At 46.1% G+C, this 72,089-nt stretch overlaps 6 gene segments (V, D, J or C); all 6 read right to left on the bottom strand.

Annotated features, from left to right (window-relative positions):
* Positions 1-10,478, bottom strand: part of LOC134350992 (Ig gamma-1 chain C region, membrane-bound form-like) — a gene marked incomplete at its 5' end in the record, with an annotated part of 12,131 nt that extends 1,653 nt beyond the window's left edge. The window contains 3 exon segments of the C gene segment in view: positions 1,616-1,693; positions 3,276-3,593; positions 10,184-10,478. Coding sequence covers positions 1,616-1,693; positions 3,276-3,593; positions 10,184-10,478 — 691 coding nt within the window.
* Positions 10,479-21,558: 11,080 nt separating this feature from the next.
* Positions 21,559-21,997, bottom strand: LOC134345808 (immunoglobulin kappa variable 11-125-like). The segment is given in 2 exon segments: positions 21,559-21,869; positions 21,954-21,997. Coding segments are annotated over 2 exon segments (351 nt in total).
* Positions 21,998-33,587: 11,590 nt separating this feature from the next.
* On the bottom strand, positions 33,588-34,069 carry LOC134345755 (immunoglobulin kappa variable 11-125-like). The segment is given in 2 exon segments: positions 33,588-33,898; positions 33,983-34,069. Coding segments are annotated over 2 exon segments (351 nt in total).
* A 10,818-nt stretch (positions 34,070-44,887) lies between these two features.
* On the bottom strand, positions 44,888-45,326 carry LOC134345701 (immunoglobulin kappa variable 11-125-like). The segment is given in 2 exon segments: positions 44,888-45,198; positions 45,283-45,326. Coding segments are annotated over 2 exon segments (351 nt in total).
* An 11,590-nt stretch (positions 45,327-56,916) lies between these two features.
* Positions 56,917-57,398, bottom strand: LOC134345652 (immunoglobulin kappa variable 11-125-like). The segment is given in 2 exon segments: positions 56,917-57,227; positions 57,312-57,398. Coding segments are annotated over 2 exon segments (351 nt in total).
* A 10,818-nt stretch (positions 57,399-68,216) lies between these two features.
* Positions 68,217-68,663, bottom strand: LOC134345606 (Ig kappa chain V-VI region NQ5-61.1.2-like). The segment is given in 2 exon segments: positions 68,217-68,527; positions 68,612-68,663. Coding segments are annotated over 2 exon segments (351 nt in total).
* Between the last annotated feature and the right edge of the window lie 3,426 nt (positions 68,664-72,089).

The following is a 72,089-nucleotide window of genomic DNA, read 5'->3' as shown; positions in this document are numbered from 1 at the left end:
ATGTACTATTTATCTCCCGCAAAGGAACAGGAAAATCCCCCAAATGTTTCGTGCTGAAGAACTTTCTGCCAATTCCTTTATTATGTTTTTTAAAAATCTACTTTTAAAGGAAGTTCCGTTTGCTTGAATAGAATGTTCTTTTAGCGATACAGTTAATATATATATATAAACCTCCGTATGTATATAATAGTTTGTCTTCTATTTTTCCCCAAACAGTTGACGTGTACAATTCATGTTACCCAGGAGACTTATGTATTATCTTCAAATTTACTTCTTAAACTTTTTCACGGTCTAATTTGATCTATTCCTGTGTTATTTCTGTCATTTTATTTTTGGTAAGTATTTAGACAAAGCACTATTTTTTGTTATTTCGATGTCATCAGCAGTGAATGTATCATGATGCACCATGGTGTATGCATGGACGAGGTGCATATTTGATTAGGGGTCTATGTCTATGTCTACAATATTTTGACATCTCCTTTATTTTGATGTGTCTGCAGAATAATTTATTTCTTTCCTATTTCTTATTAATTAATTTTTTGGAGCTTCTTTTTAATTGTTTTCTATTTTCCATATTTTTTATTCCTGTTCCTCATCCTCATTCTTGATGTTCGTGCACTTAGATGTCTCTCTAAGTCGCCTTGGGGACAGTGAGTGCCAATGACTGGAGGTGTGTCTCACAAACTGCCAACCCGCTTTCTCTAAGGACATTACAGAGGCTGCTATAGCTTAGTAAGAACGCAGAAATTCATCTGGTCATTTTCTGGTGCTGGAAGTCAGCAGATTTATTTAGTACATTTATTAAGCACACTACAGCGTAAGAACAGGCCCTTCGTTCCATGTGGACTGTGACGAACGTGATGTCAAATTAAACGAAATTCCTTCTGCTTGAATATGATCCATATCCCTCTATTCTCACCTTCATGTCTCTCTTAAGGTTTGTTTAATGCCATTATCGTATTTAGCAGCCAATTCCAGACACCTATTACTGTTAAAAGATTTTCCTCACACATCTCCTTAAACAACCACCTCTTATCTTAAAGTTATGCCTTCTGGTATTTTATATTTCTACCATGGAGAAAAGACTACCTACCCAATCTTTGCCTCACATAATTGTTGTTTTTTTTAATATATAAATATTCCTTGATCTCTGGAGAAAATCACTGGCCACAGACTTCCAGTCAGAATAACACCCTTCCACTAGTACCTCATGTTTTCTGTGGGGAAGTCAATCCTGAATCCAAACTATTAAATCACCTCGGATTCCATGCATCTTAATCTTCTGGATCATTCTACCATAAGGGACCTTCTCGAAAGCATTACTAAAATCCGTGTAGACAGCTGCCCTAACCTCCTCAATCAGCTTCATCACCCTAAAAATACTAATTTAATTTTGTAAAACATAACTTGCTGCATACAAAACCATGTTGACTGTTCCTAATTAGCTTATGTTTTTTCGTTGTCCCCAAGAATCTTCTCCCATAGGTTCCCTATCACTGACATGAGCTCAGCTTCACCGTTTGAGGGACTGCACTATTTACTACTGCGCACAGACTGGATTATATATGGGACTGGATTATATATGGATTATCCTAAAATATGAAACAGTGATTACCTTCATCCGTGCTCTTCTGTAATTCTTCCTCGGCGGATGGACAGGTGGCTGCTCCATGATCATTGTTTTCGGAAGTAGCTACAGGGTGGCAAAGCGAAAAAAATAAACAGAAACCTTATTTAAAATGATCCGCAAATCGGGACTGGGTAAATGAGTGCGGAACCGAACTACTGGCATTGGTGGGTGCATTAACTGATGTTTATTGGGGCACATCTCGTTAACCCTCAGCTCGACTATCCCCACGCTGCTCCCTCCGGACCCAGTCTGTGCCGAAACGATGCTGCAAGTAACTGCCCAATCCCGCACATTTTACACGGAATCCCATACAGACCTGCTCACCTAGAGAATGTCCCCGCTTGCGCTCTAAAGCCAAAACAAATGACATTTACAACTTGCTGCCACATTCCCTTCCGCCGAGGTTACGCACGGGAGAATGCAGCAGAAATGAAATCCCACTTTTTTTTTGGCGTGTGCGTCCGTGATGATGGATTTTTCATGGCTTTTTACAAGGCGCGGAGCGAGAGAGAGACTGTGTGGCGCGCCACTCCTGACACAGACATTTGCGCAGTATTTTCCCTTTATTTTACGAGGTCGAGACAGTCAACCCGGCACGGATGTAAAGCGTACTCGGGGGCAGACCCGGTTAGTTTCGAACCCGACAACCTCCGCTCCAGGGTTCGGCGCCGATGTCATTGCGCCACCAGCCGGCCCAAAATCCCACTCTAGTGGGTGGCTTATCATCTTTATGTCATTTGAATCTCAAATATGGGAGTATTTCGGAGAACATTTGTAACTTTGGACTCCAGCCAAATTCCGGCGTCGGAAGAAAATTCACGCTTATAATTTGAAACTGGAAAGTCATTGATGTCTGTATATCTAATACCATTCCTGTTGTTATATTTAATCGCTCTGTGATTATATAGCATTTGGTCTGTCCGACATTGGGTTCGGAGCCGGGTGGCAAACAATGTTCTATCTATTCTTCTTTACAACTGTACAGCAATTTAAATTAGTTTCGGAATATACATACTATGAATATTTTGAATGAAAACGTCAGCGTTCAGCGGGCCGGCGGTTGATTAACAATCAGCTGTCGACTTACAATCTGTGTTTGTTGTTACAATTTGTAACGGTGCTGTGTAAACACTGACAACCTTAAAACTCTAAAATGTTTCAAAATAAATGGTTGTGGTGCGTTTATTATGGAATAATATGGACTATTTTCATTAACACAATTAATTACAGGGTATTTCACAATTATATTAACAGATTTCAAAATTATATTAATATAATCTCAAAATTATATTAACTTTATATAAAAGCAAACTCCAACAGCGCGGCAATAAGGGCCAATGCGTGGGATTATTTCAGTTACTGCGAGACCGGATACCCACGTAGTTTAGAGAGAACAGTGTTGGTGAATTGGAGGAAAATGGAGTAAGTTTGATAGGGAACTTCAAGCCAACTGACCACACCAAAGTGCATTAAATGGAGGGCAACGGTATAATTTTATCAGCGCTGCTTCTTGGAAATATATTTAATAAGACAAATTTAAGGGCTACAATTACAAGGGGTTCATCTAAAGTTGAAACTGCACAGGACAGATGAAAAATAAGAATAGAATTTGCATAAATTGTGCGAAATTAGCTGTGGACCTTACCGCTTCTAATTGCACTGCTAGTTGATACTTTTTTCTCGCTTCCGGTCTCGTGCCCCACCTTGCAAGTGATCGTTTGCTTGTTCCATTCGTCTTTGGAGATTTCCACGCGGCTAATCAGCGAGTAGTTACCATTGCTCATTTTCTTCACCGGCTCTGTCAGAATTTTTCGATTTTGGGTTGCAGGGACTTCCCAGTCGACTTTGATCACTTCGGGGAAGAAGTTGGTCACCAGGCAAGCCACAAAAAATTTATCCTTTTCAACCAGATCCTTACGATCGGGTGGGAAAATACGAAGTATCGGAGGCTGGGGTTTCACATCTATTTGTAAAAATATGATGCTTTACAGTGATTATAAATTCCAACATCGACACCTACACGAGCGGCTGCGGACAGGATGAAACAATTTGAAATCTAACGGTGATTAAAAAAAATCTGAGGAGATTTACTTTGGAATGAAATTTGTAGAAAATAAACATAATGCGACAATTATGGAAGTTTTGGTACTTACTAAAGCAGGTGCTTACCGTTCTAGGAGAGCCTGGGAGGAGCAGCAGAGATAAGGTGAATGCACTCAGTCTTTGCCCCAGAGAAGGGGCATCAATAAATAGGGTAGGGAAGAGGTAATAGGTTAGTGAAGGCAGAGATATTTAACAGGTTCTTGAGGGTCAACTCCTCTACATAGCGGGCAGTCCATAAATGGAACGAGTTGTTGAAGAGGTTGAAGCAGGTGCAATAACAATACTTAAAAGACAGCCGAACATGGAAGCGACAGTTTTAGAAAGATATCAAGGATAAACGATATGGACGGGCATCTTGAGATGCATGGGTGGGATCTTTAATAATACTAGGGACCCTACTTATGCAGCGCTCCTGATAAATGGTCCTAGGAGAAGAAGTCATTTGAAACACATCGTAGTCATGCATTCACCATGAAGTACAATGATATCTGCCTGTGGAAATTATTAGCCTTTACCAAATCTACTCCTTTATTTCAATGATATTATTAATAACAAAGTGATTGAAAATGTAAAGAAGACCACCATGGTTCTGTTATTGGCAGTAAAATGGCTGCTGACTGAACAGATAAATGCTCTCATAGATTGAAATGGCTTCCTATTGAACACACATTTAATGGGATTTATTTTTGTGCTGTATGACTCTACGAAATAAATTCAAGGCCCTGTGGAGAGAATTATGCAAAAGAGGCTTTTGGGACAGCACAGGTCGGACAGGACGAATATCTTCGTCCTCAGTATGATACAGTAGCTCTTAAGCCCGCTGCTTCGTTGCCGGCCATCAGGTACCAATCGAAACTTATTCCATCTTTGTAGTGCCCCCCCCCTTTATAGACAGCGTTTTTTCCTACAGAGTATGTAGCATCCATTCCCATGTATGTCAATTAGGTCCTCATCAGCCTTCATCATTCCAAGGAAAACAAGGTCATTCTGTCCATTCTCCCTTCATAACAGAAAGCTTTCATCCCAGATAACCTGTGGTGAATGACCTAGGTGCTCTCCCCAGTGCAATTACAGTGGCATGCAAAAGTTTGGGCACCCCTGGTCAAAATTTCTGCTACTGTGAATAGCTAAGCGAGTAAAAGATGAACTGATTTCCAAAAGGCATAAAGTTAAAGATGACACATTTCTTTAATACTTTAAACAAGAAAACTTTTTTATTTCCATCTTTTACAGTTTCAAAATAACAAAAAAAGGAAAAGGGCCCGAAGCAAGAGTTTGGGCACCCTGCATGGTAGTACTTGGTAACACCCCCTTTGGCAAGTATCGCAGCTTGTAAACGCTTTTTGTAGCCAGCTAAGAGTCTTTCAGTTCTTGTCTGGGGGATTTTCGCCCATTCTTCCTTGCAAAAGGCTTCCAGTTCTGTGAGATTCCTGGGTCGTCTTGCATGCACTGCTCTTTTGAGGTCTAATCAGAGATTCTCGATGATGTTTAGGTCAGGGCACTATGAGGGCCACGGCAAAACCTTCAGTTTGCGACTCTTGAGGTAGTCTATTGTGGATTTTGAGTTGTGTTTAGGTTCATTATCCTGTTGTAGAAGCCATGTTCTTTTCATCTTCGGCTTTTTTTTTACAGACGGTGTGATGTTTGCTTCCAGAATTTGCTGGTATTTAATTGAATTCATTCTTCCCTCTACCAGTGAAATGTTCCCCGTGCCACTGGCTGCAACACAAGCCCAAATATGATAGATCCACCCCCGTGCTTAAGAGTTAGAAAGGGGTTCTTTTCATGAAATTCTGCACCTTTTTTCTCCAAACATACTTTTCCTCATTGCGGCCAAAAAGTTTTTTTTTGCAAATGTATGTTTAGAGAATGAGCAAAGGTATGTTTAGAGAAAAAAAAGGTGCAGAATTTCATGAAAAGAACCCCTCTCCAACTGTTAAGCATGGGGGTGGATCATTCATGATTTGGGGTTGTGTTGTAGCCAGTGGCACGGGGAACATTTCACTGGTAGAGGGAAGAATGAATTCAATTAAATACCAACACAATTCTGCAAGCTGACATCACACCGTCTGTAAAAAAGCCGAAGGTGAAAAGAGGATGGCTTTTACAACAGAATAATGAACCTAAACACACCTCAAAATCCACAATGGACTACCTCAAGAGGCGCAAGCTGAAGGTTTTGCCGTGGCCCTCACAGTCCCCTGACCTAAACATCATCGAGAATCTGTGAATAGACCTCAAAAGAACAGTGCATGCAAGACGGCCCAAGAATCTCACAGAACTAGAAGCCTTTTGCAAGGAAGAATGGACGAAATCCCCCAAACAAGAATTGAAAGTCTCTTAGCTGGGTCCAAAAAGTGTTTACAAGCTGTGATACTTGCCAAAGGGGGTGTTACTAAGTACTGACCATGCAGGGTGCCCAAACTTTTTCTTTGGGCCCTTTTCCTTTTTTATTATTTTGAAACTGTAAAAGATGGAAAAAAAGTTTTCTTGCTTAAAATATTAAAGAAATGTGTCATCTTTAACTTTATGCCTTTTGGAAATCAGTTCATCTTTTACTCGCTTAGCTATTCACAGTAACAGAAATTTTGACCAGGGGTGCCCAAACATTTGCATGCCACTGTGTACCCATCCTGTAGTTTGATGACTGGAACTGCACATGATATTCCAGCTGTGGCCCAGCGTTTTTATAGAGTTGTACCATTTCCATGCACTTATATTCTATGTCCCGATTAATGCAAATGCTCGGTATACCTTCTCAGCTGATTTATCAATCCGTGCTTGGATCTTGGACATATACAGTAAGGGTCTTCTATTCTTTAGTGCTTTCAAGGACCCTGTCAATCACTGCGAATGTTTCAGCCATGCGAACATGCACCGCATAAACTCACATTTTTCAGTAGTCAAGCCTATTAGCCATTCCCCGCGCATCTGATTAACTGACGGATTTCACTATGCGGCAGAAGACACTTCACCATCGTTAATTTTCGTGTTATCTACAAACTTACCATCCCTACCTCCTACTTTCACATCCAGATCATTATGTGCTCAACAAACAGCAGTGGTCCCATCTTTGGTACCCGTGAAACACTACAAGTCACAAGATCACAATACAACATAGAACGGTAGGGCACAGGAACGGCCTCTTTGGCCCACAATATTGTGTTAAACCATTTAAACTAGTAACTAAATGCCTAACTAAACTAATCCCTTCTACCTACACAATAGCCATGTAGCCTCGTTTTCTGCACACCACGCGCCTATCCACGGGCCTCTTAAATATTTTTTATTTGCCTCTACTACCATCTCTGTCAGCACATTCGAGGGAACCACCGCTCTCCGTGCAAAACAACATTATCCTGCATATTATTGAACTTAGCCCTCCTCAAATGAAATGCTCGCTCCTGGTATTAGACATTTCGACCCTGGTAAATGTTCTACCAGTGTAAACAGTAAATGCCACCCAAATCTTATAAACTTCGATCAGGTCTCCCGTCAGCCCGCATCACTCCAGAGAAAACAACCCAAGATTGTTCCAACGGTCCTTATCGAAGATAGTTTCTAATCCAAGCAACATCCTAGTAAACCTCTTCAACCTCCCGTCCAAAGCCCCCACTTCCTTCCGATAACGGGCGATGACAATTTAATAGAATACTCCAGATGCTACAGTTTTATTAAGTTGTGATATTACTTCCCGACTTTTGAACTCAATGCCTCGACTCGTAAAGGCAAACACGCGTTGCGCCATATTTATCGCCCGATCAACTTGTGCAGCCACTTTCAGGGAAGTATGTACTTGGACTCCATGATGCACCTCTTAACAGTCTTGCCATAAACACTATCTCCGTACATTTAATCTACCAAAGTGCAACCCTTCGCATTTGGCCAGATTAATCTCCATCTGCCATTTCTCCACCCAGATCTGCAACTGGTGTGTATGCTGCTCTGTACTATCCACAACGCCAATCTTTTTCACGACTCCTTGAACCGTCATGTACAACGGCTCATCTGAACCGAGGGGGGATGTCCAGAGTACTCTATTCTACATTTTCATCAAGGTCATTGAAACAAGCAGACAAGGAAGCAACTAAAAAAAAAATGACTGAGAGGGAAACAATAGATACATAAATAATAGACAGATAAATAATAAGTAAATAAATGAATGGAGAGATAAATAAATAATTAACGAATTAAACGAATGAATAGATGAATACATTAATCAATAACCTGAACAACAGAGGTCCAAATACAAATCCCTACGAAATACCTCTAGTCTCGGACCTCCAGGTCCCATCGACCACTGCTGTCTGTCTTCGATGTGTGTGCTAATTCTGAATGCAAACGGCCAGGTTACCGTGGATCCCGTGAATCTTAATCTACTGTATGAGCCTACTGTGAGGGGGCATTAGCAAACGCCTTACTGAAATCTAACCATCCACTATTCTACCTTCATCAATCACTTTTTCACCTCCTCAAAAACTCAATCAAGTTAATCAGAAATGACCTACCAGAACGAAGTTATACTGACAGTTCCTAACTCCGCCATGGTTTGTCAAGTATTCATAAAATCCCCTTTAAAATCTTAAATTAACAATCTTTTCCAAATTGTAAGCATAACCATCGATCACCAAGCAAATATTGGATGTAAATTGCTAAATACCCCTCGATCCTATGCACTTTGCTTGTGCATTTCGCTGAATGGAATAGCAGCCAGTTTCTCTGTAATGTTACCCGCCAGGCGTTTTCAAGTTAGAACCAATGTGCTGCCAATTTGCAGTTAATCTTTTCTCAACTGAGTGGAGAAGTTAATAATATCTTGGACTGAGGCGACTCACTCTCTTAACTGAAGCAATTAACCTATGTCTGAATATAGAGATCTGCTCAGATGAAACCCACGATTCAACCTCTGCTTTCAGCATGTGCCTGGAACCCTTCTCTCCTGAGGGCCATCTCTTTGGGTTTTCACAACCCGAGATTCTAAACTAGAAACTGAGCAAAGTTATTAACTATTTGAGACCTTGCTCACACTCTGCTGCGGAATAAAAAGGGCAATTCCACAATAGGTTTTTGGCGGCGGGAAGTTACAAAATGCTCACCGTCTCAGAGCCCAAAAAGTATCCCTGAAACTAAGTCGATTAAACTTTGAGCTACTTTTGAGAAACTGAAATAACGAATCCTGACAAGAGCTGTGTTTGAAACTGCTGTTAATTATGTGTGATCTGATTCCTTCAACGTTTAGTGGATTGGAAGACTTGCGGAAGACCACCGCCGATTAAAACTGACATTTTTTACGGAGGCTTTAGCAAGAAACAGTCAGGCTCCCTTGCGGGGAAACAAAGCCGTAACCAAAAGCTCGAACGTGGAAACCAGCGACGATCTATCTATTCTGCACCCACTCAAGCAGCTTTGGGGGTTTTCGGCCAATTAACTGCAGACTTCCAAGAAAATCTGCAACATGTGACTAGTTTAAAGACGAGCTGATTTCAGAAAGTGTACAAAATGCTTTAGAGACATACAAACGTAAAGCGCTGGGAAAAAAGAAACAGTTAATTCTTTAGGTCGGAGGTGGGCCTTCGATCAGTAACATTAAGTGTTTCTCTCTTCACAAATGCATTACTATTTCAGATTTCCAGAATTTACTTTTCTAACGTTTTAAATATTTGGGTTGGAGCAACACGGTCCCTCTCTGCAAATTTGGCTTCCTACAAACTTTGCAATAATTTGTGGGTACTGACCGCCACTCTACCTTCCAGAGGCATTGAATGATTTGTTTAACGTTACCGAACTCTCGGCTTACTTTAGAAGTGCGGCGCTTGTTATAGAATTGCCATCAGCAACGCGAAAGTCGACCCAAATGGTCGAAATCACAATCTCCCTGAGTTTCGCTGTGACACAATACATTATCATCATCTTATTCCATCGCTTTCGCGCTACCAAATTTAGTAATATTGGCGGGATTAAAACAAATGGAGGTTAAATCGTTTGTGTAGGTTTGTCTAGTGCAAACCCCGAAGATATTTCCCCCCAAACCCTTTGCATCGAAACAGCTCCAAGGGATCCCATCAGAAGCCTGATTCTCAGCGGGAGGATTCGCACCCAGACTTCATCTCTACATCCTTCGACTTCCCATCCATTCCCCGCTCTCTAATCTGCTCACCCTCTCTCCCTCATTGGCCACCCTTAAGGAGTTGGAACCTTCAACAGTTCACCCCCGTTCGCTGGGGCACACCAGACTTACCTGTGACGAAGAGCCGAGTCCCGCCGCCGAATATTTTTCTCCAAGTACCAGAGGTGGCACAATGTTCAACGCTTATACAATAACCAACCCGGCCCTAAATAAACTCTAAGCAAAACTATGAACTCTCTCGTAAACCTAGCCCTCATCTATCCTCGCTAGTAACCAAGTTACTTGAGAGCGTGAGTATGTTTCGGAAAGTTCCAGAGGCTTACCTGTGACGATGAGTTTGGTTCCCGTACCAAAGTGTAGTATATTACCATCATCACGGTGATACACCCCTTGACAAGAACGTCCCTTGCCATCAGAGTACTTGCACCTGCCGGTTACTGACTGAAACAGCTCTTCCCGGTAAATTCGGATCTCCCTGATACGAATCTTAACCGGATACAAGGAGCAACTTTTAAAATAACCATCATTTGAGTAATAGCCAAGAAGGTATCCGATGGCTCCTTTATTGTATGGAAGATTCCACGCACCAATCTGCAGTGTCGTTGCAGAATTAAGCCATTCGGCCCATCGAGTCTGCTGCACATACGATCATGGCCGATTTATGATCCCCCTCAACCCCATTCTCCTCTTCTCCCAGTAACCGTTGACACTCTCATCAGTCAAGAAACCCATCGACCTCCGCTTTAAATAGACTCAATGTCGGCCTCCACAGCCGTCCCAGGCAATGAATTCCACAGATGCCCCACCCTCTGGCTAAAGAGATTCTTCCGCATCTCTGTAATAAAGGGACGTCCTTGCATTCTGAGGCTGTGCCCGCTGGTCCTAGACTCTCCCTCTATAGGAAACATCCTCTCCCCATCCACTCTGTCCAGACCTTTCAATATTCCATACGTTTCAATGAGATCTTCTCTCATTCTTCTAAACTCCAGTGAGTACAGACCCAGAGCCATCAAATGTTCCTCACCCGTTAACCTTTTCATTTGCCTTCATTACTACATACACAACCAATTTAGTGATTCTTGACGTCCCTTCCCATCAGAGTGCTTGCACCTGCCGGTTACTGACTGAAACAGCTCTTCCCGGTAATGTCTGCACAATCGATTCAGATGCCTCTTTCAGAATCCTGGGGTGTAGTCCAACTGATCCAGCAGATGTATCTACCTTCAGACCTTTCAGCTTCCTAAGCACCATCTCCTTAATAATAGCAACTGCACTCACTTCCCCCTAAGACTCTCGCATTTCTGGCATTCTGCTAGTGTCTTCCACAGTGAAGACTGATCCAAAATACTTAAGTTCATCGGTCATTCCTTTGCCCCAGATTAGTGCCTCTCCAGTGTCATTTTCCAGTGGTCTGATAACTACTCTCGTCTCTCTTTTACTCTTTATATATCTGAAAAAAAAGTTTTGTATATTCTTGTACGTCATTGGCTAACTTATCTTCATATTTAATCTTTCCCCTCCTTATGGGTTTTTTAGATACTTCCCGTTGTTTTTTTTAGAAGGGGCCACAGTAGCGTAGTGGTTAGTGCGACGCCTTTACAGCTCGGGGCATTCCGCAGTTCGGAGTGCAACTCTAGCACCGTTCGGAAAGGATTCTCTGTGTGTCCTCCACATGGAATATATAGGTTTTCTCCAGATCCTCCAGTTTTCTCCAATAGTCCAAAGACCTACCAGGTAGATTAATTGGCAATTGTGGTTAGGTTATAGTTAATTTGGTTTGTCGGGGGATGCTGGGACTGTGTAGCCCGAAGAACCGGAAGGGTCTATGCCGCGCTGTAATGCTAAATAAATAGATAAATAAATAAAGCATGCCAATCTTCTATACCATTTCTTATATACCATTTCTTTTCCTTTTAAGCTTCTTTAATTTCCTTTGTCAGCCATAGTTCCCCTCATTCTCCCTTTAGAATATCAAGCAACACACATAAAAACTGCTAGTGAACGCAGCAGGCCAGGCAGCATCTCTAGGAAGAGGTACAGTCGACGTTTCGGGCCGAGACCCTTCGTCAGGACTAACTGAAAGAAAAGATAGTATGAAATTTGAAAGTGGGAGCGGGAGAGGGAGATCCGAAATGATAGGAGAAGACAGGAAGGGGAGGGATGGAGCTAAGAGCTGGAAAGTGATTGGCAAAAGGGGTATGAGAGGATCATGGGACGGGAGGCCTAGGGAGAAAGAAAAGGGGGAGGGGAGAAGCCCAGAGGATGGGCAAGGAGTATAGTGAGAGGGGCAGAGGGAGAAAAAGGAGAGAATAATAATAATAATAATAATAATAAATAGATAAATAACGGATGGGGTACGAAGGGGAGGTGGGGCATTAACGGAAGTTAGAGAAGTCATTGTTCATGCCATCAGGTTGGAGGCTACCCAGACGGAAAATGAGGTGTTCTTCCAACCTGAGTGTGGCTTTATATTTACAGTAGAGGAGGCTGTGGATAGACATATCAGAATGGGAATGGGACGTGGAATTAAAATGTATGGCCACTGGGAGATCTTGCTTTCTCTGGCGGACAGAGCGGAGGTGTTCAGCGAAACGGTCTCCCAGCCTGCGTCAGGTCTCGCCAATATATAGAACACCGCAGCGCGAGCATCGGACGCAGTATATCACCCCAGCCGACTCACAGGTGAAGTGTCGTCTCAACTGGAAGGATTGTCTGGGCCCCAGAATGCTGGTGAGGGAGAAAGTGTAAGGGCATGTGTTGTCATAGGATGGACGCTGGGGACGGACCCAAGTGCAAGACACAGACACTGAAGTACTAGGGACAGGACTAGGATACAGGGTGAGGGCTGGACATGGACACGAAAACCAGGAACCTGGAACAGGACTGGAAAAGAGAGCTAGGAGCCCGGGCTTGGACTCCGAGCCAGAGACTGGACAAGGACCCAATACCTGGGTCTTGCCTCTGGCTCGGACCCCAGATCTAGGCAAGGACGTCACTTGGCTGGCAGGCAGGATGAGGCTGGAGACTTGAGGCGAGGCTTGAGACTAGAGACCTGAGGCGAGGCTTGAGACTAGAGGCGAGGCTTGAGACTAGAGACCTGAGGCGAGGCTTGAGACTAGAGACCTGGAGCGAGGCTTGAGGCTTGGGGTGTTGAAGCTCCTCCTGGGCAGAGGGCGGAACTCCTGGGCAGGGTACGGAACTCATGGGCAGGGCGGGGTACTCCTGGGCAAGGCACAGAACTCCTGGGCAGGGCGGGGTACTCCTGGGCAGGGCGTGGAACTCCTGGGCAGGGTGCGGATCTCCACCCGACCGAGGCAAGGGACAGGAAGGGACAGAAGCAACCGTAGGGTAATGGCAAGACGGCTTGGCTTACCCGACGGAGGCAAGGGACAGGAAGGGAGCTACGTACAGGGTGGCTCCAAGACAAGAGTACAGGCGAGGTGAGGCGAGAGTTACCGGCAAGACAAAGCAGGGCTTCAGGCGAGGAAACAGAAGGCAGGGGAAGGGATACAAGGAGTAAGGACAAGAACAATCCAGCAGCCACGCCCTGGTCTCTGGAGGTATTTATGCAACCAGCTCCAACGAGAATCAGATGCCTCAATTAGTGCTCAACAGGAACAGAAACAGGGTAGACAGGAAAACCTGGAGCAAGGGTTAAGGACCAGACAGTGAACCGGAATGTGGACTTCACGGACCGGACTATGATAGTATCCCCCCCCCCCCCCCGCGTGCGGGAGCCTCTTGGCAACCAAATAGGCTATCCAGACTATAGACGACCTGGGCGGGTGCGAGGGTATTTAACAGCAGGGAACCCCGGGTGGCAAGAGGAAAACGACGGTGTCTGTGTCGCTGGGTCCATGGTTGGCTGGATTGTTCTGTCACAGGATGGGCGCTGGGGACGGACCCAAGTGCAAGACACAGACACTGACGTACTAGGGACAGGACCAGGACAGAGGGTGAGGGCTAGGACATGGACACGAAAAACGGGAACCCGGAACAGGGCTGGAAATGAAAGATAGGAGCCCGGGCTTTGACTCCGACCCAGAGACTGGACAAGGACTCAGTACCTGGGTCTTGCCTCTGGCTCGGACCCCAGAACGAGGCAAGGACGTGACTTGGCTGGCAGGCAGGATGAGACTAGAGACCTGAGGCGAGGCTTGAGACTAGAGACCTGAGGCCAGGCTTGAGACTCGAGGCCTGAGGCGAGGCTTGAGACTAGAGACCTGAGGCGAGGCTTGAGACGACAGACCTGAGGCGAGGTTTAATAATAGAGACCTGAGGCGAGGCTTGAGACGAGAGACCTGAGGCGAGGTTTGGCTACAGACTAGAGGCGAGGCTTAGCTAGAGACCTGAGGCGAGACTTGGCTAGAGACTTGAGGTGAGGGTTGGCTAGAGACTTGAGGCGAGGGTTGGCTAGAGACTTGAGGCGAGGCTTGAGACTAGAGACTTGAGGCTTGGGGTCTTGAAGCTTGGCTTGGGGCGAGGCTCGAGACTTGGGGTCTTGAAGCTCCTCCTGGGCAGGGCGTGGAACTCCTGGGCAGGGCGCGGATCACCTGGGCAGAGCGCGGAACTCCACCCGACGGAGGCAAGGGACGGGAAGGGACAGAACCAACCATCGGGTAATGGCAAGACGGCTTGGCTTACCCGACCGAGGCAAGGGACAGGAAGGGAGCTAGGTACAGGGTGGCTCCAAGACAATACTACAGGCGAGGCGAGGTGAGAGTTACCGGCAAGACAAGGCAGGGCTTCAGGCGAGGAAAAAGAAGGCAGGGGAATGGATACAAGGAGTAAGGACAAGAACAATCCAGCAGCCACGCCCTGCTCTCTGGAGGTATTTATGCAACCAGCCCCAACGAGAATCAGCTGCCTCAATTAGTGCTCAACAGGAACAGAAACATGGTAGACAGGATAACCTGGAGTAAGTGTCGATGGACCGGACCGTGAACCGAAATGCGGACTTCATGGACCGGACCATGACAGTACCCCACCCCGCCTCTATGGGAGCCTCCTGGCGACCAAACAGGCTATCCAGACTATGGATGACACGGGCGGGTGCGAGGGTATTTAACAGCAGGGAACCCCGGGTGGCAAGAGGAAAACGACGGTGTCTGTGTCGCTGGGTCCATAGTTGGCTGGATTGTTCTGTCATAGGATGGGCGCTGGGGAGGGACCCAAGTGCAGACACAGACACTGAAGTACTAGGGACAGGACTAGGATAGAGGGTGAGGGCTAGCACATGGACACAAAAAACGGGAATCTGGAACAGGACTAGACATGAGAGATAGGAACCCAGGCTTTGACTCTGAGCCAGAGACTGGACAAGGACCCAGCACCTGGGTCTTACCTCTGGCTCGGACCCCAGAACGAGGCAAGGAAGTGACTTGGCTGGCAGACAGGACGAGACTAGAGACCTGAGGCGAGGCTTGAGACTAGAGAACTGAGATGAGGCTTGAGACTCGAGGGCTGAGGCGAGGCTTGAGACTAGAGACCTGAGGCGAGGATTGAGACTAGAGACCTGAGGCGAGGCTTGAGTTGAGAGACCTGAGGCAAGGCTTGAGACTAGAGACCTGAGGCGAGGATTGGCTAGAGACTAGAGGCGAGGCTTGGCTAGAGACCAGAGGCGAGGCTTGGCTAGAGACCTGATGCAAGGCTTGGCTAGAGACTTGAGGTGAGGGTTGGCTAGAGACTTGAGGTGAGGGTTGGCTAGAGACTTGAGGCGAGGCTTGGCTAGAGACTTGAAGTGAGGCTTGAGACTAGAGACTTGAGGCGAGGATTGAGGCTTGGAGTCTTGAAGCTTGGCTTGGGGCGAGGCTCGGGGCTTGGGGTCTTGAAGCTCTACTTGGGGCGCGGCTTGAAGCTTGTGGTGTTGAAGCTCCTCCTGGGCAGGGCGCGAAACTCCTGGGCAGGGCACAGAACTCCCGTGCAGGGCGCGGTATTCCTGGGCAGGGTGCGGAACTCCTGGGCAGGGGCGGTACTCCTGGGCAGGGCGTGGATCTCCACCCGACGGAGGCAGGGGACAGGAAGGGACAGAACCAACCGTCGGGTAACGGCAAGATGGCCTGACTTACCCGGCGGAGGCGAGGGACAGGAAGGGAGCTAGGTACAGGGTGGCTTCAAGAGAAGACTACAGGCGAGGCTAGGCGAGAGTTACCGGCAAGACAAGGCAGGGCTTCAGGCGAGGAAACAGAAGGCACGGGAATGGATACAAGGAGTAAGGACAAGAACAATCCAGCAGCCACGCCCTGCTCTCTGGAGGTATTTATGCAGCCAGCTCCAACGAGAATCAGGTGCCTCAATTAGTGCTCAACAGGAACAGAAACAGGGTAGACAGGAAAACCGGGAGCAAATGTCGATGGAGCGGACCATGAACTGGAATGTGGTCTTCACGGACCGGACCATGACATGTGTAGCACTTGTTCTGCTTACAAAGATAAGTGCTGGGAGGCAGATCAGTGGGAAGGGATGGGGGTGGGGACGAATGGACAAGGGTGTCGCGTAGGGAGTGATCCCTGCAGCAAGCAGTGTGGGGGGGGAGGGAAAGATGTGCTTAGTGGTGGGATCCCATTGGAGGTGGCGGAAGTTACAGAGAACTATATGTTGGACCCAGAGGCTGGTGGGGTGGTAGGTGAGGACAAGGGAAACCCTATTCCTAGTGGGGTGGCGGGAGGATGGGGTGAGAGCAGATATGAGTGAAATGGGAGAGATGCGTTTGAGAACAGACTTGATGGTGGAGGAAGGGAAGCCCCTTTCTTTAAAAAAGGAGGACGTGGAATGAAAAGCCTCATTCTGAGAGCTGATGCGGTGGAGTCGGAGGAATTGCGAGAAGGGGATGGCATTTTTGCAAGAGACAGGGTGAGAAGAGGAATAGTCCAGGTAGCTGTGAGAGTCCGTAGGCTTATAGTAGACAACAGTAGATAAGCTGTCTCCAGAGATAGAGACAGAAAGATCAAGAAAGGGGAGGGAGGTGTCAGAAATGGACCAGGTAAACTTGAGGGCAGGGTGAAAGTTGCAGGCAAAGTTAATGAAGTCAACGACCTCAGCATACGTGCAGGAAGCAGCGCCAATGCAGTCGTCGATGTAGCGAAGGAAAAGTGGGGGACAGATACCAGTATAGGCTTGGAACATGGATTATTCCACAAAGCCAACAAAAAGGCTGGCATAGCTGGGACCCATACGGGTGCCCATGGCTACACCTTTAGTTTGGAGGAAGTGGTAGGAGCCAAAGGAGAAATTATTAAGAGTAAGGACTAATTCCGCTAGACGTCCCATTCCCATTCTGATATGTCTATCCAGGGCCTCCTCTACTGTCAAGATGAATCCACGCTCAGGTTGGAAGAACAACACCTCATATTCCGCCTGCGTAGCCTCCAACCTGATGGCATGAACATTGACTGCTCTAACTTCCGTTGATGCCCCACCTTCCCTTCGTACCCCATCCGTTACTTATCTATTTATTATTTTTTTTTCTCTCTCTCCTTTTTCTCTCTCTGTCCCTCTCACTATACTCCTTGCCCATCCTCTGGGCTTATCCCCTCCCACTTTCTTTCTCCCTAGGGCTCCCGTCCCATGATCCTCTCATATCCCTTTTGCCAATCAGCTTTCCAGCTCTTGGCTCCATCCCTCCCCCTCCTGTCTTCTCCTATCATTTTGGATCTCCCCCTCCCCCTCCCACTTTCAAATCTCTTACTATCTCTTCTTTCACTTAGTCCTCACGAAGGGTCTCAGCCCGAAACGTCGACTGTACCTCTTCCTAGAGATGCTGCCTGGCCTGCTGCGTTCACCAGCATTTTTTATGTGTGTTGCTTGAAATTCCAGCATCTGCAGATTTCCTCATGTTTGCCCTTTAGAATATTTCCTCTTTGGGAGGCATCTGTCCTGAACCTCCTGAACTGCCCAGCCATTGCTGCTCTGCCATCATCCCCGCTGGTGTCTCCTCCTAATCAACTTTTGCCAGCTCCTCTCTCATGCCTCTGCAATTACCTTCACTCCACTGTAACACTGACATATCTGACTTTATTTTTTCCCTCTCAAACTGCAGGGTGGATTCTATCATATTATGATCACTGACTCGAAAGGACTTCTTTACTTTGAGCACTCTAATCATATCAGGTTCATCATACAACACCCAGTATAGAATTGCCTTTCCTCCTTGTGGACTCAACCACAAGCTGCTCTAAAAAGCTATCTTGTGGGCATCTAAAACTCAATCTCTTAGGATTCAGCTCCAACCTGATTTTACAGCCTACCCATGTATTGAAACCCCCCCCGTGACTATCAAAACATTGCCCTTACCCCGTGCCTTTCTATCTCCCGTTGTAATTTGTATCCCACATCCTGGCTACGGTTCAGAGGCCTGTATATAACTCCCATCAGGGTCTTTTTACCTTTGCAGTTTCTTAACTCTACCCAGAAGGTGTCTACATCTTCCAATCCTATGTCATCTCTTCCTATCAAAAAATTCTATCATTTTTTTTCAACAGAGCCACCCCAACCTCTCTGCCTACCTGTCTCTCCTTTTGATGCAATATACATTCTTGGATGCTAAACTCCCAACTATGATCTTTCAGCCACGATAGAGTGATGCCCACATTACACTTGCCAATCTCCAACTGTGCTGCAAGATCATCTACCTTATTCCATATATGATGTGCATTCAACTATAACACTTCCAGTCCTGTATTTATTACCCATTTTGATTTTTCCCCAAATCTCCTGTTGGACCCCTAATTATTGAGTCTCCTATCACTATCACTCTACCTGAATTTACCCTTCCTTGCTGAGTTTCAGAGCCTGCTATACTGCCACTGGCCTGGCTGCTGCTCCTGTGCACTGATAGGTGATTCTCCCCCACACCCCAATGTAGTATCCAAAGGAATACTTGTTGCTGAGGGGGATCAACTGTAGAAAATATGATGTCATCCTATCCCGTTTAATAGTAGCTTTCTTTCAAATGATGGTAGTTTGCAAGGTGTGTACGTTCAGAGGGCCCGATGTGCCTTTGCACATTATTCACTGAAAGCCAATATCAGACATAACAGGCTATGAAGGAGATAAATCAAGCAGTTGGATATAACCTCCAGAGATTACACAAGCTCTCCAGCCTCTTCCCTTACTCCCTATACTCACAGTGCAAAATCTTTTCCCTGTTTCTACCTATATCATTGGTGTCAATGTACACCTTGGCCTTTATCTGCTCACCCTCCCTCTCCTGCAGCTGCTCTGTGATATCAACAAAGAGGTGGACGAGGGAGGTAGATGAGCAACTATTGCTATAAGGGATTGCTTCGAGTGTACTGGGCCATTTTCAAGGACTCATCTATGGATCTGAATAAATACACCTACACCATGTAGGTTCAATGTACACCTACATCATGGACTTCAGAAAAACAGTTGTAGACGAGTGTCTCCCACAAAATCATTCAGAGTCTTCCCCCGCCAGATGCCTTGTACAAATCACAAAATTAGCAATTTGCTGAGGGCCATATCAGAGGCATTCAAGTCTGGTGACCAAGAAAGTTACAAGAGGTCCTGGTACATTCTCTGGAAAGCCACGTCACGGGCAAAGTTGCAATGCCAGACTAAACCTGAATCAACGAATAATACTCAACAGTTGTGGCAGGGCTTGAATGCTATCACCTATTATAAAGTAAAATCAAATGACATAAGTGACAACAGGACTCACTTCCAGATGAACGCAATGCCTTCTGTGCTTGCTTTGACCGTCAAAACATGGAGGAACCATCACAAACACTCACAGTGCCAGACAATCGAGTGATTTTAGTCTCTGAAGCTGATGTGTGAGCAGCCTTTAGGAGGATGAATCCATGAAAATCATCCAGCCCAGACATGATACCTGGCCAAGTACTAAAGACCAGTGCTAATCAACTGGCTGGACTGTTCACTGATCTTTAACCTGTGTCTTTGGCTGATGTACCCATCTGCTTCAATCAGACTTCTCTGAAATTTGGTGCCTCAGAGGAACATGGTGACCTGCCTCAATGACTAAAGTCCGGTATCACTTACATCCACAGTGAGGAAATGTTTTAAGAAATGAGTTTTTACCATGATATGTAAACATTTACAGGACATTTTAACATATCAACTCCTCCTAAGAAGCGAATTGGGTCTACTCCAATTTTCCCAGCGGCGCAACAGGTCCATAGCAGATGTCATCTCATTGGTTCGTTACTCAACTGTGGACCATCTGCACAGCAAAGATGCATATATCAGGATGCTCTTTGCTGTGAATGCCAAGCTACAGGCATTCAACGCCATCACCCCCCTAGAACTCATTAATAATAAGTTTCAAGAACCTGGCTTCAATACCTCCTTGTGCAACGAGATCCTCGATTTCTTCACTTGCAGATCCCAGTCAGTTCAGATTGGCAACAACATATTCCCCACAATCTCCATCAGCACAGGTGCACCACAAGGCTGTGTGCTTATTTCACGGCTCTACTCACTTTACACATGATTGTGTGGCGAAGCACATCTCCAATGCCATATTCAATGTTTCTGATGACACCACTGTCGTACGTCAAATCAAAGGTGATGATGAATTAGCATATAGCAGGGAGATTGAAAATCTGACTGAGTCTAACAATCTCTATCTCAGTCACAGAAAGACCAAGGAGATGGCTATTGACTTCAGGAGGAGGAAATCAGGAGTCCATGAGCGAATTCTTGCTGGAGGTTAGAAGTGGAGAGGGTCAGCAACTTTAAATTTCTTGGTGCTATCATTTCGGAGGACCTGTCTTGGGCACAGCACGTAAGATCTATTACAAAGAAAAAATGCAGTGCTTCTAATTCCTTCGGAGTTTGTGAAGATTTGGTATGATATCTAAAACTTTGACAAATTTCTATAATGCGTGATGAATAATGAATTGACTGGCTGCATCACAGCATAGTATGGAAGCATCAATGCCCTTGAATGGAAAGCCTTCAAAAGCTACTGGATATGGCTCAGTCCATCACGCATAAAGCAACCCCACCACTGACAGCATCTACAAGAAGCGTTGTCATAGGAATGCAACATTCGTCATCAGAGACACCCCTCCTCCTCCACATTGCAGATCATGCTCTCCTCTCTCTGCTCCCATCAGGAAGTACGGACAGGAGCTACACAACCAGGTTCAGGAACAGGAGATTCCAGTAGAGATTTGAAACAATTTTAAGAACCATTGAGCTCTACAGCACAGAATCAAGCCCTTGAGCCTAACTTGTCCTTACCAAGCAAGTTACCGTCGTAAACCAGTCCCGTTTACCTGCATTTAACCTGTATTTTTCTGAACCTTTCATATCCATGTAGATGTTCAAATGTCTTTAATTCTTTTGATGGTTCCTGCCACTAACTCTTCCTCTGGCAGCTTGTTGCCTGTACCCACCACCCTTTCCTTGAAGAACCGACCAGACAGGTCTCTTATAGATTTTTCCCCGCTCACTTTAAAGCTATCTCCTGTAGTTTGGGCTCTCCTACCCTCGAGAAATATTTTCCCAACTCCTGATTCTCCAGCGAAAGGTGTAAATGAGTAGACTGTCGATGAGACTGATCGGGTAACTTTCGTGGAATTGGATAGAGTTCTTTATCCGAAGAAAGGTGATGGCATTTATGGCATAAGCTGCCAATTCGCTGAGTTGGAAATGATTCGTGTGACCTCTACGCTGAGGAAGAGTTTTTGTCAGCGGCGCCGGTTAAATTTTAACTTTGTGGGTCTATATAGGCACAGTAATAGGTGCCGGAATCCTCTTTCTCGAGACGGGCCACAGTTAGAGAATACTGCTTTTGTCGATCTTTTCTCGCTGTAAATCTGTCATCAATTCCATCGTCGCGTATGTTGACCCCATTACTGTAATAGAGGATCCTGACCGGGCGTTGCCCATCTGGCTGCCGGTACCAGTGGATTATGTCCGTGTTCGCTGTGCCCAGATCGCAGATCATGACGGCAGTTTTGCCCACGTTTTTGGTGATGGACATCGGAGACTGTATCAATTCAGCACCGAGACATCTGCCTGTGGAAAGAAAAATCAAACTCAGAACATGTTGAAAAGCCTGAAGCAAATAGAGAGTAAACGGATGAAAATCAATCAACTAACGGAGGAAAAGTATCACAAAAGCCACACAACCCAGCCGCATGGTGTTTGTCGAGTTCTGACTGTATTTGACACGGATTTGGACGTGGTCTGGTTAGTTATAAATAACAGCACGCTTCACGTCCCACTTTCTCTCAACGTGTCACAGACCACGCCTTCGAACCCTATTTGAAAACCACACACCATTATTTCCTTTGCATAAATTGAGATTTTGTTAGAATTGCACAGCAGTTCACTAGACAATTTTTTTTTCTGTTCGAACTTGTTCTCGCTTAACATGAAGAAATCCGTCACGATAACAGGCCTTTCGAGGCCAAAAGTTTGGGCCATCCAATTCCATCAAGGTGATCAATTAACCTGCTAACCCACAAACGGGAGAAATTTTCAGATGCTGAAGGACTTCTCACGCTGACCTCTCCCCTTCCTTTGGGTGGGATGTTTGATGAAGTGAATGCCATCAACACCATGGCTGTGATTATGTTCATCTGAGTCCTGATAAAGGGTTTCGGCCCGAAACGTCGACTATTTACTCTTTTCCATAAATGCTGCTTGGTCTACTGAGTTCCTCCAGCATTTTGTGTAGGTTGCTTTGGGCGGCTACTAATCCTTACGTCTTTTGAAAGTGGGAGGAAACCGGAGCAGCCGGACGAAACCCACGCGGTCACGGGAAGAACGTACAAATTCCTTTCAGGACAACGACGGAATTTAACCTGGGTCGCTGTCTCTATAATAGCATTACACTAACCGATCCGGTAGCGTTCCGTACCAAAACTTTCCCCAAATTAGTCACCTCCTGCCAGTTGCCTTTTCAGTTACACGTCAACATATTTAAAATATTTATCCTCCCTTTGTCGATGTTTTGTGACATTCCCGAAATTTCCCGCCGAACACCACAGTTGGAGCAAGTGGTTTCAGAGCGGCGGACGGGGGAGGTGGGTTGAGGTTTTGCCCGGCGACTTCACACGTCAGGAGTACATGGAGATAATTCTCACAGACACCCCCGGTTTCTCACCTTGGCCTTCACTTTGTCTAATCTTTTGTCTCCGGAGTCTGTGACAGAGCAAGGAGAGCGATATCCTCCCCACACGCGGTCCTAAAGTGCCGACCCTGGACCTGTCTCGCAGCCGCCCCGTCGCGGCGACCGCATTCCGTGTACGTTCCGTTGGGTGGGATGTTTGATGAACCGAATGCCATCTGCACCATATCTTGATTCTGTTCATCTTTCCCTATTAACGTGGTTTTAATTATTCCAGCTGGGCAGAACCTGTCAGTAAATATTAACTTACATTGGCTTCCGCTGTGAAATTTGAAAGGACGATATCTAATTTGTTTATTTAGTGATACAGCACGAAGTAGGCCCAATCACCCCCGACAAACGGTATTAACCCTAACCCAATCACGGAACAATTTACAACCGGAAGCTGTAATAGCGTCGCGCTAATCGCTGCGCTACCGCGGTGCCTGGGCAGTGTACGTCCTTTATCGAATGCCCAGGATTCTCTTTCCTGTAGCTGTAAACGTCCAAGTGCCATAACTCACCAAGTCCTAGTTGTAAACCTCCCGCAAACCTTCTCTTTAAATCAACTCATTCGTTAACAATTTCTCCTTCCGATAACTCCTTTAGGACAGGTTAGGTTAATCGATTCAGAAACTTCCTGTGTACATGCTCCGACTGCAATCGCTCTCCCAGCCGTAAGACGATAAAACACAGGAGCAGGATTAGGCCATTCGATCCATCGAGTCAGCTCGGCCATTTAATCATATCTGTTTCCTTTTCCCTTTTCAGCCCCATTTTTCGTCTTCCCCAATACCCTTTGACAATGTGACTAATCAAATACCTATCAGCCCCGGCTTCAATAAACCCAATAACTTGGCCTCCATGGCCGTTTGTGGCAATGAATTTCACAGATTCTCAGAGATTCCTCCTTGTCTCTGTTCTGAAATGATGTTCTATTATGTGTCTGTGCCCTTTGGTCCTGGACTCCCCCACTACTGGAAAATCCTCTCATCGTCCAGGCCTTTACATATTCAGTAGGTTTCAAAGAGATATCCCGTAGTCTTCTCGGCTCCAGCGAGAACAGGCCTGGTACCACCAAATGTTCCTTATGTGATAACCCTTTCATTCCTGGAACCATTCACTTAAACCTCCTCTGGACCCTCTCTAATGCCAGGACATTCTTTCTCGGATATGGAGCCAAAATTAATCACAATACTCCATATATAGTCTACCGATCTCTTATAAAGACTCAACAGTACAACGATTTATTTATTAGATTTCTGAATGGACAATGAATCCACATGTACTACCTCACTGATTTTTTCTTGCTTTGCTCTCTTTTTCTCTACATATTTAATTTAACATATATCTTATTGCAATTTATAGTTTTTATTATATATTGCACTGTACTGCAGCTGCTAAATAACAAGTTCCACAACCTATGACAGTGATATTAAACCTGATTCCCATTCTATTCTGAATATATTCTAGACCCCTTGAAATGATTGTGGTCATTGCATTTGTCTTCTCCACTACTAACTCAAACAGCAAGTTAGCCTTTCGGAAATCCTGCACCAGAACTCTCAAGTCTTCTTGCACATTTGGTTTCTGCTTTCTCCCTCTCTTTAGAGCATATTCTGTGCCTTCATTCCTTCTACGAAAGTGCATGGCCATACACTTCCTTACACTGTGTTCCATCTGCCACTTTTTTGTCCATTCTCCTAATTTGTCCGAGTCCTTTTGCAGACTTCTTGCCCTCTATTTTGCTTTTATGCTATCTTTGACCACCGTTAACTCTGTTTCTCTTTACACAGATTCCATCTGTCTATATGAATATTTTAAGCGTTTTCTGTTTGTATTTCATAAAATCATAGAGCAACATAGCCTGGATATAGGTCTTTCGGCCCAAATGGTCCATGCTGACCACAGCATCCTCCCTGCTAATTCCAGCTGCTGCATTTGAGTCACAGTCCTTCAAGCCCTTTCCTTCCGTTTACCTATGCAAATAAATCTTAAATATTACAAATGCAGCATCTCAACCACTTCCTCAGGCAGCTCACTATCCTTTACATAAAGAAATTATCTTTTAGTTCTCTTTTAAATCTCTTCTCTATTATCTTGTATCAGTGTCCTCTAGTTTTTGCCTCTCCAATCCTGGGGAACAGGCTATGACCTCTATACCCCTCATGATTTTATAAACTTCTACGAGTTTAAGTTCTTCTAATTTCTTTCTTTATTGTTATACAGAGAGACCAGTGGGAATAGAAGCTAGAGCAGTGATGTGCTTCTCTTGCATGACATGGAAGTTAGGGAGATGTCTGTACCTGCGATAAGTGCATCCACATTTACAAACTGTACTAGGGAATTGGAGCTGGTGGTAGATGACCTTCAGATCATTCAGAAAATTGAGGGGCTCATAGGAGTTACAGAGAGATAGTGTTGCTGGAAACAGGTAGTTGGGTGATCATGAAGAGAGGGAAGGTGTATTGGCAGACAGTGTAGTATACCCCTGTGGGAATTCCCCTCAACAAGTGTATCATTTTATCTAGTTTTAGGGAGATGACCTACCACAGTGGTCAGTGGTCTCGGCACTCAGTATGTCTCTTTGGTTCAGAAAGGAAGGTGAGTGGGGGAGGAAGAAGAGGCCAGTAGTAGTGATGGAGGTCATTGGTTAGCACTGGTCAGTGAAACGGACAGGAGGACCTGAGAAAAGAAAAAGACTCTTGGATGGTATATTGCCTCCCAGGTATAGAGGATCAGACATATCTTGAATTGATTCCATAGCCATCTTAAGTGAGAGTGTGAGAAGCCATAAGTCATGGTATATATTGATACAAATGATATAAGCAGGAAAAGTGACGAGGACTTGCAAAATGAGTTCAGGGAATAAGGTACAAAGTTGAAAAATAGGACCTCCAAGATGGAGATGAAGCTATCCATGCTAGTGAGGTAAAAAATAAGAAAGATAGTGCAGTTTAATATGTGACTAAGCAGATGGTGCATTGGAGAGGGTTTCAGATTTTTTGGATCACTGAACACCATTCCAGGGCAGGTGGGATCTCTGCAAATAGGACAGTTTTCACCCAAACTGGTGAGGAACCAATATCCTTACAGGAAGGTTTGCTAATCCTGCTCGGAAGTGTTCAAACTAATATTTAAGAGGGATGGTATCCAGAGTGGCAGGACAGCAATGAAGTGGTTGTGGAGAAAAAGAGATGTCATGACTACAATCAAAGATTTTGTAGATGTTGATTTGGATTTCCAGCACTTGCGGCGTTTCTCGTTTTTAAGCAGAGATGGAAACTGCAAAATTGAGCAGGGTGGATAAATGTTCTGACTTTCATCTATTGCAAGACAAGGACGGTTGTAGGTAAGGCTAATGCGTTCATCCATCGTCGATGTCATTGAGGACCTCGACACCATTATTATGGTGTCGAGACTAGCACGTGGTTTGGATTTAAGTGAGGGGGAATTGTGCAGCGTCAGCCTCACTCCCTCTTCCCAATTCCCATCTGGATCCAGTGGCAAGACAGAGTCAAGACGACTGGAGATGGGACTAGGCACAGTGGATGACCAGGACGTCTTCTGTGTCTTGTCCTGCTCTACACGTTCCACGACGCTTGCAGAGACCGCCTTCCTCACCATTGGACTATTGGTCTCGTCCGCTCAATCAGCCGGAGTCTGTCTTCACATGCTGGGATAGGCAACTCTTTTATCTCACTGAGGGTTTGAGACCCGTCGGATACCCTCACCTGGTTTAGCTGGCTTGTCGAAGTCGTTGCCCGGGGTGTGGCCGTTGTCGCGTGCAGACAGCTATGGGGAGCCACAGGTGAGAGTTGAGTGCTAGGTGGGGATCAAAGGTGGACTAACTGCCTTGAAAAGGACGCGATATGTTCCCCCACCAGAGGGGCTACCCATCCCTGTCACCCCATACACCCCAAGGCTAATGCACATAGAGCATGGAGCCATGTGTGGACTTACGATGTTGAAACCATTATTGAGACATGGTTACATGACGGCGAAGTCTGACAGCTCAATGTTCTGGCATTCTGCTGATTTAGACATGTCAGAGAAGCAGGTATTAAAGGGGGAGGGAGTACTCATATTACTCATCAGAGATAACGTCAGACCAATGCTTAGATGATGTACGGAAGGCTCATCTGCCAAGGCAATTTTCATGAATCTGTGGAATAAAAAATGGATGATCATGTTAATGGGACTTTATAGAGTTTCTAATAGTCAAGCAGGATTTGGATGAACAAAGTCATAGGGAGATAGCAAACAGTTGCAAGAAATACAAGGTTGTTACAGTAACACATACAAGATGCAAGAGTAACTCAGCAGGGGAGGCAGCAACTGCAAAAGGAATAAACAGTCAATGTTTTTGGCTGAGACCCTTCCTCAGGATTCATGAAGGGTCTTGATCAAGGGTCTTGGCCTGAAGAATTGATGCTTTATTTCTTTTCTTACCTCATGAGTTCCTCCAAGTTTTTTTATGTGTTACTCTGGATTTCCAGCATCTGCAAAATCTCTAGTGTTCAGGTTGAAATAGTGGGTGATTGTAGCTTTCTGCATATTGATTGGGACTCCCATAGTGTAAAGGAACTGGATGAGATAGAGTTTGTCAAATGTGTTCAGGAAAGTTTCATTATCAATAAGATTATGAAGACACCTAGTCCCATTTTATTGTCATTTAGTAATGTATGCATTCAGAAATGATACATTATTTCCTCTGGTGTGATATCACAAAACACGGGACAACCCAAGACTGAAAAAACTGACAAAACCACATAGTTATACATATAGTTACAAACAGTGTAACAATACCATAACTTGATGAAGAAGTCCGTGAGTCCAGCAAAGCTCCAAGTTTCTCAAATGTCCCACATCTCACGCAGACGAGAGAAGGAAGAAAAACTCTCCCTGCCATGCCGACCACAATCCGACCATGAGTCATCCGAAAACTTCGAGCTCTGATCAGCTCTCCGACACCGAGTACTGAGCGCCATCTCTGTCCGAACGATTCGACCTCCTTCTTGGTCGCCAAAAGCAGGCAAGGCAGGGGATTTTGAGGCCTACCCCCGGAAAGATTCCCGACCACGCAGTAACGACAGCAGCGGACGGGCGTTTCAGAAATTTCTCCAGATGTTCCTCCGTGCTTTCACGTGCATTCTCTATCAAATCAGAATTGTCCACGCCCCTATTTAACATTCACGACATCATTTTTCACCGGAGAGCCGCGCATGCGCGGCGCGCTGCCATCTTTTCCTCCCGCTTTATAAGCAGAATTTCCACTAAAGGGAGCACAATATTGGATCTCTTCTCCGGAAATGAGACAGGGCAGGTGACAGAGGTGAACATAGGGAAAGACTTTGGATATAGTGATCAAAATTCCATCGACTTCAAAATAATTAGGGAGATTGGATAGAATTGGTTTTCAGATTAAGATTCTAAACTGGAGGAAGAGTAATTTTGATGGCATCAGAAGCAATCTGCCAGGTGTGGATTGGGATAGGATGTTTTCTAACAAAGAGACACTGGCAGTGGGTGGTCTTCAGCAGAATTGTGTATTGAGAGTACACAATATGTATATTTCTATTAGGATAAAAAGCAAGGTTGTCAGGTTTAGGGATCCTTATCTATCATGGGATATTGAGGACCTGGTAAACAAAACGGAAGCACATATCAGGTATTCGAAGCTAGTGTTAAATGGGGCAATTGAAGAATATAAGACATACAAAAGAACACAAGTGAAAGATCAGGAAGGCTGAAAGGGGATTAGTGGTTGCTCTAGCAGGCAATGTAAACCAGAATCCAAGGGTTCTATAGGTACTCGGAGCAAGAGGATAGCAAGGGACAAAATTGGTCCCCTCGAAGATCAAATTGGTCATATATGTATGGAACTAAAAGAGATGTGGAAAAATATTAAATGTTTTATTTTTGTGTTAGCATTTGCTCAGGAGACAGACACAGATACCATAGAATCTGGCAAAACACTAGAGATCATGGACCATGTTCTGATTACAGAAGAGGAAGTGCTTGCTGTCTTGAGAAGAATTTAGGGTGAATTAATCCCAAAGGCCTGATGAGGTGTCCTCTCCAAACTTGTGGGAGGCTAGTGCAGAAATTGCAGGGGCCCTGGCAGTAATATTTAAAACATCCATACCCATGGGTGAGGTACTGGAAGATTGGAGGGTCACTAACATTTAAGAATCGTTCTAAGAATAAACAGGAAATTAGAGCCTGGTGAACCTGACATTAGTCGTGCGCAAATTATCAGAAGTTTTTCTCATGGATAGGATGTACATGTACCTGTGTTTGTATAGACAGGGCCTGAAAAGAGATAAACAATATGGCTTAATGCATGGTAAGTCATGTCTAACTAATTTATAGAGATTTTTTCAGGGAGGTTACCGAGAAGTTTGTTGAAGTAGCAGAGCTACTAGGACTTGATGTTTCAATCCGTATGGTAAATTGGTACTCTTGATGTTGGCGGTGGGTTTGGAGTGGTGATGGGGGGGGTAAGTATGCCATCTTTGACGTTTCGTTGATAAGCTCACAACGTCTCCAGAGGGCTCAACAGTGCTACCTGGCATCCCAGATACACCCCCCTCAGTTCCATATCCTCCTATCTTCATCTTGCAGCCCAGTTGTTGTCTTTCCTTTTAATCCAAATCCAATTGCTTCTTTCTTCTGCTGCATTTGACAAGGGAACACAATGGTCTTTAGAAGAGCCTTTGATAAATTACGCCATAGCAGTCTCGTCAAGAAGATTAAGTCGCCTGGCATTCAGGATGAAGTAGTCAGTTAGATTCAATGTTGGCTTAGCGGAAGAAGCGAGAGAATGGTGGTTAGTGTTTGACTCTCTGCCTGGAGGCCTGTGACTAGTGCTGTGCTACAGGATTCGGTGCTTGATCCTTTGTTGTTGGTCACTTATAGTAATGATTTCAATGACAAGATATTAAACTGGATCAGCAAATTTGCGGATGATACCAAGATTGAGAGTACAGTATAGTGAACCGTGCTGTGTAAATTCACATCCAAATCATTTACATAATAATTAATAACAGAGGTCCCAACACTGACCCCTGGGTAAACTTTAATTTAAAGGAACTATACAAAATAAAAGGAAAATAATAAATGTGAAGCCAATAGATCTACAAACTAAAATTCAAACTAAAAATCTAACGCTGACACTGAGCTTCAGAAGCAGTAACTTAATAATAAGTTATACCACTCCTTTAAGGCGTCAATCTAAGTTGGAGTCTTCTATCATGGAAAGTTGGCTAAGGTAATCGGGGGAGTGTCGCCGTCATTGTGCTTCAGTCAAGACTCGACAAGACTGAAGGGAGTTAAATAAAATTACAACGCAACCCTAATTGTCTGCAATGTGCATTCTCACGAGCGTGATTGCTGATGACCGCTTTCAGCTGCCCACTCCACAGCTGAGTCCATGGTTTTTACAGATCAGCACCTTCACCACGCCCGCAATCCCACCCCACCACTAGGCACAGATCCTGGGGCACGACAGTCCTGTGCCCGCTGGATGTCCTGGATGAGTGACTTGTCCAGGATATCACGAATTGGATCCCAAGAAAGATTCTCTGGGCCCTATCTCTCCCAGTCCACTAGACGCAGGACCCTGCCCCACACTGGGCGAGATGCCAGGAGGTGCTGCTGGGAATAGAACAGTGACCCATCCACCAAGATGAGTGAGGGAGAGGGTCTAACTGGAGCAAGGTGGGGAGAAGTCACCAGTGTGAGCTGCAAGCATGGAATACGAGGTAAATCTTAACAGATAATTGCAGTCACAGGCTCTAGGAAGATCGCTTGATATCCTTCCCCACTGTGAATAATCCCAGGTAGCCTGGGGCAACCTTGAGGCTCCCAGCTTTCAAAGGAAGATCCCTAGATACCAGCCAGGCTTTCTCCCTGGATTGAGAAGCCTCACCTCTCAGAGGAGCTGATTATCCTGCTGGGCATATTGTTTCTGAGTATGCAGCCGGGAAGCCCTGGCCCATCTCCATGTGTGCTTGCAGCTTTGTACCAACTGTTCAACAGCAGGAACTCCCATGTCAATCACGGTCTGGGAAGATCAGTGCTGGAATCCATTTTGCCATTGAATGGAGGGCATGCTAGTCCAGCTCATTATGGGCAATCTCTGAGTTGGGAGCTCCACGTCATGGAGTCAAGATTGTCTCCAGCTCCTCATTCACTCTCAGTATGGCCATTAGATTGCAGGTAGAATAGTGATGAGAGGGTGGCTGTGACTCCCAAAGGAGAACAGAAAGCATTCCAACAATGTGCTCCTCAGTCAGGCCTGCTGTCCCGGGGGAAGCTGTGCAGCATGAACACAAATTGAACCAAGAAAGTGGCAGTTTCCTGAGCTGATGGGAGCTTGGGGAGAGCAATGAAGTGGGCTGCTTTAGAGAACTGGTCCACAACCACCAGGATGATAGTGTTTCCATCTGACGGACACAGACCAGTGATGAAATCCACTGAGAGGTTGGACCTGGAGCAGAGAGCCACAGGCAGTGGGTAGGGAAAACCAGCAGTGAGCAGCTGTGATGTCATGGTCCAGTCCGTGAAGTCCGCATTCTGGGTCACGGTCCGGTCTGTGGACTTAGGACTCCGGGTCTTCCAGCCGTCCCTTGTTTTGGTTGGGTTAATCATAGGCACCTGATTCCCAACTTGGGGCTTGGAATATAAGTATCCTTGCAGACGACTGTGGACTGCTGGTTTGTCTTGTTGCGATCCCCTGGAAGCAACCTGCCAGTGGAAGGCTAGAGCAGCCACTTGCCATCTTTAGGCCGCATTGGGGAACCGTCCCCTCATTGAGCCTTGCTGTCAGTAGTCGGAGCTGTCTTTGTGGTATGGTTCCGACCACTTCCCGGACTAGCTGAGTGGCCGTCAGCCTCTCCGATCTAGGTAGGGATCTGGCTGTTTCTGCAGCCAGCCAAGGTCGCTGGCCATAACTGCGACTCGGAGCAACCCTGAAGCAGAGATGGAACTGTCTGTCATTCTTCAATGTTTGTCTCTTCTTGTCCTCACCTCTGTGGGGTTAGTCAGGCCATTCTGCCGTTGCCCTGCAGGTTATCTGTCTTGCCTTGTCCCTCTGGCTCGGACTCCATGACAGGCTCCTAGTTCATAGTTCCTAGTCTGGTTTCCCTGTTTCCTGTCCATATCCTAGCCCAGGTCTTGCATCCCAGTCCTGTCCCTAGTACTTCAGTGTCTATGTCTTGCATTTGGGTCCGTTCCGAATGCCCCCCCCCCACCCACCTCGTTATGACATGTGACGTTCTGGGAACAAATTGGACAGGCAGAGATAAAGTCGTGGACATCTTGGGACATATATCTTCTATGTAAATCATCTGTTTATGAATTCCAGGGTCTGTTGAATCCCTGGATGGCCAACCAGATGGGAAGAGTGACCCCAGGCCAAGATTTAGGAACACACAGGGGCAAGGACAAACAGCTGGTTAGGAACTTCTCCATCTGGGCCTGGATCTGACTGTTGGGCAGTCCTCACCTGTTTCTATTCCCCAAATCACTGCAACAGCTTTGCTTGTACGAGGAAAGATGTGATCTAGATTGGCGTTGACATCAGAGACATCAAACTGACAGGAGAGAGCTTCGGCCTTAGTATCATCTGCCTATATTTCCTCACTGTCTCGCTACACACTGCATCGACTGCCTCATCCTCAGCCCCATCATTCCTTTCCCAATCCCTTGCTAACTTAGTTTACACTTTCTCCAACAGCTCTAGCAAACCTACTCGCAAAGATATTGATCCCCCTTGGGTTCGGGTTTAACCGATCGTTTTTGTACAAGGCATAACTTCCCTAGGTGAGATCCCAATGATCCAACAATCTGAAACTCTGCCGCTACACCAGATCCTCAACCACTCACTCATCTACGTCTGCCTTAACTAGCACGCGGAACTGGGAGTAATCCAGATTTTACACATGCTCTTCGGCCTGTTCCCGCTCTCCCTATACTTACTGTGCAAAATCTCGTCCCTGTTTTTACCTATGTCATTGGTGTCAATGTACACATCCGCCTTTGTCTGGTTACCCAACCTCTTCTGCAGCTGCTCTGAGACCTCCTTAACCCTAGCACCTGGGAAGCAGCACAGCATTCTGCGTCTTTGTCACAGCCACCAAATCTCTTGTCCAATCCCTAAGTACTGAGTCTCCTGTAACTATCTAACTGATTTTCCCCTTTTTTCTGAACATTTCTATCCATGTAGATACCCAAATGACTTTAAAATCTGTCGATGGTTCCTGCTTCTAACTCTTCCTCTCGCAGCTTGTTGACTGTACCCACCACCCTTTTCCTGAAGAACCTACCACACAGGTCTCCTATAGATATTTCTCCGCTCTCTTTAAAGCTATACCCTCTAGTTTGGGCTCTCGTACCGTTTGGAAATATTCTCCCAACTCCCTACTCTCGAGCGACTGGTGTAAATGAATAGACTGTCGATGAGCCTGATCGGGTAACTTTCGTGGAAATGGATAGAGTTCATTACGCGAAGAAAGGTAATGGCATTTATGGCATCAGCTGCGAAATCTCTGAGTCGGAAATGATTCGTGTGACCTCCACGCTGAGAAAGAGTTTTTGTCAGCGGTGCCGGTTGCATGTCAACTCTGTGGGTCTATATAGGCACAGTAATAGGTGCCGGAATCCTCTTTCTCGAGACGGGTCACAGTTAGAGAATACTGTTTTTGTCGATCATTTCTCGCTGTAAATCTGTCATCAATTCCATCGTCGCGTACGTTACCCCCATTATTGTAATAGAGGATCCTGACCGGCCGTTGCCCATCTGGCTGCCGGTACCAAAAGATATTCTCCGTGTTCACTGTGCCCAGATCGCATTTCATGACGGCAGTTTTGCCCAGCGATTTGGTGATGGACATCGGAGACTGTATCAATTCAGCACTGAGACATCTGCCTGTGGAAACAGAAATCAAAGTCAGAACATGTTTAAAAGTCTGAAGCAAACAGAGAGTAAATGGATGAAAATCAATCAACTAACGGAGGAAAAGTATCACAAAAGCCACGCAACCCAGCCGCATGGTGTTTGTCGAGTTGTGACTGTATTTGACACGGATTTAGACGTGGCCTGGCTAGTTATAAATAACAGCACGCTTCACGTCCCACTTTCTCTCAACGTGTCACAGACCACGCCTTCCAACCCCATTGGAAAACGACACACTATTGTTTCCTCTGTATAAAATGAGATTTTGTTAGAATCGCACATCAGTTCATAAGACGAACTTTTTGGGTTCGAACTTGCTCTCGCTTAACATGAAGAAATCCGTCACGGTAACAGGCCTTTCGGGGCCAACAAGCCCGGGTCATCCAATTCCATCAATGTGATCAATTAACCTGCTAACCCGCAAACAGGAGAAATTTTCAGATGCTGAAGGACTTCTCACGCTGACTTCTGCCCTTCCTTTGGGTGGGATGTTTGATGAACCGAATGCCATCAACACCATGGCTGTGATGCTGTTCGTCTGAGTCTACCTGATTTTACCTTTCCCTGTTGAGACACAGAATCGGCCATACTCCGACTGGCCTGGCAGCCACTGCGGTGCACTGACAGGTCATTCTTCCCCCACCCCACACTGTAGTATCTAAATGAATATTTGTTGCTGAAGGGAATAAACAGTACAAAATATGATGTCATCCTATCCCGTTTAATAGTAGCTTTCTTTCAAATGATGGCAGTTTGCAAGGTGTGTATGTTCAGAGGGCCCAGGGTGCCTTTGCACATTATTCCCTGAAAGCCAATATCCGTATGAGGGATAGGTCAAGCTATGAGGGAGGCAAATCAAGGAACTGGATATAATCTCCAGAGATAAGGACAACAACGTGGTGGTCGAGGGAGGCATATGAGTGGTTATTGCTATATGGAAATCCTACGAGTGGTCTGAGCCATTTTCAAGGACACATCTATGGATCTGAATAAATACACCTACACCATGTAGGTTCAATGGGCACCTACATCATGGACTTGAGAAAAACAGTTGTAGACGAGTGTCTCCCACAAACTCATTCAGAGTCTTCTCCCGCCAGATGCCTCGTATGAACCACGAAAACAGCAATTTGCTGAGGGTCAGATCAGAGACATTCAAGTCTGGTGATCAATAAAGTTACAGGAGGTCCTGGTACATTCTCTGGAAAGCCTCCTTATGGGCAAAGCCTCCTTATTTCCCAGACGAAACCTGAATCAACAAAGGATAGTCAATAGTTGTGGCAGGGCTTGAATGCTATCATTTCTTATGAAGTAAAATCAAGTGACAAAGGTGACAACAGGACTCACTTCCAGATGAACGCAATGCAGTCTGTGCTTCCTTCGACCGTCAAAACATGGAGGAACCATCACAAACACTCACAGCGCCAGACGATCGAGTGATTTTAGTCTCTGAGGCTGATGTGCGGGCAGCCTTCTGCAAGATGAACCCATGAAAATCATCCAGCCCAGACAGGATACCTGGCCAAGTACTAAAGACCAGTGTTAATCAACTGGCTGGACTGTTCACTGATCTTTAACCTGTGTCTTTGGCTGATGTACCCATCTGCTTCAATCAGACTTCTCTGATTCTGGTGCCTCAGAGGAACATGGTGACCTGCCTCAATGACTAAAGTCCAGTATCACTTACATCCACAGTGAGGAAATGTTTTAAGAAGTGATGTTTTAAGGAAAGCAACATCCGTCATCAGAAACACCACCCACCCCACCCCTCCACCACATTGCAGATCATGCTCTCCTCTCACTGCTCCCATCAGGAAGTACGGACAGGAGCCTCAGAACTACACCACCAGGTTCACCAACAGGTATTACCCCTCCACAATCAGGCTCTTGAACCAAATTGTGTAACTTCACTTGACCCATCACTGAAATGTTCCCACAACATATGGGCTCACTGTCAAGGATATTCACCTCATTTTCTTAGTATTTATTGCTTAATTATTTGTATGTGAATGAACTAGAGAGGATGCAGAAAAGATTTACAGGTATGTTTCTGGGATTGGAGAATTGTAGTTATAGCGATTGGACACGTCGTGATTGTTTTCCACGGAATAAAGGAGTCTGACTAGTGACAGTACGGAGATTTAAAACAATTCTAAGGGCCATTGAGCTCTACAGCACAGAATTAGGCCCTTCAGCCTAACTCGTCCTTACCGAGCAAGTTTCCCACGTAAACCAGTCCCGTTTACCTGCATTTCACCTGTTTTTCTCTAAACCTTTCATATCCATGTAGATGAAGAGGCGCAGTCGACGTTTCAGGCCGAGACCCTTTGTCAGGACTAACTGAAGGAAGAGTGAGTAAGGGATTTGAAAGCTGGAGGGGGAGGGGGAGATGCAAAATGATAGGAGAAGACAGGAGGGGGAGGGATAGAGCCGAGAGCTGGACAGGTGATAGGCAAAAGGGGATATGAGAGGATCATGGGACAGGAGGTCCGGGAAGAAAGACGGGGGGGGGGGGTGACCCAGAGGATGGGCAAGAGGTATATTCAGAGGGACAGAGGGAGAAAAAGGAGAGTGAGAGAAAGAATGTGTGCATAAAAAAGAGTAACAGATGGGGTACGAGGGGGAGGTGGGGCCTAGCGGAAGTTAGAGAAGTCAATGTTCATGCCATCAGGTTGGAGGCTACTCAGACGGAATATAAGGTGTTGTTCCTCCAACCTGAGTGTGGCTTCATCTTTACAGTAGAGGAGGCCGTGGATAGACATGTCAGAATGGGAATGGGATGTGGAATTAAAATGTGTGGCCACTGGGAGATCCTGCTTTCTCTGGCGGACAGAGCGTAGATGTTCAGCAAAGCGGTCTCCCAGTCTGCGTCGGGTCTCACCAATATATAAAAGGCCACATCGGGAGCACCGGACGCAATATATCACCCCAGTCGACTCACAGGTGAAGTGATGCCTCACCTGGAAGGACTGTTTGGGGCCCTGAATGGTGGTAAGGGAGGAAGTGTAAGGGTATGTGTAGCACTTGTTCTGCTTACACGGATAAGTGCCAGGAGGGAGATCAGTGGGGAGGGATGGGGGGGGGGGACGAATGGACAAGGGAGTTGTGTAGGGAGCGATCCCTGCGGAATGCAGAGAGAGGGGGGGAGGGAAAGATGTGCTTAGTGGTGGGATCCCGTTGGAGGTGGCGGAAGTTACGGAGAATAATATGTTGGACCCGGAGGCTGGTGGGGTGGTAGGTGAGGACCAGGGGAACCCTATTCCTAGTGGGGTGGTGGGAGGATGGAGTGAGAGCAGATGTACGTGAAATGGGGGAGATGCGTTTAAGAGCAGAGTTGATAGTGGAGGAAGGGAAGCCCCTTTCTTTAAAAAATGAAGACATCTCCCTCGTCCTAGAATGAAAAGCCTCATCCTGAGAGCAGATGCAGTGGAGACGGAGGAATTGCGAGAAGGGGATGGCGTTTTTGCAAGAGACAGGGTGAGAAGAGGAATAGTCCAGATAGCTGTGAGAGTCAGTAGGCTTACAGTAGACAACAGTAGATAAGCTGTCTCCAGAGACAGAGACAGAAAGATCTAGAAAGGGGAGGGAGGTGTCGGAAATGGACCAGGTAAACTTGAGGGCAGGGTGAAAGTTGGAGGCAAAGTTAATAAAGTCAACGAGTTCTGCATCAGTAGGCTTATAGTAGACATCAGTGGATAAGCATGCAGAACTCGTTGACTTTATTAACTTTGCCTCCAACTTTCACCCTGCCCTCAAGTTTACCTGGTCCATTTCCGACACCTCCCTCCCCTTTCTAGATCTTTCTGTCTCTGTCTCTGGAGACAGCTTATCCACTGATGTCTACTATAAGCCTACTGACTCTCACAGCTATCTGGACTATTCCTCTTCTCACCCTGTCTCTTGCAAAAACGCCATCCCCTTCTCGCAATTCCTCCGTCTCCGCCGCATCTGCTCTCAGGATGAGGCTTTTCATTCTAGGACGAGGGAGATGTCTTCATTTTTTAAAGAAAGGGGCTTCCCTTCCTCCACTATCAACTCTACTCTTAAACGCATCTCCCCCATTTCATGTACATCTGCTCTCACTCCATCCTCCCACCACCCCACTAGGAATAGGGTTCCCCTGGTCCTCACCTACCACCCCACCAGCCTCCGGGTCCAACATATTATTCTCCGTAACTTCCGCCACCTCCAACGGGATCCCACCACTAAGCACATCTTTCCCTCCCCCCCCTCTCTCTGCATTCCGCAGGGATCGCTCCCTACACAACTCCCTTGTCCATTCGTCCCCCCCATCCCTCCCCACTGATCTCCCTCCTGGCACTTATCCGTGTAAGCGGAACAAGTGCTACACATGCCCTTACACTTCCTCCCTTACCACCATTCAGGGCCCCAAACAGTCCTTCCAGGTGAGGCATCACTTCACCTGTGAGTCGACTGGGGTGATATATTGCGTCCGGTGCTCCCGATGTGGCCTTTTATATATTGGTGAGACCCGACGCAGACTGGGAGACTGCTTTGCTGAACATCTACGCTCTGTCCGCCAGAGAAAGCAGGATCTCCCAGTGGCCACACATTTTAATTCCACATCCCATTCCCATTCTGACATGTCTGTCCACGGCCTCCTCTACTGTAAAGATGAAGCCACACTCAGGTTGGAGGAACAACACCTTATATTCCGTCTGGGTAGCCTCCAACCTGATGGCATGAACATTGACTTCTCTAACTTCCGCTAGGCCCCACCTCCCCCTCGTACCCCATCTGTTACTCATTTTTATGCACACATTCTTTCTCTCACTCTCCTTTTTCTCCCTCTGTCCCTCTGAATATACCTCTTGCCCATCCTCTGGGTCACCCCCCCCCGTCTTTCTTCCCGGACCTCCTGTCCCATGATCCTCTCGTATCCCCTTTTGCCTATCACCTGTCCAGCTCTCGGCTCTATCCCTCCCCCTCCTGTCTTCTCCTATCATTTTGCATCTCCCCCTCCTCCTCCAGCTTTCAAATCCCTTACTCACTCTTCCTTCAGTTAGTCCTGACGAAGGGTCTCGGCCTGAAACGTCGACTGCGCCTCTTCCTATAGATGCTGCTTGGCCTGCTGCGTTCACCAGCAACTTAGACGTGTGTTGCTTGAATTTCCAGCATCTGCAGAATTCCTGTTATATCCATGTAGATGCCCAAATGAATTTTAAATCTCTCGATGGTTCCTGCCTCTATCTCTTCCTCTGGCTGTTTGTTGCCTGTACCCACCGCCCTTTCACTGAAGAACCTACCACACAGGTCTCTTATAGATCTTTCCCCTCTCACTCTAAATGGGACACTTGAGGAATATATGAAATGAAGGAGAACACAAGCGAAAGATCAGGAAGGCTGAAAAGGGATAAGTGGTTGTTCTAGCAGACAAGGTAAACCAGAATCCAAGGGTTCTATAGGTACTGGGAGCCAGAGGATAACAAGGGACAAAATTGGTCCCCTTGAAGATCAAGTTGGTCATATATGCATGAAGCTTAAAGAGATATGGAAAAATATTAAATGCTTTATTTTTGTGTTTGTATTTACTCAGGAGACAGACACAGATACCATAGAATCTGGCAAAACACTAGAGGTCATGGACCATGTTCTGATTACAGAAGAGGAATTGCTTGCTGTTTTGAGAAGAATTAAGGGTGATTAAGTCCCAAAGCCCTCTCGAGGTGTCCTCTCAAACTTGTGGGAGGCCAGTGCAGAAATTACAGGGGTCCTGGCAGAAATATTTAAATCATCCTGACCCATGGGTGAGGTACTGGAGGACTGGAGGGTCGCTAACATTTAAGAATGGTTCAAAGAATAAACAGGAAATTAGAGCCTGGTGAACCTGACATTAGTCGTGGGTAAATTATCGGAAGCTTTTCTAATGGATAGGATGTTAATGTACCAGTGTTTGGATAGAAAGGGCCTGAAAAGAGTTAAGCAATATGGCTTAATGCATGGTAAGTCATGTCTAACTAATTTATTGGGAATTTTTTTAAGGAGGTTACCAAGAAGTTTGATGAAGGGAACAAAATGGTCTTCAGAAAAGCCTTTGATAAATTATGACATGGCAGACTCGTCAAGAAGATTAAGTCGCCTGGCATTCAGGATGAGGTAGTCAGTTCATTCCGATGTTGGCTTAGCGGAAGAAGCCAGAGAACGGCGGTTAGTGTTTGACTCTCTGCCTGGAGGTCTGTGACTAGTGCTGTGCTGCAGGAATCGGTGCTTCATGCATTGTTGTAGGTCACTTATATTAATGATTTAGATGACAATATATTAAACTGGTTCTGCAAATTTGCAGATGATACCAAGCCTAAGGGTATAGTGAACATTGTGCTGTATATATTCGCATCCAAATCATTTACAGAATAATTAATGACAGAAGTCCCAACACTGACCCCTGGGTAAACTGAAATATAATAAGCACGGTACAAAATAAAAGGAAAATAATAAATGCGAAGCCAATAGGGCTACAAACTAAAATTCAAACTAAAAATCTAATGCTGACACTGAGCTTCAGAAGGAGAAACTTAATAGTAGGTTAGTACCACTCCTTTAAGGCATCAATCTAAATTGGAGTCTTGTATCTTAGAAAGTGGGCTAAGGTAATCAGGAGGGTGTCGCCATCGTTGTGCTTCAGTCAAGACTTGACAAGACTGAAGGGAGTTAAATAAAACGACAATGCAACCCTAATTGTCTGCAATGTGCATTCTCACGAGCGTGATTGCTGATGACCGCTTTCAGCTGCCCACTCCACAGCAGAGTCCATGGTTTTTACAGATCACCACCCTCACCATCCCCGCAATCCCACCCCACCACGAGGTACAGCTCCAGGGGCACGAGAGACTGTGCCCGCTGGAGGTCCTGGATGAGTGACTTGTCCAAGATGGCACGAATTGGATCCCAAGAACGATTCTCTGGGCCCTATCTCTCCCAGTCAGCTAGGTGCTGGACCCTGCCCCACACTGTGCAAGATGCCAGGGGGCGCTGCACGGAATAGACAAGTGACCCATCCACCAAGATGAGTGAGGGAGAGGGTCTAACTGGAGCAAGGTGGGAGGAAGTCACCAGTGTGAGCTGCAAACATGGAATACTAGGTAAAGCTTAACAGATAATTGCAGGCACAGTCTCTAGGAAGATCGATTGATAGCATTCCCCACTGTGAATAGTCCCAGGTAGCCTGGGGCAACCTTGCGTCTCCCAGCTTTCAAAGGAAGATCTCTAGATACCAGCCAGGCCTTCTTCCTGGATTGAGAAGCCTCACCTATCGGAGGAGCTGATAATCCTGCTGGGCATATTGTTTCTGAGTCTGCAGCAGGGAAGCCCTGGCCCATCTCCATGTGTGCTTGCAGCTTTGTACCAACTGTTCAACAGCAGGAACTCCCATGTCAGTCACGGTCTGGGAAGATCAGTGCTGGAATCCATTTTGCCATGCAATGCTAGTCCAGCTTATTATGAGCAATCTCTGAGTTGGGAGCTCCAGGTCATCGAGTCAGGATTGTCTCCAGCTCCTTGTTCATTCTCTCCAGCTGGCCATTAGATTGCGGGTGGAAAAGTGATGAAAGGTTGGCTGTGGATCCCTAAGGAGAACAGAAAGCATTCCAACAATGGGACAGGAAATGTGCTCCTTAGTCGGACCTGCTGTCCCGGGGGAAGCTGTGCAGCCCGAACACAAGCTGAACTAAGAAAGTGGCAGCTTCCTGAGCCGATGGGAGCTTGGGGAGAGCAATGAAGTGGGCTGCTTTAGAGAACTGGTTCACAAACACCAGGAAGATAGTGTTTCCTTCTGACGGACACAGACCAGCGATGAAATCCACCGGGAGGTGGGACTTGGGGCAAAGAGGCACAGGCTGTGGGTAGAGTAAACCAGCAGTGAGCTGCTGTGATGTCATGGTCCGGTCCCCGAAGTCCGCATTCCGGGTCACGGTCCGGTCCGTGGACTCAGGAGTCCGGGTCTTCCGGGTCTTCCGGCTGTCCCTTCCCTTGTTCCGGTTGGGTTAATCATAGGCACTTGATTCCCACCGTGGGGCTTATAATATAAGTAGCCTTGTGGACGACTGTGGGCTGCTGGTTTGTCTTGTTAAGATCCCCTGGGAGCAACCTGCCGGTGGAAGGCTAGAGCGGCCACTTGCCATCTTGAGGCCGCGTTGGGGAACCATCCCCTCATGGAGCCTTGCTGTCAGTAGTCGGAGTTGTCGTTGTGGTATGGATTCTGGCCGTTTCTTGGACCAACTGAGTGGCCATCAGCCACTCCGATCTAGGTAGGGATCCGGCTGTTTCCGTAGCCAGCTGAGGTTGCTGGCCGTAACTGCAGCTCGGAACAACACCGAAGCAGAGATGGAACTGTCTGTCGTTCTTCGATGTTTGTCTCTTCTTATCCTCGCCTCCGTGGGATAAGTCAGGCCGTTCTGCCGTTGTCCTGCGGGGGGATCTGTCTTGTCTTGTCCTTGCCTCTGTTGGGTAAGTCAGGCCATGTGCTGTTACCCGACGGAGGGACCTTTCCCACCTTGGTGTGGAGATGAAATTGAATCCCGGCTGTATGTCTATGTTCTGCCCAGTCTCATGTTGGTGTCCTGTTAAAGATGAGTCCCGGCTTGTCTAAGGATAAGTCCCGGCTCTATGTTGATGTACAGTTCCCAGTCTGTCTTCGAGCTCCAGCCTGCGAGTTATCAGTCTCCGCATTCCAAGACCCCAGCTCTCAGCCTGCAGCCTGAAGACACAAGACCCCAGCCTGCAGCCTCAAGACCCCAGCCTGTGTCTAAGCTCAAGGCTCAAAACCCCAGCCTGTCTCCAAGCTCAAGCCTCAAGACCCCAGCCTGTCTCCAAGTTGAAACCTCAAGACCCCAGCCTGTCTCCAAGCTGAAACCTCAAGACCCAGCCTCCAGTCCTGTAGTCATGTTATGTCCTTGCCTGGTTCTGGGGCCCGAGACCGAGGCAAGTCCCAGTTTCTGGGTCCTTGTCTAGTTTCTGGCTTGGAGCCCAAGAGAGGATCCTAGTTCATAGTTTCTTGTCCGGTTTCCCTGTTTCTTGTCCATGTCCTAGCCCAGGTCCTGCATCCGAGTCCTGTGCCTTTGCACATTATTCACTGAAAGCCAATGTCCATATGAGGGATAGGTCAAGCTATGAGGGAGGCAAATCAAGTAACTGGATATAATCTCCATAGATGAGGACAACAACGAGATGGTCAAGGGAGGCATATGAGTGGTTATTGCTATATGGAATCCTTCGAGTGGTCTGAGCCATTTTTAAGGACACATCTATGGATCTGAATAAATACACCTACACCATGCAGGTTCAATGGGCACGTACATCATGGACTTGAGAAAAACAGTTGTAGACGAGTGTCTCCCCACAAACTGAATCAGAGTTTTCTCCCGCCAGATGCCTTGTATAAATCATGAAATCAGCAATTTGTTGAGGGCCAGATCAGAAGCATTGAAGTCTGGTGACCAATAAATTTACAAAAGGTCCTGGTACATTCTCTGAAAAGCCTCCTTATGGGCAAAGCCACCTTATTTGCCAGACTAAACCTGAATCACCAAAGGATAGTCAATAGTTGTGGCAGGGCATGAATGGTATCACTTCTTATAAAGTAAAATCAAGTGACAAAGGTGACAACAGGGCTCACTTCCAGATGAACGGAATGCCTTCTTTGCTTGCATTGAGCTTCAAAACATGGAAGAACCATCACAAACACTCACAGTGCCAGACCATCGAGTGATTTTAGTCTCTGAGGCTGATGTGCGGGCAGCCTTCTGCAAGATGAACCCATGAAAATCATTTAGGCCAGACATGATACCTGGCCAAGTACTAAAGACCAGTGCTAATCAACTGGTGGGACTATTCACTGATCTTTAACCTGTCTCTTTGGCTGATGTACCCATCTGCTTCAATCAGACTTCTCTGATTCTGTTGCCTCAGAAGAACATGGTGACCTGCCTTAATGACTAAAGTCCAGTATCACTTACATCCACAGTGAGGAAATGTTTTAAGAAGTGATGTTTTAAGGAAAGCAACATCCGTCATCAGAAACACCACCCACCCCACCCCTCCCCCACATTGCAGATCATGCTCTCCTCTCACTGCTCCCATCAGGAAGTACGTACAGGAGCCTCAGAACTACACCACCAGGTTCAGCAACAGGTATTACCCCTCCACAATCAGGCTCTTCAACCAAATGGTATAACTTCAGTTGACCCACCACTGAAATGTTCCCAGAACATATGGGCTCACTTTCAAGGATATTCACCTCATTTCCTCAGTATTTATTGCTTAATTATTTGTGTGTGATTGAACTAGAGAGGACGCAGAAAAAATTCACAAGTATGTTTCTGGGATTGGAGGAATTTAGTTTTAGCAATCGGATATGTCGGGACTGTTTTTCACGGAATAAAGGAGTCTGACTGGCGACAGTGCAGAGATTTAAAACAAGTCTAAGGGCCATTGAGCTCTACAGCACAGAATCAGGCCCTTCTGCTTAACTCGTCCTTACCGAGCAAGTTTCCCACGTAAACTAGTCCCGTTTACCTGCAATTAACCGGTATATCTCTGAACCTATCTTATCCATGTAGATGCCCAAATGACTTTTAAATCTCTCGATGGATCCTGCCTCTGCTTCCACTGGCAGCTTGTTGCCTGTGTCCACCGCCCTTTCCCTGAAGAATCCACCACACAGATTGGTTATAGAACTTCCCCCTCTCACTTTAAATCTATTGTCTCCAGTTTTGGCTCTCGTACCCTGTGGAAATACTCTCCCAATTCACTGTTCTCGAGCAACGGGTGTAAACGAATACACTGTTGATGAGGCTGATCGGGTAACTTTCGTGGAATTGGATAGAGTTCTTTATCCGAAGAAAGGTGATGGCATTTATGGCATAAGCTGCCAATTCGCTGAGTTGGAAATGATTCGTGTGACCTCTACGCTGAGGAAGAGTTTTTGTCAGCGGCGCCGGTTAAATTTTAACTTTGTGGGTCTATATAGGCACAGTAATAGGTGCCGGAATCCTCTTTCTCGAGACGGGCCACAGTTAGAGAATACTGCTTTTGTCGATCTTTTCTCGCTGTAAATCTGTCATCAATTCCATCGTCGCGTATGTTGACCCCATTACTGTAATAGAGGATCCTGACCGGGCGTTGCCCATCTGGCTGCCGGTACCAGTGGATTATGTCCGTGTTCGCTGTGCCCAGATCGCAGATCATGACGGCAGTTTTGCCCACGTTTTTGGTGATGGACATCGGAGACTGTATCAATTCAGCACCGAGACATCTGCCTGTGGAAAGAAAAATCAAACTCAGAACATGTTGAAAAGCCTGAAGCAAATAGAGAGTAAACGGATGAAAATCAATCAACTAACGGAGGAAAAGTATCACAAAAGCCACACAACCCAGCCGCATGGTGTTTGTCGAGTTCTGACTGTATTTGACACGGATTTGGACGTGGTCTGGTTAGTTATAAATAACAGCACGCTTCACGTCCCACTTTCTCTCAACGTGTCACAGACCACGCCTTCGAACCCTATTTGAAAACCACACACCATTATTTCCTTTGCATAAATTGAGATTTTGTTAGAATTGCACAGCAGTTCACTAGACAATTTTTTTTTCTGTTCGAACTTGTTCTCGCTTAACATGAAGAAATCCGTCACGATAACAGGCCTTTCGAGGCCAAAAGTTTGGGCCATCCAATTCCATCAAGGTGATCAATTAACCTGCTAACCCACAAACGGGAGAAATTTTCAGATGCTGAAGGACTTCTCACGCTGACCTCTCCCCTTCCTTTGGGTGGGATGTTTGATGAAGTGAATGCCATCAACACCATGGCTGTGATTATGTTCATCTGAGTCCTGATAAAGGGTTTCGGCCCGAAACGTCGACTATTTACTCTTTTCCATAAATGCTGCTTGGTCTACTGAGTTCCTCCAGCATTTTGTGTAGGTTGCTTTGGGCGGCTACTAATCCTTACGTCTTTTGAAAGTGGGAGGAAACCGGAGCAGCCGGACGAAACCCACGCGGTCACGGGAAGAACGTACAAATTCCTTTCAGGACAACGACGGAATTTAACCTGGGTCGCTGTCTCTATAATAGCATTACACTAACCGATCCGGTAGCGTTCCGTACCAAAACTTTCCCCAAATTAGTCACCTCCTGCCAGTTGCCTTTTCAGTTACACGTCAACATATTTAAAATATTTATCCTCCCTTTGTCGATGTTTTGTGACATTCCCGAAATTTCCCGCCGAACACCACAGTTGGAGCAAGTGGTTTCAGAGCGGCGGACGGGGGAGGTGGGTTGAGGTTTTGCCCGGCGACTTCACACGTCAGGAGTACATGGAGATAATTCTCACAGACACCCCCGGTTTCTCACCTTGGCCTTCACTTTGTCTAATCTTTTGTCTCCGGAGTCTGTGACAGAGCAAGGAGAGCGATATCCTCCCCACACGCGGTCCTAAAGTGCCGACCCTGGACCTGTCTCGCAGCCGCCCCGTCGCGGCGACCGCATTCCGTGTACGTTCCGTTGGGTGGGATGTTTGATGAACCGAATGCCATCTGCACCATATCTTGATTCTGTTCATCTTTCCCTATTAACGTGGTTTTAATTATTCCAGCTGGGCAGAACCTGTCAGTAAATATTAACTTACATTGGCTTCCGCTGTGAAATTTGAAAGGACGATATCTAATTTGTTTATTTAGTGATACAGCACGAAGTAGGCCCAATCACCCCCGACAAACGGTATTAACCCTAACCCAATCACGGAACAATTTACAACCGGAAGCTGTAATAGCGTCGCGCTAATCGCTGCGCTACCGCGGTGCCTGGGCAGTGTACGTCCTTTATCGAATGCCCAGGATTCTCTTTCCTGTAGCTGTAAACGTCCAAGTGCCATAACTCACCAAGTCCTAGTTGTAAACCTCCCGCAAACCTTCTCTTTAAATCAACTCATTCGTTAACAATTTCTCCTTCCGATAACTCCTTTAGGACAGGTTAGGTTAATCGATTCAGAAACTTCCTGTGTACATGCTCCGACTGCAATCGCTCTCCCAGCCGTAAGACGATAAAACACAGGAGCAGGATTAGGCCATTCGATCCATCGAGTCAGCTCGGCCATTTAATCATATCTGTTTCCTTTTCCCTTTTCAGCCCCATTTTTCGTCTTCCCCAATACCCTTTGACAATGTGACTAATCAAATACCTATCAGCCCCGGCTTCAATAAACCCAATAACTTGGCCTCCATGGCCGTTTGTGGCAATGAATTTCACAGATTCTCAGAGATTCCTCCTTGTCTCTGTTCTGAAATGATGTTCTATTATGTGTCTGTGCCCTTTGGTCCTGGACTCCCCCACTACTGGAAAATCCTCTCATCGTCCAGGCCTTTACATATTCAGTAGGTTTCAAAGAGATATCCCGTAGTCTTCTCGGCTCCAGCGAGAACAGGCCTGGTACCACCAAATGTTCCTTATGTGATAACCCTTTCATTCCTGGAACCATTCACTTAAACCTCCTCTGGACCCTCTCTAATGCCAGGACATTCTTTCTCGGATATGGAGCCAAAATTAATCACAATACTCCATATATAGTCTACCGATCTCTTATAAAGACTCAACAGTACAACGATTTATTTATTAGATTTCTGAATGGACAATGAATCCACATGTACTACCTCACTGATTTTTTCTTGCTTTGCTCTCTTTTTCTCTACATATTTAATTTAACATATATCTTATTGCAATTTATAGTTTTTATTATATATTGCACTGTACTGCAGCTGCTAAATAACAAGTTCCACAACCTATGACAGTGATATTAAACCTGATTCCCATTCTATTCTGAATATATTCTAGACCCCTTGAAATGATTGTGGTCATTGCATTTGTCTTCTCCACTACTAACTCAAACAGCAAGTTAGCCTTTCGGAAATCCTGCACCAGAACTCTCAAGTCTTCTTGCACATTTGGTTTCTGCTTTCTCCCTCTCTTTAGAGCATATTCTGTGCCTTCATTCCTTCTACGAAAGTGCATGGCCATACACTTCCTTACACTGTGTTCCATCTGCCACTTTTTTGTCCATTCTCCTAATTTGTCCGAGTCCTTTTGCAGACTTCTTGCCCTCTATTTTGCTTTTATGCTATCTTTGACCACCGTTAACTCTGTTTCTCTTTACACAGATTCCATCTGTCTATATGAATATTTTAAGCGTTTTCTGTTTGTATTTCATAAAATCATAGAGCAACATAGCCTGGATATAGGTCTTTCGGCCCAAATGGTCCATGCTGACCACAGCATCCTCCCTGCTAATTCCAGCTGCTGCATTTGAGTCACAGTCCTTCAAGCCCTTTCCTTCCGTTTACCTATGCAAATAAATCTTAAATATTACAAATGCAGCATCTCAACCACTTCCTCAGGCAGCTCACTATCCTTTACATAAAGAAATTATCTTTTAGTTCTCTTTTAAATCTCTTCTCTATTATCTTGTATCAGTGTCCTCTAGTTTTTGCCTCTCCAATCCTGGGGAACAGGCTATGACCTCTATACCCCTCATGATTTTATAAACTTCTACGAGTTTAAGTTCTTCTAATTTCTTTCTTTATTGTTATACAGAGAGACCAGTGGGAATAGAAGCTAGAGCAGTGATGTGCTTCTCTTGCATGACATGGAAGTTAGGGAGATGTCTGTACCTGCGATAAGTGCATCCACATTTACAAACTGTACTAGGGAATTGGAGCTGGTGGTAGATGACCTTCAGATCATTCAGAAAATTGAGGGGCTCATAGGAGTTACAGAGAGATAGTGTTGCTGGAAACAGGTAGTTGGGTGATCATGAAGAGAGGGAAGGTGTATTGGCAGACAGTGTAGTATACCCCTGTGGGAATTCCCCTCAACAAGTGTATCATTTTATCTAGTTTTAGGGAGATGACCTACCACAGTGGTCAGTGGTCTCGGCACTCAGTATGTCTCTTTGGTTCAGAAAGGAAGGTGAGTGGGGGAGGAAGAAGAGGCCAGTAGTAGTGATGGAGGTCATTGGTTAGCACTGGTCAGTGAAACGGACAGGAGGACCTGAGAAAAGAAAAAGACTCTTGGATGGTATATTGCCTCCCAGGTATAGAGGATCAGACATATCTTGAATTGATTCCATAGCCATCTTAAGTGAGAGTGTGAGAAGCCATAAGTCATGGTATATATTGATACAAATGATATAAGCAGGAAAAGTGACGAGGACTTGCAAAATGAGTTCAGGGAATAAGGTACAAAGTTGAAAAATAGGACCTCCAAGATGGAGATGAAGCTATCCATGCTAGTGAGGTAAAAAATAAGAAAGATAGTGCAGTTTAATATGTGACTAAGCAGATGGTGCATTGGAGAGGGTTTCAGATTTTTTGGATCACTGAACACCATTCCAGGGCAGGTGGGATCTCTGCAAATAGGACAGTTTTCACCCAAACTGGTGAGGAACCAATATCCTTACAGGAAGGTTTGCTAATCCTGCTCGGAAGTGTTCAAACTAATATTTAAGAGGGATGGTATCCAGAGTGGCAGGACAGCAATGAAGTGGTTGTGGAGAAAAAGAGATGTCATGACTACAATCAAAGATTTTGTAGATGTTGATTTGGATTTCCAGCACTTGCGGCGTTTCTCGTTTTTAAGCAGAGATGGAAACTGCAAAATTGAGCAGGGTGGATAAATGTTCTGACTTTCATCTATTGCAAGACAAGGACGGTTGTAGGTAAGGCTAATGCGTTCATCCATCGTCGATGTCATTGAGGACCTCGACACCATTATTATGGTGTCGAGACTAGCACGTGGTTTGGATTTAAGTGAGGGGGAATTGTGCAGCGTCAGCCTCACTCCCTCTTCCCAATTCCCATCTGGATCCAGTGGCAAGACAGAGTCAAGACGACTGGAGATGGGACTAGGCACAGTGGATGACCAGGACGTCTTCTGTGTCTTGTCCTGCTCTACACGTTCCACGACGCTTGCAGAGACCGCCTTCCTCACCATTGGACTATTGGTCTCGTCCGCTCAATCAGCCGGAGTCTGTCTTCACATGCTGGGATAGGCAACTCTTTTATCTCACTGAGGGTTTGAGACCCGTCGGATACCCTCACCTGGTTTAGCTGGCTTGTCGAAGTCGTTGCCCGGGGTGTGGCCGTTGTCGCGTGCAGACAGCTATGGGGAGCCACAGGTGAGAGTTGAGTGCTAGGTGGGGATCAAAGGTGGACTAACTGCCTTGAAAAGGACGCGATATGTTCCCCCACCAGAGGGGCTACCCATCCCTGTCACCCCATACACCCCAAGGCTAATGCACATAGAGCATGGAGCCATGTGTGGACTTACGATGTTGAAACCATTATTGAGACATGGTTACATGACGGCGAAGTCTGACAGCTCAATGTTCTGGCATTCTGCTGATTTAGACATGTCAGAGAAGCAGGTATTAAAGGGGGAGGGAGTACTCATATTACTCATCAGAGATAACGTCAGACCAATGCTTAGATGATGTACGGAAGGCTCATCTGCCAAGGCAATTTTCATGAATCTGTGGAATAAAAAATGGATGATCATGTTAATGGGACTTTATAGAGTTTCTAATAGTCAAGCAGGATTTGGATGAACAAAGTCATAGGGAGATAGCAAACAGTTGCAAGAAATACAAGGTTGTTACAGTAACACATACAAGATGCAAGAGTAACTCAGCAGGGGAGGCAGCAACTGCAAAAGGAATAAACAGTCAATGTTTTTGGCTGAGACCCTTCCTCAGGATTCATGAAGGGTCTTGATCAAGGGTCTTGGCCTGAAGAATTGATGCTTTATTTCTTTTCTTACCTCATGAGTTCCTCCAAGTTTTTTTATGTGTTACTCTGGATTTCCAGCATCTGCAAAATCTCTAGTGTTCAGGTTGAAATAGTGGGTGATTGTAGCTTTCTGCATATTGATTGGGACTCCCATAGTGTAAAGGAACTGGATGAGATAGAGTTTGTCAAATGTGTTCAGGAAAGTTTCATTATCAATAAGATTATGAAGACACCTAGTCCCATTTTATTGTCATTTAGTAATGTATGCATTCAGAAATGATACATTATTTCCTCTGGTGTGATATCACAAAACACGGGACAACCCAAGACTGAAAAAACTGACAAAACCACATAGTTATACATATAGTTACAAACAGTGTAACAATACCATAACTTGATGAAGAAGTCCGTGAGTCCAGCAAAGCTCCAAGTTTCTCAAATGTCCCACATCTCACGCAGACGAGAGAAGGAAGAAAAACTCTCCCTGCCATGCCGACCACAATCCGACCATGAGTCATCCGAAAACTTCGAGCTCTGATCAGCTCTCCGACACCGAGTACTGAGCGCCATCTCTGTCCGAACGATTCGACCTCCTTCTTGGTCGCCAAAAGCAGGCAAGGCAGGGGATTTTGAGGCCTACCCCCGGAAAGATTCCCGACCACGCAGTAACGACAGCAGCGGACGGGCGTTTCAGAAATTTCTCCAGATGTTCCTCCGTGCTTTCACGTGCATTCTCTATCAAATCAGAATTGTCCACGCCCCTATTTAACATTCACGACATCATTTTTCACCGGAGAGCCGCGCATGCGCGGCGCGCTGCCATCTTTTCCTCCCGCTTTATAAGCAGAATTTCCACTAAAGGGAGCACAATATTGGATCTCTTCTCCGGAAATGAGACAGGGCAGGTGACAGAGGTGAACATAGGGAAAGACTTTGGATATAGTGATCAAAATTCCATCGACTTCAAAATAATTAGGGAGATTGGATAGAATTGGTTTTCAGATTAAGATTCTAAACTGGAGGAAGAGTAATTTTGATGGCATCAGAAGCAATCTGCCAGGTGTGGATTGGGATAGGATGTTTTCTAACAAAGAGACACTGGCAGTGGGTGGTCTTCAGCAGAATTGTGTATTGAGAGTACACAATATGTATATTTCTATTAGGATAAAAAGCAAGGTTGTCAGGTTTAGGGATCCTTATCTATCATGGGATATTGAGGACCTGGTAAACAAAACGGAAGCACATATCAGGTATTCGAAGCTAGTGTTAAATGGGGCAATTGAAGAATATAAGACATACAAAAGAACACAAGTGAAAGATCAGGAAGGCTGAAAGGGGATTAGTGGTTGCTCTAGCAGGCAATGTAAACCAGAATCCAAGGGTTCTATAGGTACTCGGAGCAAGAGGATAGCAAGGGACAAAATTGGTCCCCTCGAAGATCAAATTGGTCATATATGTATGGAACTAAAAGAGATGTGGAAAAATATTAAATGTTTTATTTTTGTGTTAGCATTTGCTCAGGAGACAGACACAGATACCATAGAATCTGGCAAAACACTAGAGATCATGGACCATGTTCTGATTACAGAAGAGGAAGTGCTTGCTGTCTTGAGAAGAATTTAGGGTGAATTAATCCCAAAGGCCTGATGAGGTGTCCTCTCCAAACTTGTGGGAGGCTAGTGCAGAAATTGCAGGGGCCCTGGCAGTAATATTTAAAACATCCATACCCATGGGTGAGGTACTGGAAGATTGGAGGGTCACTAACATTTAAGAATCGTTCTAAGAATAAACAGGAAATTAGAGCCTGGTGAACCTGACATTAGTCGTGCGCAAATTATCAGAAGTTTTTCTCATGGATAGGATGTACATGTACCTGTGTTTGTATAGACAGGGCCTGAAAAGAGATAAACAATATGGCTTAATGCATGGTAAGTCATGTCTAACTAATTTATAGAGATTTTTTCAGGGAGGTTACCGAGAAGTTTGTTGAAGTAGCAGAGCTACTAGGACTTGATGTTTCAATCCGTATGGTAAATTGGTACTCTTGATGTTGGCGGTGGGTTTGGAGTGGTGATGGGGGGGGTAAGTATGCCATCTTTGACGTTTCGTTGATAAGCTCACAACGTCTCCAGAGGGCTCAACAGTGCTACCTGGCATCCCAGATACACCCCCCTCAGTTCCATATCCTCCTATCTTCATCTTGCAGCCCAGTTGTTGTCTTTCCTTTTAATCCAAATCCAATTGCTTCTTTCTTCTGCTGCATTTGACAAGGGAACACAATGGTCTTTAGAAGAGCCTTTGATAAATTACGCCATAGCAGTCTCGTCAAGAAGATTAAGTCGCCTGGCATTCAGGATGAAGTAGTCAGTTAGATTCAATGTTGGCTTAGCGGAAGAAGCGAGAGAATGGTGGTTAGTGTTTGACTCTCTGCCTGGAGGCCTGTGACTAGTGCTGTGCTACAGGATTCGGTGCTTGATCCTTTGTTGTTGGTCACTTATAGTAATGATTTCAATGACAAGATATTAAACTGGATCAGCAAATTTGCGGATGATACCAAGATTGAGAGTACAGTATAGTGAACCGTGCTGTGTAAATTCACATCCAAATCATTTACATAATAATTAATAACAGAGGTCCCAACACTGACCCCTGGGTAAACTTTAATTTAAAGGAACTATACAAAATAAAAGGAAAATAATAAATGTGAAGCCAATAGATCTACAAACTAAAATTCAAACTAAAAATCTAACGCTGACACTGAGCTTCAGAAGCAGTAACTTAATAATAAGTTATACCACTCCTTTAAGGCGTCAATCTAAGTTGGAGTCTTCTATCATGGAAAGTTGGCTAAGGTAATCGGGGGAGTGTCGCCGTCATTGTGCTTCAGTCAAGACTCGACAAGACTGAAGGGAGTTAAATAAAATTACAACGCAACCCTAATTGTCTGCAATGTGCATTCTCACGAGCGTGATTGCTGATGACCGCTTTCAGCTGCCCACTCCACAGCTGAGTCCATGGTTTTTACAGATCAGCACCTTCACCACGCCCGCAATCCCACCCCACCACTAGGCACAGATCCTGGGGCACGACAGTCCTGTGCCCGCTGGATGTCCTGGATGAGTGACTTGTCCAGGATATCACGAATTGGATCCCAAGAAAGATTCTCTGGGCCCTATCTCTCCCAGTCCACTAGACGCAGGACCCTGCCCCACACTGGGCGAGATGCCAGGAGGTGCTGCTGGGAATAGAACAGTGACCCATCCACCAAGATGAGTGAGGGAGAGGGTCTAACTGGAGCAAGGTGGGGAGAAGTCACCAGTGTGAGCTGCAAGCATGGAATACGAGGTAAATCTTAACAGATAATTGCAGTCACAGGCTCTAGGAAGATCGCTTGATATCCTTCCCCACTGTGAATAATCCCAGGTAGCCTGGGGCAACCTTGAGGCTCCCAGCTTTCAAAGGAAGATCCCTAGATACCAGCCAGGCTTTCTCCCTGGATTGAGAAGCCTCACCTCTCAGAGGAGCTGATTATCCTGCTGGGCATATTGTTTCTGAGTATGCAGCCGGGAAGCCCTGGCCCATCTCCATGTGTGCTTGCAGCTTTGTACCAACTGTTCAACAGCAGGAACTCCCATGTCAATCACGGTCTGGGAAGATCAGTGCTGGAATCCATTTTGCCATTGAATGGAGGGCATGCTAGTCCAGCTCATTATGGGCAATCTCTGAGTTGGGAGCTCCACGTCATGGAGTCAAGATTGTCTCCAGCTCCTCATTCACTCTCAGTATGGCCATTAGATTGCAGGTAGAATAGTGATGAGAGGGTGGCTGTGACTCCCAAAGGAGAACAGAAAGCATTCCAACAATGTGCTCCTCAGTCAGGCCTGCTGTCCCGGGGGAAGCTGTGCAGCATGAACACAAATTGAACCAAGAAAGTGGCAGTTTCCTGAGCTGATGGGAGCTTGGGGAGAGCAATGAAGTGGGCTGCTTTAGAGAACTGGTCCACAACCACCAGGATGATAGTGTTTCCATCTGACGGACACAGACCAGTGATGAAATCCACTGAGAGGTTGGACCTGGAGCAGAGAGCCACAGGCAGTGGGTAGGGAAAACCAGCAGTGAGCAGCTGTGATGTCATGGTCCAGTCCGTGAAGTCCGCATTCTGGGTCACGGTCCGGTCTGTGGACTTAGGACTCCGGGTCTTCCAGCCGTCCCTTGTTTTGGTTGGGTTAATCATAGGCACCTGATTCCCAACTTGGGGCTTGGAATATAAGTATCCTTGCAGACGACTGTGGACTGCTGGTTTGTCTTGTTGCGATCCCCTGGAAGCAACCTGCCAGTGGAAGGCTAGAGCAGCCACTTGCCATCTTTAGGCCGCATTGGGGAACCGTCCCCTCATTGAGCCTTGCTGTCAGTAGTCGGAGCTGTCTTTGTGGTATGGTTCCGACCACTTCCCGGACTAGCTGAGTGGCCGTCAGCCTCTCCGATCTAGGTAGGGATCTGGCTGTTTCTGCAGCCAGCCAAGGTCGCTGGCCATAACTGCGACTCGGAGCAACCCTGAAGCAGAGATGGAACTGTCTGTCATTCTTCAATGTTTGTCTCTTCTTGTCCTCACCTCTGTGGGGTTAGTCAGGCCATTCTGCCGTTGCCCTGCAGGTTATCTGTCTTGCCTTGTCCCTCTGGCTCGGACTCCATGACAGGCTCCTAGTTCATAGTTCCTAGTCTGGTTTCCCTGTTTCCTGTCCATATCCTAGCCCAGGTCTTGCATCCCAGTCCTGTCCCTAGTACTTCAGTGTCTATGTCTTGCATTTGGGTCCGTTCCGAATGCCCCCCCCCCACCCACCTCGTTATGACATGTGACGTTCTGGGAACAAATTGGACAGGCAGAGATAAAGTCGTGGACATCTTGGGACATATATCTTCTATGTAAATCATCTGTTTATGAATTCCAGGGTCTGTTGAATCCCTGGATGGCCAACCAGATGGGAAGAGTGACCCCAGGCCAAGATTTAGGAACACACAGGGGCAAGGACAAACAGCTGGTTAGGAACTTCTCCATCTGGGCCTGGATCTGACTGTTGGGCAGTCCTCACCTGTTTCTATTCCCCAAATCACTGCAACAGCTTTGCTTGTACGAGGAAAGATGTGATCTAGATTGGCGTTGACATCAGAGACATCAAACTGACAGGAGAGAGCTTCGGCCTTAGTATCATCTGCCTATATTTCCTCACTGTCTCGCTACACACTGCATCGACTGCCTCATCCTCAGCCCCATCATTCCTTTCCCAATCCCTTGCTAACTTAGTTTACACTTTCTCCAACAGCTCTAGCAAACCTACTCGCAAAGATATTGATCCCCCTTGGGTTCGGGTTTAACCGATCGTTTTTGTACAAGGCATAACTTCCCTAGGTGAGATCCCAATGATCCAACAATCTGAAACTCTGCCGCTACACCAGATCCTCAACCACTCACTCATCTACGTCTGCCTTAACTAGCACGCGGAACTGGGAGTAATCCAGATTTTACACATGCTCTTCGGCCTGTTCCCGCTCTCCCTATACTTACTGTGCAAAATCTCGTCCCTGTTTTTACCTATGTCATTGGTGTCAATGTACACATCCGCCTTTGTCTGGTTACCCAACCTCTTCTGCAGCTGCTCTGAGACCTCCTTAACCCTAGCACCTGGGAAGCAGCACAGCATTCTGCGTCTTTGTCACAGCCACCAAATCTCTTGTCCAATCCCTAAGTACTGAGTCTCCTGTAACTATCTAACTGATTTTCCCCTTTTTTCTGAACATTTCTATCCATGTAGATACCCAAATGACTTTAAAATCTGTCGATGGTTCCTGCTTCTAACTCTTCCTCTCGCAGCTTGTTGACTGTACCCACCACCCTTTTCCTGAAGAACCTACCACACAGGTCTCCTATAGATATTTCTCCGCTCTCTTTAAAGCTATACCCTCTAGTTTGGGCTCTCGTACCGTTTGGAAATATTCTCCCAACTCCCTACTCTCGAGCGACTGGTGTAAATGAATAGACTGTCGATGAGCCTGATCGGGTAACTTTCGTGGAAATGGATAGAGTTCATTACGCGAAGAAAGGTAATGGCATTTATGGCATCAGCTGCGAAATCTCTGAGTCGGAAATGATTCGTGTGACCTCCACGCTGAGAAAGAGTTTTTGTCAGCGGTGCCGGTTGCATGTCAACTCTGTGGGTCTATATAGGCACAGTAATAGGTGCCGGAATCCTCTTTCTCGAGACGGGTCACAGTTAGAGAATACTGTTTTTGTCGATCATTTCTCGCTGTAAATCTGTCATCAATTCCATCGTCGCGTACGTTACCCCCATTATTGTAATAGAGGATCCTGACCGGCCGTTGCCCATCTGGCTGCCGGTACCAAAAGATATTCTCCGTGTTCACTGTGCCCAGATCGCATTTCATGACGGCAGTTTTGCCCAGCGATTTGGTGATGGACATCGGAGACTGTATCAATTCAGCACTGAGACATCTGCCTGTGGAAACAGAAATCAAAGTCAGAACATGTTTAAAAGTCTGAAGCAAACAGAGAGTAAATGGATGAAAATCAATCAACTAACGGAGGAAAAGTATCACAAAAGCCACGCAACCCAGCCGCATGGTGTTTGTCGAGTTGTGACTGTATTTGACACGGATTTAGACGTGGCCTGGCTAGTTATAAATAACAGCACGCTTCACGTCCCACTTTCTCTCAACGTGTCACAGACCACGCCTTCCAACCCCATTGGAAAACGACACACTATTGTTTCCTCTGTATAAAATGAGATTTTGTTAGAATCGCACATCAGTTCATAAGACGAACTTTTTGGGTTCGAACTTGCTCTCGCTTAACATGAAGAAATCCGTCACGGTAACAGGCCTTTCGGGGCCAACAAGCCCGGGTCATCCAATTCCATCAATGTGATCAATTAACCTGCTAACCCGCAAACAGGAGAAATTTTCAGATGCTGAAGGACTTCTCACGCTGACTTCTGCCCTTCCTTTGGGTGGGATGTTTGATGAACCGAATGCCATCAACACCATGGCTGTGATGCTGTTCGTCTGAGTCTACCTGATTTTACCTTTCCCTGTTGAGACACAGAATCGGCCATACTCCGACTGGCCTGGCAGCCACTGCGGTGCACTGACAGGTCATTCTTCCCCCACCCCACACTGTAGTATCTAAATGAATATTTGTTGCTGAAGGGAATAAACAGTACAAAATATGATGTCATCCTATCCCGTTTAATAGTAGCTTTCTTTCAAATGATGGCAGTTTGCAAGGTGTGTATGTTCAGAGGGCCCAGGGTGCCTTTGCACATTATTCCCTGAAAGCCAATATCCGTATGAGGGATAGGTCAAGCTATGAGGGAGGCAAATCAAGGAACTGGATATAATCTCCAGAGATAAGGACAACAACGTGGTGGTCGAGGGAGGCATATGAGTGGTTATTGCTATATGGAAATCCTACGAGTGGTCTGAGCCATTTTCAAGGACACATCTATGGATCTGAATAAATACACCTACACCATGTAGGTTCAATGGGCACCTACATCATGGACTTGAGAAAAACAGTTGTAGACGAGTGTCTCCCACAAACTCATTCAGAGTCTTCTCCCGCCAGATGCCTCGTATGAACCACGAAAACAGCAATTTGCTGAGGGTCAGATCAGAGACATTCAAGTCTGGTGATCAATAAAGTTACAGGAGGTCCTGGTACATTCTCTGGAAAGCCTCCTTATGGGCAAAGCCTCCTTATTTCCCAGACGAAACCTGAATCAACAAAGGATAGTCAATAGTTGTGGCAGGGCTTGAATGCTATCATTTCTTATGAAGTAAAATCAAGTGACAAAGGTGACAACAGGACTCACTTCCAGATGAACGCAATGCAGTCTGTGCTTCCTTCGACCGTCAAAACATGGAGGAACCATCACAAACACTCACAGCGCCAGACGATCGAGTGATTTTAGTCTCTGAGGCTGATGTGCGGGCAGCCTTCTGCAAGATGAACCCATGAAAATCATCCAGCCCAGACAGGATACCTGGCCAAGTACTAAAGACCAGTGTTAATCAACTGGCTGGACTGTTCACTGATCTTTAACCTGTGTCTTTGGCTGATGTACCCATCTGCTTCAATCAGACTTCTCTGATTCTGGTGCCTCAGAGGAACATGGTGACCTGCCTCAATGACTAAAGTCCAGTATCACTTACATCCACAGTGAGGAAATGTTTTAAGAAGTGATGTTTTAAGGAAAGCAACATCCGTCATCAGAAACACCACCCACCCCACCCCTCCACCACATTGCAGATCATGCTCTCCTCTCACTGCTCCCATCAGGAAGTACGGACAGGAGCCTCAGAACTACACCACCAGGTTCACCAACAGGTATTACCCCTCCACAATCAGGCTCTTGAACCAAATTGTGTAACTTCACTTGACCCATCACTGAAATGTTCCCACAACATATGGGCTCACTGTCAAGGATATTCACCTCATTTTCTTAGTATTTATTGCTTAATTATTTGTATGTGAATGAACTAGAGAGGATGCAGAAAAGATTTACAGGTATGTTTCTGGGATTGGAGAATTGTAGTTATAGCGATTGGACACGTCGTGATTGTTTTCCACGGAATAAAGGAGTCTGACTAGTGACAGTACGGAGATTTAAAACAATTCTAAGGGCCATTGAGCTCTACAGCACAGAATTAGGCCCTTCAGCCTAACTCGTCCTTACCGAGCAAGTTTCCCACGTAAACCAGTCCCGTTTACCTGCATTTCACCTGTTTTTCTCTAAACCTTTCATATCCATGTAGATGAAGAGGCGCAGTCGACGTTTCAGGCCGAGACCCTTTGTCAGGACTAACTGAAGGAAGAGTGAGTAAGGGATTTGAAAGCTGGAGGGGGAGGGGGAGATGCAAAATGATAGGAGAAGACAGGAGGGGGAGGGATAGAGCCGAGAGCTGGACAGGTGATAGGCAAAAGGGGATATGAGAGGATCATGGGACAGGAGGTCCGGGAAGAAAGACGGGGGGGGGGTGACCCAGAGGATGGGCAAGAGGTATATTCAGAGGGACAGAGGGAGAAAAAGGAGAGTGAGCGAAAGAATGTGTGCATAAAAAAGAGTAACAGATGGGGTACGAGGGGGAGGTGGGGCCTAGCGGAAGTTAGAGAAGTCAATGTTCATGCCATCAGGTTGGAGGCTACTCAGACGGAATATAAGGTGTTGTTCCTCCAACCTGAGTGTGGCTTCATCTTTACAGTAGAGGAGGCCGTGGATAGACATGTCAGAATGGGAATGGGATGTGGAATTAAAATGTGTGGCCACTGGGAGATCCTGCTTTCTCTGGCGGACAGAGCGTAGATGTTCAGCAAAGCGGTCTCCCAGTCTGCGTCGGGTCTCACCAATATATAAAAGGCCACATCGGGAGCACCGGACGCAATATATCACCCCAGTCGACTCACAGGTGAAGTGATGCCTCACCTGGAAGGACTGTTTGGGGCCCTGAATGGTGGTAAGGGAGGAAGTGTAAGGGTATGTGTAGCACTTGTTCTGCTTACACGGATAAGTGCCAGGAGGGAGATCAGTGGGGAGGGATGGGGGGGGGGGACGAATGGACAAGGGAGTTGTGTAGGGAGCGATCCCTGCGGAATGCAGAGAGAGGGGGGGAGGGAAAGATGTGCTTAGTGGTGGGATCCCGTTGGAGGTGGCGGAAGTTACGGAGAATAATATGTTGGACCCGGAGGCTGGTGGGGTGGTAGGTGAGGACCAGGGGAACCCTATTCCTAGTGGGGTGGTGGGAGGATGGAGTGAGAGCAGATGTACGTGAAATGGGGGAGATGCGTTTAAGAGCAGAGTTGATAGTGGAGGAAGGGAAGCCCCTTTCTTTAAAAAATGAAGACATCTCCCTCGTCCTAGAATGAAAAGCCTCATCCTGAGAGCAGATGCAGTGGAGACGGAGGAATTGCGAGAAGGGGATGGCGTTTTTGCAAGAGACAGGGTGAGAAGAGGAATAGTCCAGATAGCTGTGAGAGTCAGTAGGCTTACAGTAGACAACAGTAGATAAGCTGTCTCCAGAGACAGAGACAGAAAGATCTAGAAAGGGGAGGGAGGTGTCGGAAATGGACCAGGTAAACTTGAGGGCAGGGTGAAAGTTGGAGGCAAAGTTAATAAAGTCAACGAGTTCTGCATCAGTAGGCTTATAGTAGACATCAGTGGATAAGCATGCAGAACTCGTTGACTTTATTAACTTTGCCTCCAACTTTCACCCTGCCCTCAAGTTTACCTGGTCCATTTCCGACACCTCCCTCCCCTTTCTAGATCTTTCTGTCTCTGTCTCTGGAGACAGCTTATCCACTGATGTCTACTATAAGCCTACTGACTCTCACAGCTATCTGGACTATTCCTCTTCTCACCCTGTCTCTTGCAAAAACGCCATCCCCTTCTCGCAATTCCTCCGTCTCCGCCGCATCTGCTCTCAGGATGAGGCTTTTCATTCTAGGACGAGGGAGATGTCTTCATTTTTTAAAGAAAGGGGCTTCCCTTCCTCCACTATCAACTCTACTCTTAAACGCATCTCCCCCATTTCATGTACATCTGCTCTCACTCCATCCTCCCACCACCCCACTAGGAATAGGGTTCCCCTGGTCCTCACCTACCACCCCACCAGCCTCCGGGTCCAACATATTATTCTCCGTAACTTCCGCCACCTCCAACGGGATCCCACCACTAAGCACATCTTTCCCTCCCCCCCTCTCTCTGCATTCCGCAGGGATCGCTCCCTACACAACTCCCTTGTCCATTCGTCCCCCCCATCCCTCCCCACTGATCTCCCTCCTGGCACTTATCCGTGTAAGCGGAACAAGTGCTACACATGCCCTTACACTTCCTCCCTTACCACCATTCAGGGCCCCAAACAGTCCTTCCAGGTGAGGCATCACTTCACCTGTGAGTCGACTGGGGTGATATATTGCGTCCGGTGCTCCCGATGTGGCCTTTTATATATTGGTGAGACCCGACGCAGACTGGGAGACTGCTTTGCTGAACATCTACGCTCTGTCCGCCAGAGAAAGCAGGATCTCCCAGTGGCCACACATTTTAATTCCACATCCCATTCCCATTCTGACATGTCTGTCCACGGCCTCCTCTACTGTAAAGATGAAGCCACACTCAGGTTGGAGGAACAACACCTTATATTCCGTCTGGGTAGCCTCCAACCTGATGGCATGAACATTGACTTCTCTAACTTCCGCTAGGCCCCACCTCCCCCTCGTACCCCATCTGTTACTCATTTTTATGCACACATTCTTTCTCTCACTCTCCTTTTTCTCCCTCTGTCCCTCTGAATATACCTCTTGCCCATCCTCTGGGTCACCCCCCCCCGTCTTTCTTCCCGGACCTCCTGTCCCATGATCCTCTCGTATCCCCTTTTGCCTATCACCTGTCCAGCTCTCGGCTCTATCCCTCCCCCTCCTGTCTTCTCCTATCATTTTGCATCTCCCCCTCCTCCTCCAGCTTTCAAATCCCTTACTCACTCTTCCTTCAGTTAGTCCTGACGAAGGGTCTCGGCCTGAAACGTCGACTGCGCCTCTTCCTATAGATGCTGCTTGGCCTGCTGCGTTCACCAGCAACTTAGACGTGTGTTGCTTGAATTTCCAGCATCTGCAGAATTCCTGTTATATCCATGTAGATGCCCAAATGAATTTTAAATCTCTCGATGGTTCCTGCCTCTATCTCTTCCTCTGGCTGTTTGTTGCCTGTACCCACCGCCCTTTCACTGAAGAACCTACCACACAGGTCTCTTATAGATCTTTCCCCTCTCACTCTAAATGGGACACTTGAGGAATATATGAAATGAAGGAGAACACAAGCGAAAGATCAGGAAGGCTGAAAAGGGATAAGTGGTTGTTCTAGCAGACAAGGTAAACCAGAATCCAAGGGTTCTATAGGTACTGGGAGCCAGAGGATAACAAGGGACAAAATTGGTCCCCTTGAAGATCAAGTTGGTCATATATGCATGAAGCTTAAAGAGATATGGAAAAATATTAAATGCTTTATTTTTGTGTTTGTATTTACTCAGGAGACAGACACAGATACCATAGAATCTGGCAAAACACTAGAGGTCATGGACCATGTTCTGATTACAGAAGAGGAATTGCTTGCTGTTTTGAGAAGAATTAAGGGTGATTAAGTCCCAAAGCCCTCTCGAGGTGTCCTCTCAAACTTGTGGGAGGCCAGTGCAGAAATTACAGGGGTCCTGGCAGAAATATTTAAATCATCCTGACCCATGGGTGAGGTACTGGAGGACTGGAGGGTCGCTAACATTTAAGAATGGTTCAAAGAATAAACAGGAAATTAGAGCCTGGTGAACCTGACATTAGTCGTGGGTAAATTATCGGAAGCTTTTCTAATGGATAGGATGTTAATGTACCAGTGTTTGGATAGAAAGGGCCTGAAAAGAGTTAAGCAATATGGCTTAATGCATGGTAAGTCATGTCTAACTAATTTATTGGGAATTTTTTTAAGGAGGTTACCAAGAAGTTTGATGAAGGGAACAAAATGGTCTTCAGAAAAGCCTTTGATAAATTATGACATGGCAGACTCGTCAAGAAGATTAAGTCGCCTGGCATTCAGGATGAGGTAGTCAGTTCATTCCGATGTTGGCTTAGCGGAAGAAGCCAGAGAACGGCGGTTAGTGTTTGACTCTCTGCCTGGAGGTCTGTGACTAGTGCTGTGCTGCAGGAATCGGTGCTTCATGCATTGTTGTAGGTCACTTATATTAATGATTTAGATGACAATATATTAAACTGGTTCTGCAAATTTGCAGATGATACCAAGCCTAAGGGTATAGTGAACATTGTGCTGTATATATTCGCATCCAAATCATTTACAGAATAATTAATGACAGAAGTCCCAACACTGACCCCTGGGTAAACTGAAATATAATAAGCACGGTACAAAATAAAAGGAAAATAATAAATGCGAAGCCAATAGGGCTACAAACTAAAATTCAAACTAAAAATCTAATGCTGACACTGAGCTTCAGAAGGAGAAACTTAATAGTAGGTTAGTACCACTCCTTTAAGGCATCAATCTAAATTGGAGTCTTGTATCTTAGAAAGTGGGCTAAGGTAATCAGGAGGGTGTCGCCATCGTTGTGCTTCAGTCAAGACTTGACAAGACTGAAGGGAGTTAAATAAAACGACAATGCAACCCTAATTGTCTGCAATGTGCATTCTCACGAGCGTGATTGCTGATGACCGCTTTCAGCTGCCCACTCCACAGCAGAGTCCATGGTTTTTACAGATCACCACCCTCACCATCCCCGCAATCCCACCCCACCACGAGGTACAGCTCCAGGGGCACGAGAGACTGTGCCCGCTGGAGGTCCTGGATGAGTGACTTGTCCAAGATGGCACGAATTGGATCCCAAGAACGATTCTCTGGGCCCTATCTCTCCCAGTCAGCTAGGTGCTGGACCCTGCCCCACACTGTGCAAGATGCCAGGGGGCGCTGCACGGAATAGACAAGTGACCCATCCACCAAGATGAGTGAGGGAGAGGGTCTAACTGGAGCAAGGTGGGAGGAAGTCACCAGTGTGAGCTGCAAACATGGAATACTAGGTAAAGCTTAACAGATAATTGCAGGCACAGTCTCTAGGAAGATCGATTGATAGCATTCCCCACTGTGAATAGTCCCAGGTAGCCTGGGGCAACCTTGCGTCTCCCAGCTTTCAAAGGAAGATCTCTAGATACCAGCCAGGCCTTCTTCCTGGATTGAGAAGCCTCACCTATCGGAGGAGCTGATAATCCTGCTGGGCATATTGTTTCTGAGTCTGCAGCAGGGAAGCCCTGGCCCATCTCCATGTGTGCTTGCAGCTTTGTACCAACTGTTCAACAGCAGGAACTCCCATGTCAGTCACGGTCTGGGAAGATCAGTGCTGGAATCCATTTTGCCATGCAATGCTAGTCCAGCTTATTATGAGCAATCTCTGAGTTGGGAGCTCCAGGTCATCGAGTCAGGATTGTCTCCAGCTCCTTGTTCATTCTCTCCAGCTGGCCATTAGATTGCGGGTGGAAAAGTGATGAAAGGTTGGCTGTGGATCCCTAAGGAGAACAGAAAGCATTCCAACAATGGGACAGGAAATGTGCTCCTTAGTCGGACCTGCTGTCCCGGGGGAAGCTGTGCAGCCCGAACACAAGCTGAACTAAGAAAGTGGCAGCTTCCTGAGCCGATGGGAGCTTGGGGAGAGCAATGAAGTGGGCTGCTTTAGAGAACTGGTTCACAAACACCAGGAAGATAGTGTTTCCTTCTGACGGACACAGACCAGCGATGAAATCCACCGGGAGGTGGGACTTGGGGCAAAGAGGCACAGGCTGTGGGTAGAGTAAACCAGCAGTGAGCTGCTGTGATGTCATGGTCCGGTCCCCGAAGTCCGCATTCCGGGTCACGGTCCGGTCCGTGGACTCAGGAGTCCGGGTCTTCCGGGTCTTCCGGGTCTTCCGGCTGTCCCTTGTTCCGGTTGGGTTAATCATAGGCACTTGATTCCCACCGTGGGGCTTATAATATAAGTAGCCTTGTGGACGACTGTGGGCTGCTGGTTTGTCTTGTTAAGATCCCCTGGGAGCAACCTGCCGGTGGAAGGCTAGAGCGGCCACTTGCCATCTTGAGGCCGCGTTGGGGAACCATCCCCTCATGGAGCCTTGCTGTCAGTAGTCGGAGTTGTCGTTGTGGTATGGATTCTGCCGTTTCTTGGACCAACTGAGTGGCCATCAGCCACTCCGATCTAGGTAGGGATCCGGCTGTTTCCGTAGCCAGCTGAGGTTGCTGGCCGTAACTGCAGCTCGGAACAACACCGAAGCAGAGATGGAACTGTCTGTCGTTCTTCGATGTTTGTCTCTTCTTATCCTCGCCTCCGTGGGATAAGTCAGGCCGTTCTGCCGTTGTCCTGCGGGGGGATCTGTCTTGTCTTGTCCTTGCCTCTGTTGGGTAAGTCAGGCCATGTGCTGTTACCCGACGGAGGGACCTTTCCCACCTTGGTGTGGAGATGAAATTGAATCCCGGCTGTATGTCTATGTTCTGCCCAGTCTCATGTTGGTGTCCTGTTAAAGATGAGTCCCGGCTTGTCTAAGGATAAGTCCCGGCTCTATGTTGATGTACAGTTCCCAGTCTGTCTTCGAGCTCCAGCCTGCGAGTTATCAGTCTCCGCATTCCAAGACCCCAGCTCTCAGCCTGCAGCCTGAAGACACAAGACCCCAGCCTGCAGCCTCAAGACCCCAGCCTGTGTCTAAGCTCAAGGCTCAAAACCCCAGCCTGTCTCCAAGCTCAAGCCTCAAGACCCCAGCCTGTCTCCAAGTTGAAACCTCAAGACCCCAGCCTGTCTCCAAGCTGAAACCTCAAGACCCAGCCTCCAGTCCTGTAGTCATGTTATGTCCTTGCCTGGTTCTGGGGCCCGAGACCGAGGCAAGTCCCAGTTTCTGGGTCCTTGTCTAGTTTCTGGCTTGGAGCCCAAGAGAGGATCCTAGTTCATAGTTTCTTGTCCGGTTTCCCTGTTTCTTGTCCATGTCCTAGCCCAGGTCCTGCATCCGAGTCCTGTGCCTTTGCACATTATTCACTGAAAGCCAATGTCCATATGAGGGATAGGTCAAGCTATGAGGGAGGCAAATCAAGTAACTGGATATAATCTCCATAGATGAGGACAACAACGAGATGGTCAAGGGAGGCATATGAGTGGTTATTGCTATATGGAATCCTTCGAGTGGTCTGAGCCATTTTTAAGGACACATCTATGGATCTGAATAAATACACCTACACCATGCAGGTTCAATGGGCACGTACATCATGGACTTGAGAAAAACAGTTGTAGACGAGTGTCTCCCCACAAACTGAATCAGAGTTTTCTCCCGCCAGATGCCTTGTATAAATCATGAAATCAGCAATTTGTTGAGGGCCAGATCAGAAGCATTGAAGTCTGGTGACCAATAAATTTACAAAAGGTCCTGGTACATTCTCTGAAAAGCCTCCTTATGGGCAAAGCCACCTTATTTGCCAGACTAAACCTGAATCACCAAAGGATAGTCAATAGTTGTGGCAGGGCATGAATGGTATCACTTCTTATAAAGTAAAATCAAGTGACAAAGGTGACAACAGGGCTCACTTCCAGATGAACGGAATGCCTTCTTTGCTTGCATTGAGCTTCAAAACATGGAAGAACCATCACAAACACTCACAGTGCCAGACCATCGAGTGATTTTAGTCTCTGAGGCTGATGTGCGGGCAGCCTTCTGCAAGATGAACCCATGAAAATCATTTAGGCCAGACATGATACCTGGCCAAGTACTAAAGACCAGTGCTAATCAACTGGTGGGACTATTCACTGATCTTTAACCTGTCTCTTTGGCTGATGTACCCATCTGCTTCAATCAGACTTCTCTGATTCTGTTGCCTCAGAAGAACATGGTGACCTGCCTTAATGACTAAAGTCCAGTATCACTTACATCCACAGTGAGGAAATGTTTTAAGAAGTGATGTTTTAAGGAAAGCAACATCCGTCATCAGAAACACCACCCACCCCACCCCTCCCCCACATTGCAGATCATGCTCTCCTCTCACTGCTCCCATCAGGAAGTACGTACAGGAGCCTCAGAACTACACCACCAGGTTCAGCAACAGGTATTACCCCTCCACAATCAGGCTCTTCAACCAAATGGTATAACTTCAGTTGACCCACCACTGAAATGTTCCCAGAACATATGGGCTCACTTTCAAGGATATTCACCTCATTTCCTCAGTATTTATTGCTTAATTATTTGTGTGTGATTGAACTAGAGAGGACGCAGAAAAAATTCACAAGTATGTTTCTGGGATTGGAGGAATTTAGTTTTAGCAATCGGATATGTCGGGACTGTTTTTCACGGAATAAAGGAGTCTGACTGGCGACAGTGCAGAGATTTAAAACAAGTCTAAGGGCCATTGAGCTCTACAGCACAGAATCAGGCCCTTCTGCTTAACTCGTCCTTACCGAGCAAGTTTCCCACGTAAACTAGTCCCGTTTACCTGCAATTAACCGGTATATCTCTGAACCTATCTTATCCATGTAGATGCCCAAATGACTTTTAAATCTCTCGATGGATCCTGCCTCTGCTTCCACTGGCAGCTTGTTGCCTGTGTCCACCGCCCTTTCCCTGAAGAATCCACCACACAGATTGGTTATAGAACTTCCCCCTCTCACTTTAAATCTATTGTCTCCAGTTTTGGCTCTCGTACCCTGTGGAAATACTCTCCCAATTCACTGTTCTCGAGCAACGGGTGTAAACGAATACACTGTTGATGAGGCTGATCGGGTAACTTTCGTGGAATTGGATAGAGTTCTTTATCCGAAGAAAGGTGATGGCATTTATGGCATAAGCTGCGAATTCGCTGAGTCGGAAATGATTGGTGTGACCTCTACGCTGTGGAAGAGTTTTTGTCAGCAGCTCCGGTTGCAGTTTAACTCTGTGGGTCCCAATAGGCACAGTAATAAGTGCCGGAATCCTCTTTCTCGAGACGGGTCACAGTTAGAAAATACAGCTTTTGTCCAGCATTGTTCGCTGAAAATCTGTTATCAATTCCATCGTCGCGTCTGGTGCCTCCATTATTGAAATAGAGGATCCTGACTGGGCGTTGGCCATCTGGCTGCCGGTACCAGTGGATATAGTCCTTGTTCACTGTGCCCAGATCGCAGCTCATGCGGGCACGATTGCCCACATTTCTGGTGATGGACATCGGAGACTGTATCAATTCAGCACCGAGACATCTGCCTGTAGAAACAGAAATCAAAGTTATAACGTGTTTCAAAGTCTGAAACAAACAGAGAGTAAACGGATGAAAATCAATCAACTAACGGAGGAAAAGTATCACAAAAGCTACGGAACCCAGCCGCATGGTGTTTGTCGAGTTGTGACTGTATTCGACACGGATTTAGACGTGGCCTGGCTAGTTATAAATAACAGCACGCTTCACGTCCCACTTTCTCTGAACGTGTCACAGACCACGCCTTCCAACCCCATTTGAAAACGACACTATTTGCAAAAAATGAGATTTTGTTAGAACTGCATAGCAGTTTATTAGACGATTTGGCGGGGGGGGGGGGGGTGTGGTTCGAACTTCCTCATGCTTAACATGAAGTAATCCGTCACGATAACAGGCCTTTTGGGGCCAACAGGACGGGCCATCCAATTCCATCAATGTGATCAATTAACCTACTAACCCGCAAACAGGAAAAATTTTGCAGATGCTGAAGGACTTCTCACGCTGACTTCTCCCCTTCCTTTCCAGTCCTGAAAAATGGTTTCGGCACGAAACGTCGACTATTGCCCCTGTCGCCGCGACCGTATTCCGTGTACGTTCCGTTGGGTGGGATGTTTGATGAACCGAATGCCATCAGCACCATGTCTGTGAATCTCTTCATCTTTCCCTATTAATGTGGTTTTAATTATTCCAACTGGGCAGAACCTGTCAGTAAATATTAGTTTACGTTGGCTTCCGCTGTGAAATTTGAAAGGACGATATCTAATTTGTTTACTTAGCGATACAGCACGAAGTAGGCCCAATCACCCTAAACAAACTGTATTAACCCTAACTCAATCACGGAACAATTTACAACCCGGTGCTGTAATAGCGTGGCGCTAATCGCTACGCTACCGCGGTGCCTGGGCAGTGTACGTCCTTTATTGAATGATCAGGGCCCTCTTTCCTGTCGCTGTAAACGTCCAAGTGCCATAACTCACCAGGTCCTAGTTGCAAACCTTCTCCTTAAATCAACTCATTCGTTAACCTCTTCTCCTTCCCATAACTCCTTTAGGACTGGTTAGGTTAATCGATTCAGAAACTTCCTGTGTACATGCTCCGACTGCAGTCGCTCTCCCAGCCGTAAGACGATAAGACACAGGAGCAGGATTAGGCCATTCGATCCATCGAGTCAGCTCGGCCATTTAATCATATCTGTTTCCTTTTCCCTTTCACACCTATTTCGATCTCTTCTCCGAATACCCTTTGACACCATGACTAGTCTCGGCTTCAATAAACCCAATAACTTGGCCTCCATAGCCGTTTGTGGCAATGAATTTCACAGATTCTCAGAAATTCCTCCTGTCTCTGTTCTGAAATGCTGTTCTATTATGTGTCTGTGCCCTTTGGTCCTGGACTCCCCCACTACTGGAAAATCCTCTCATCGTCCAGGCCTTTACATATTCAGTAGGTTTCAAAGAGATATCCCTTAGTCTTCTAGGCTCCAGCGAGAACAGTCCTGGTAACATCAAACGTTCCTTATGTGGTAACCCTTTCATTCCTGGAACCATTCTCTTAAACCTCCTCTGGACCCTCTCTAATGCCAGGACATTCCTTCTCCGATATGGAGCCAAAATCACTGAAAATACTCCATATATAGTCTACCGATCCCTTATAAAGACTCAACATTACGATTTTTATTTATTAGATTTCTGAATGCACAATGAATCCACATGTACTACCTCACTGTTTTTGTTTTGCTCTCTTTTTCTCTACTAATTAAATTTAATATATATCTTATTGTAATTTATAGTTTTTATTATATATTGCACTGTACTGCAGCTGCTAAATAACAAGTTCCACGACCCATGACAGTGATATTAAACCTGATTCCCATTCTATTCTGATTATATTCTACACCCCTCGAAAAGATTGCGGTCATTGCATTTGCCCTCTCCACTACTGACTCAAACAGCAAGTTAGCTTTTCGGGAATCCTGCACTAGCACTCTCAATTCTTCTTGCACATTCGGTTTCTACTTTCTCCCTCTCTTCAGAGAATATTCTGTGCCTTTATTCCTTCTACGAAAGTGCATGGCCATACACTTCCCTACACTGTGTTCCATCTGCCACATTTTTGTCCATTCTCCTAATCTGTCTGAGTCCTTTCGCAGACTTCCTGCTCTACCTTTTGCTTTTATGCTATCCTTGACTTCCTTTAACCCTGTTTCTCTTTACACAGATGCCATCTGTCTATATGAGTATTTTAAGCATTTTTTGTTTTTACTTCATAGTTATGTATTTTACTTCATGTTGTGTACAGGCCACCTAACAGTAGTAGTGAGGTCGGAGATGGTATTAAACAGGAAATTAGAAATGTGTGCAATAAAGGAACAGCAGTTATAATGGGTGACTTCAATCTACATGTAGACTGGGTGAACCAAATTGGTAAAGGTGCTGAGGAAGAGGATTTCTTGGAATGTATATCGGGATGGTTTTTTGAACCAACATGTCGAGGAACCGACTAGAGAGCAGGCTATTCTGGACTGGGTTTTGAGCAATGAGGAAGGGTTAATTAGCGATCTTGTCGTGAGAGGCCCCTTGGGTAAGAGTGACCATAATATGGTGGAATTCTTCATTAACATGGAGAGTGACGTAGTTAATTCAGAAACAAAGGTTCTGAACTTAAAGAGGGGTAACTTTGAAGGTATGAGACATGAATTAGCTAAGATAGACTGGCAAATGACACTTCAAGGATTGACGGTGGATATGCAATGGCAGGCATTTAAAGGTTGCATGGATGAACTACAACAATTGTTCATCCCAGTTTGGCAAAAGAATAAATCAAGGAAGGTAGTGCACCCGGGGCTGACAAGAGAAATTAGGGATAGTATCAATTCCAAAGAAGTAGCATACAAATTAGCCAGAGAAAGTGGCTCACCTGAGGACTGGGAGAAATTCAGAGTTCAGCAGAGGAGGACAAAGGGCTTAATTAGGAAGGGGAAAAAAGATTATGAGAGAAAACTGGCAGAGAACATAAAAACGGACTGTAAAAGCTTTTATAGATATGTAAAAAGGAAAAGACTGATAAAGACAAATGTAGGTCCCCTGCAAACAGAAACAGGTGAATTGATTATGGGGAGCAAGGACATGGCAGACCAATTGAATAATTACTTTGGTTCTGTCTTCACTAAGGAGGACATAAATAATCTTCCAGAAATAGTAAGGGACAGAGGGTCCAGTGAGATGGAGGAACTGAGCGAAATACATGTTAGTAGGGAAGTGGTGTTAGGTAACTTGAAGGGATTGAAGGCAGATAATCCCCAGGGCCAGATGGTCTGCATCCCAGAGTGCTTAAGGAAGTGGCCCAAGAAATAGTGGATGCATTAGTGATAATTTTTCAAAACTCGTTAGATTCTGGACTAGTTCCTGAGGATTGGAGGGTGGCTAATGTAACCCCACTTTTTAAAAAAGGAGGGAGAGAGAAACCGGGGAATTATAGGCCGGTTAGCCTAACGTCGGTGGTGGGGAAACTGCTGGAGTCAGTTATCAAGGATGTGATAACAGCACATTTGGAAAGCGGTGAAATGATCGG

The sequence above is a fragment of the Mobula hypostoma genome, chromosome 1 (genome assembly GCF_963921235.1).
Source record: "Mobula hypostoma chromosome 1, sMobHyp1.1, whole genome shotgun sequence".
Classification (NCBI taxonomy): Eukaryota; Metazoa; Chordata; class Chondrichthyes; order Myliobatiformes; family Myliobatidae; genus Mobula; species Mobula hypostoma.
The sequence above is the reverse complement of the archived record's forward strand: the minus strand, read 5'-3'. Positions and strand labels throughout refer to the sequence as shown.